The 71927-nt window shown below is 45.5% G+C and overlaps 1 protein-coding gene across 1 annotated transcript; it reads left to right on the forward strand.

The window, feature by feature from the left end:
• Positions 1-16375: 16375 nt before the first annotated feature.
• Positions 16376-58346, forward strand: APOB (apolipoprotein B). Its single transcript, XM_024999521.2, has 29 exons — positions 16376-16573; positions 16898-16936; positions 17958-18073; positions 19392-19537; positions 22091-22244; positions 23253-23408; positions 24090-24214; positions 24907-24992; positions 26288-26507; positions 27242-27469; positions 27692-27809; positions 27931-28077; positions 29463-29674; positions 29933-30170; positions 30700-30876; positions 32316-32507; positions 33397-33564; positions 34241-34452; positions 37174-37356; positions 38486-38607; positions 42384-42594; positions 43141-43316; positions 43442-43629; positions 44318-44463; positions 45506-45879; positions 46754-54310; positions 55055-55169; positions 55285-55471; positions 56421-58346. Exons 1-29 carry the CDS (start codon positions 16501-16503, stop codon positions 58056-58058), a joined length of 13704 nt encoding a protein of 4567 aa, XP_024855289.1. The 5' UTR covers positions 16376-16500; the 3' UTR covers positions 58059-58346.
• Positions 58347-71927: the final 13581 nt, after the last annotated feature.

Genomic DNA, 71927 nt, shown 5'->3' on the forward strand with positions numbered 1-71927 from the left:
GGGTCTCCTGGGATCAGCTTGTTTTGCAAGAATAAGTTGCTCAATAGACTGTCCATTCTGAAAGCCCACCTTCATTGTTGGGCCATAGAGTTTCCCAGGTGCAGCTAGTGGTAAAGAACTCAGCTGCCAGTGCAGGAGATGTAAGAGATGTGAGTTTGATCCCTGAGTCAGGAAGATCCCCTGGAGGAGGGCATGGCAACCCACTCCAGTATTCTTGCCTGGAGAATCCCATGAACTGAGGAGCCTGGTGGCTACAGTTCATGGGGTTGCGAAGAGTTGGACATGACTGAAGCAGCTTAGCATGCACACACATGGTTACTTCAAACACAATTTGGCTGACCAAATGAATTAATGAACACATAAAAATCTCTAGAAAGGAAAGTTATAAATATTTCAGCATATCATCATGAGCCCATACACACTAATTTCATACATGACATAAACTCCCAGTTTTATTAACTAAATCCATATCTTCTTTCTTTCACCACCCAGTGTAAGGACTAAAGAATGCTGAAAATAATAAATGTTCTTTCGCTGATTAATTGACTTATTGACTGACTGATACAAGGAAGCCTTATTCTTTTTGTGTCCCAGCTCCAGTTATAGTCAGCTAGTTCAACACCCTACTCTCAGCATCTCATAGAATCAATAGACAAAATCAACAAGAATATAAAAGAACTCAACAACACCATCAACCAACAGGATCTAACGGACATGCATATAAGTCTATATCCAACTCAGTAGAATACACATTTTTTCAAATGACTATTGAAACATTCACCAACATAGGCCATATTCTGGGCCATAAACAAACCTCAACAAATTTGAAATAATTAAAATCATATAGAGTAAATTCTCTGACCATAATGAAATCACTTTTGGTTTCAGTGAAACTACTCAACTAAATAATATAATGTTATCGTTGCCTTATTTTTGTGATTTTACCCAAATGTGCTGTTACCGTGACTTTCTCATAGGCTGGTTGATGTTAATGGTGTCACTTTAAAAAAAAATTTCATAAATGATTTCTCACATTTCCTTGAGAAGAAGCCTAGTATTTCATGTAAATGAGTCTTTTCTAATCTGTAGATTTTTGCACCTATTTTTTTTCTTGCAAGAGACACTTTTATTTCTCTGTTCTCCACCCAAAGCATTCACAGTATCAAAGTATTAATCTGCCCTTCCTAATCAGGTTAAGGCCACCGCTGCCCTGCTCCTGAGCTAAGAAGACTGCTGGCCCACAGGTACAAGGGAATCCATAATTTCCCAGGAATCTATCTTTAATTCTCTTAGAGATGAGTTTATTCTGCTAGAAGAAAAGGGAGAAAAGTAGTCCTTTAAGAGCAAAAGCCAGGACTACCTTAGTGGTCCAATGGCTAAGACTCTGAGCCCCCAACTCCAGGGACCCAGGTTCAAACCCTGGTCAGGGAACTAGAGCCCAAATGATGCAACTAAAGACCCTGCATGCCACCACTAAGACCCAGCACAGCCAAATCAATCAATAAATATTTTAAAATAATAATGAGCAAAATAATGCACTCTATTATTATTATGGGTTATTTTGTTGTTGCTGATAGGCTGTCTTAGTGTCCCAGGCCAGTTGTTTTCTGGATTTGTCCTACTATTGAAATTACTACAGGATCTCCTGGCTACCCAGGACTTCCAAAGTGGCACTAGTGGTAAAGAACCCGCCTACCAATGCAAGAGACTTACAATATGTGCAGGTTTGATCCCTGGGTATGGAAGATCCCCCTTGAGAAGGCAATGGTGACCCACTCCAGTATTCTTGCATGTAAAATCCCATGGACAGAGGAGACTGATGGACTGCAGTCCATGGGGGTCACAAAGAGTAGGACACGAATGTGCAACTAAGCACAGCTCCTGGCTGCCCAGAAGAATGCTCTAGAGGCACTATTCTCCCAAGGTGTCGTTCCACGGAGCAATCACATGGCCAAAGCCCATCTCAGGACTCTGAGGAAGCCATTTAACTCAGTGAGGCAGTTCCAAGCCCATTTGGACCCTAGTCCCTAGTCAGCTACTCCACTAACAGGGTCTTTTTGCAGCTTTCCAGAGTCCTTCTCAGGAAAGAGTCTGCATAACTGCCAGTTGTAAGGAAGTCATATACTTCTGTTTATAAAGCCCTTCTGACTATATTGTATAGTCACTGAGTATAGGGCTCAAGTGTATCCCCCCAAAATTTGGATGTTGCTATGAATAGGATTGTGTTCCCCTCAAATGTGTATGTTGAAGCCCTAATCCCCAATGTGATAGTGTTTGGAAATAGAGCTGTTGGAGGTAATTAGGTTTAGACAACTTCAGGAGGACAGGGCTTTGATGGTGAGATTGGTTCCCTTATAAGAAGGAACATCAGAGCTCCCTGCTTCTCTCTCTTTCTCTCTCTCTCTCTCTCTCTCTCTCTCTGCTTCCTACCCCTGCTCCCACTCACCCCCCTACCATGTGAGGACACAGGTAGTATGTAGCCATCTGCAGTCCTGGAAGAGAGCTCTCACAAGAACCTGACCATGCTGGCACGCTCATCTCAAACTTCTAGCTTCCAGACTGTGAGAAGATAAATTTTCTGTTGTTTAAGGCCCCAGTCTATGGTTTTTGCTATAACAGTCTGAGCAGACGAAGGCATACTTTGAAATCTTAAGCTCCAGTATCTCAGAATGTGACTGTATTTGGAGATGGGGCTTTTAGCACAGTGATTAAAATGAAACCATTAGTGTGAGCATGATCCAATAAGACTGCTGTCTTTGTAAGACAGGCAGGCAGGCAGGCAGAGAGGGAAAACCATGAGAAAACTGAGGGAAGAGGAGATAGCCATCCATAAGCCAAAGAAACCAGCCTTGCCAACACCTTGATCTTGAACTTGTAGCCCCCAGAGTTTTGAAAAAAGAAACTGCTGTTGTTTAAGTCACCCATTCTGTGGTGCTTTGTTATGGTGACCTGAGCAAACTAATACACAGGCTATGTTGGGAGTCATGACAACAAATTCACTTATATGGCAGCCTCTTGGTCCATAAAATAACTCAAAATATCAATTAATTCAGAGATAACAAGGTGCTAAATTGGTGGTGATGATAAAGCAAATGTGAAAGAGGACGAAGAATGTGACAGACAGCTTTAATAAAGAAAATGGAATTTGGGGCTGGGGTTTGGTGACCAGGGCAAGAGAGTGAATTTGCTGAGGCAAGAGTGAGAAAGAAAGTGAGGAGAGTGGAGGAGAGGGAAGTTGCTCCCAGGAGAGTTTCCTCTCCCTCCATGGAAGGGGGCTATCAGAGAGGTGGAAGCAGGGCAGCTAAAGATGGTGGCGTTCTCATCCATGGGATGGGCTGGAAGCTACATTGTCTGATTGCCCACCCCTCAACCTCCCTCTTTTCAGGAAGGTTCTAGCTTCTCTGAGCAGTAAGGAGGCAAACAGCACATCTGCCCTCTAACAAGTAGAAACAGTTCTGTTATTAATGAAGTGAGGATGAAGCAATTACCTGGGTAATTCAGACATCTATCACCATATTTAACTAAGAAGTCTGGGTGTAAGAGTCAAGAGGCATATATTGATTTGAGTTAATTGCCTCAAGGCTTCCCTGGTGGCTCAAACAGTAAAGAATCTGTCTGTAGTGTAGGAGACGTTGGAGACATGGATTCGATCCCCGGGTCAGGGAGATCCCCTGGAGGAAATGGCTACCCACTCCAGTATTCTTGGAGAATCCCGTGGGCAGAGGAGCCTGGTGGGCTATGGTCCATAGGGTCACAAAAGAGTCAGATACAACTGAGCACCATCACTTAGACCATTTTATATTGGACTTCTCCAAATTAAGTTATTTCAATGACCATTAGCTTTGCCTATGGGTTGGCCAGTGATGGAGAATGTTGTTAACCCAGTGTTCTGCCAAGGGACTCTCCAGTCCCAAGACCTGGTCTGGAATAAGAGGACAGACACATCATTTCATACTGACTCATTCTCAGATTTTCTGAGTATGAGACAGTGTCTCACATTCTCACTCATAGGAATAACCATGTGAGGTCATCATGTGCAAGATAAATATGGAAAAAGAACTGAGGTGTCTGAGCCAGCTTCTTGTTTACCTACTTAGAGGAAATGCATGAAGGCACTGAGAAGGGGAAAATTGCAAGAAACACCATTTACATTAAGAACACATCAAAGGAGCGACGGCCACATGTGTTTCAGCACATTGTTGCTTCTCGCCTAAGTGCGTTTCAACAGAAAGCTGCATGTTATCAAAGGTGGCCCTTCGGAAGTACCACCAAACCCCCTCTCCTCCTGCGGCAGTGGATTGCTCCCGTATTTTCACGTTGTCTCTCTGAGCGTCTCAGAGGCTCAGAACCCCTGTGCCTTATTCCTCTATCACATTCCATAAAAAGTCCTGGATTCCCTAATTCTCTCATTAAGATTCAGGATGGTGAAATAAGTATGAATTCCTGGGGATGTGAAGTCAGAACACCTAATCTTGAGTTCTCGCTCAGCTGGTGACATGCCAGGTGTGCTCAGAAAGTTATTTAACTCCAGGGAGCCTCCAGAGCCTCACCTGTAATATCTAATATAAAACTCACAGGGTTAGAAATTCCATGGCAGTACAGTGGTTAAGACTCTGTGCTGTCTCTGCAAGAGGCGCAGGTTCAATCCCTGGCTGAGGAACTAAGATCATGTATGCCAGGTAGCACAGCCAAAAAAAACAAACAAAAAAAACAGATCAAAAGGTTATTAGAAAAAAGAAATAACGGACACCAAAGACTTTGGCAAAACTTAAAGTAAGATACAATTGCAGCTCTTGTTAATAAGACAGTAGCTTATTTCCCCAGATAAAGAGCCACTGGAGTATATGTACCCAGATGAATTGAGATGAACCTTGGTGTTCATTTGATCCTATTATACATCCATGGTTGCCTCTTCTAGGGATCATGAGGAAGACCTTGCATAAGGAAGACAGTGAAATTTGTGACTTTCCTGGTGGCTCACACAGCCTGCAATGCAGGAGACCTGAGTTCACTCCCTGAGTCAGCAAGGTCCACTGGAGAAGGGAATGGCTTCCCACTCCAATATTCTTACCTGGAGAATCCCATGGACAGAGGAGCTTGGCAGGCTACAGGCCATGGGGTCACCAAGAGTCAGACATAACTGAGCGACTAACACTTTCACTTTTATGTAGAATTTAGCCCTTGCTTCCTTATTTTTAGGAACAGGGGTTAAAAATACCTGTTTTGCAGATTTTCTTTTTTTTTTGAATGTTAAATGATTTATGAAAGTTAACTCTCACCGTGATTAGTACATTTTGGGTACTTGAGAAACACGATTTTTTTTTTAACATTTTTAGTTAGGAGTGTTGTTCTGTTATCACTCAAGAGGAGACATGACTGTTCCCCCTCCCAGTCTCTGACACACAGTTATTGGTCTGCAGGGATCCTTGTCTCATTCTCCTGGTTTATTTATTTCCCATCCTAACTCCCCATTCCCACCTACAACTCCTGCTCTTCTTCCCTTTACCCACTAAGCAATCATTCTGATGTGTTTGATGTCACTTCATTTGTTTGTTTGTCTCTAGTTTTGTATATTTCCTTGTAGAACATGTTGAGCCGTCTTGGGTGCAGAAACACCTCATTTCTCTAACCACTGGATACTTTTGGAAGGAAAAAGGAAGCATGGTTATCAGAGAGCCTCATGGACTTGAAAAGGAGATTGGAAGTTCAGCTTCAGAGACCAAAAACATCTTTTTTCCTTCTGAGAAGACAAGGGCTCAAGGCCTGTCCTCTCAGAGACTGTGGCTCTCGGGCACTGGTGACTGGTCACTGCCTGGAAAGCACCAGGGAGGAGCAGCACCTGATAAGGGGCTGACCCTGTGCATTGAGCAAGGGGCCTGATGTCATTCTCATCGGGAACGAGCCACACCCTGTTAGCAGGGAGGAGGGAGAGGTTATTCAGAGTCATGTGCAGGCTCACAGGACTCAGACATTTCCAAAAGCAAGGCTTGAAAGGTGGTCTCTGTGTACAAAATTTAATTCTAAATGGATTGAACACATAAATATAATATCTAATACTATGAATCTCCTTGAAGAATATATAGGAGTAAATTTTCTTGACCTTGTTTTAGGCAGTATTTTTAGGTAAGATACCAAAAGAACAAGTAACAAAAATAAATAAAGCAGACTTTACCAAAATTAAAAATGTATTTCAAAGGACACCATGAAAGTGAAAAGACAATCCACAAAATGAGAGAAAATATTTGCAAATCCTATGTCTAATAAAGGTCTTGTGTCTATCATATGTAAAGAACTCTTGTTTTGTTGCTTAGTCACTGAGTCATGTCCGGCTGTTTTGTGACCCCATGGACTGTAGGTCACTGGTTCCTCTGTCCATGGGATTTTCCAGGCAAGAATACTGGAGTGGGTTGCCATTTCCTTCTCTAGAGTATTTTTCTGACCCAGGGGTTGAACCCACATCTCCTGCATTGGCAGGCATATTCTTTACCACTGAGCCACCTGGGAAGCCCCAAAGAACTCTTACAACTTAGTAATAAAAATAACTCAGTTAAACAGTTTGAAATCCAAAGGATTTGAATAAATGTTTCTCCAAAGAAGATATACAAATTGCCAGTGAGAACACAAAAAATATGCTCAATATCCTAGCCGTCATGGAAATACCAATGAAAATCACAATGAGAAAACAGTTCAAACCCACTAGAATGGCGGTAATCAACAAGTGTTGTTGTTCATATTCTTAGGAGAAATGAAAACGTTCATCCACCCAAAAACTTGTACACAAATATTCATAGCAGCATTATTCATAATAGCCACTAAGTAGAAGCAGCATAAATGTCCATCAACTGATGAAGAGATAAACTGTGGTAAATCCAAATGATGGAATATTATTTGGCAATAAAAAGGAATGATGCTACAATATGGATGACCCTCGAAAATATTATGCTAAGTAAAAGAAACCTGTCACAAAAAAACAATACGTTTATGACCTCATTTGTACAAAATGTCTAACATAGGCAGTTTGTGGCTGGACAGAGGAGCCTGACTGGCTATGGTCCATAGGGTCACAAAGAGTCAGACACGACTGAAGCGACTTAGACACACGCATGGGGATGAAGGAATGGGGAGTTTAGGGGGTTGCTGGCTAATTGGAACAAGATTTCTTTCAGAGATGTTAAAATTTTTTCTAAAAACCTGTTGAGGTAATGGTTGTACAATTCTCTGATTACACTAAGAAACATTGAATTATACACTTGAAATGGGTGTATTTTATGGTATGAATCTTATCTCAATAAAGCTGATTTAAAAAATTCTTTTCCAAGATAGATCTCAAAATAGCTGAAGGTGACCATTATTTTTTAAAATAACTATTAAAAGCGAAGTGCCACCATTAAAAAGAAGAAAGGCAAAGAACCCCAGATACTAAACAGCACATGGGTCTACCCACTTTCTGTTTTGAATAACGAAACACCAAAGCAGATTGGGTTCTGGGAATGGCCTGACTCCTCCCCCTAAGCTAACAGACAGCAAAGGAGGTACAGATGAAAATAATATCAGCCAATCTGACAGTTATTTGCTCTTCATACCAAAATACAGATACAGACTGTATCAGAGAAACTTCCATCCCCAAATGGGCCCCTTTCTCAGTTTTCCCAGCAATGGATGGTCTGACCTGGGCAGAGGCCAGAAATAGAAGAGACCTGAGATATGACCACAGGCATTGCTGTCCATACATAGGGTCCAGCTGGTCCTCTGCAGATAAGCAGGCTGGGGGAGTGTCCCTTTAAGGGAATTTTAATTTCTCTGCTAACTAGAGCATTTTTAGGCAGCCTGCTAATGGGCTCCCAGGTATTTTGAGTTTGATGAGATACCCATGTTGGGAAATGAGTTGGATGCAATGATTGTAATGGCCCTGTGAAGCCCTAAATCTCTGTGATTCTGTGTAGTTTGTTACATAACAACATTTATTCTGAACACAAACCCACAAAAATATTAATTAAGTTTTTCACTTTTAATGGGCAATAGATTACAAGGAAATACACTGAGATCAAAGATTCATTTTCATAAAGCGTCTCCAAGCAATTTTATGTAGTCAGCATAGATTCAGTGCAATTAGAGAATAATGAATAGTCTAGATTATAAATTAGGAGACCCAAGTTCTTACCCCATCTTTGCCCTTGTCTGGAAAAAAAAAAAAAAACAACAAAGAAAAACAAAAAAGAACCTCATTCTGTCAAGGCCTCAGTTTATCTACAGAGTAAGAATATTGTCTGGAGTCACCCTCTAATATATTCTGTGCCTTTACACTCTATGAATCCCTGTTCCTCCATTTCCCTTCACAGCTTTGGACAAGGAGAATCCAGCCCAATATAATCATTGCGTTCACACTAGCTAGAGGTTTAATGCCATGTGAAGTGAAAGTGACTCAATCGTGTCTAATTCTTTTCGACCTCATGGACCGAAGCACACCAGGCTCCTCTGTCCATGGCATTCTCCAGGCAGGAATTCTGGAGTGGGTAGCCATTCCCTTCTCCAGGGGATCTTTCTGATCCAGGGATCAAACCAGGGTCTCCTGCATTGCAGGCAGATTCTTTACCATCTGAGCCACCAAGGAAGCCCCACTTAATGCCATAAAGTACCATTTTTAATGACAAATGTACATTGTTCCATTTATGCAGTAACTCACAATTAAATCAAAGATTGAATTAGCCAGCCAGCTGTCTGTGTCCCAGGCACAGTGCCCTGTGCTCCGTCCTAATCCGCATCCCACTTTTCCCCAGCCTTCTCCATGAACTCAGCTGGCTGGCTGGGTTACAGACTGTCAGCCACATCAGAGACTCAACTTCTGGCCCTTGCACTTTCAGTGGTACCCCCCAAAGTACCCAAATCCTGTCCATCATCCAAGATCTACTCAAGACCCACCTCCTCCAGGACCTCAGAGACCCGCATTGGACCACTGCAGCCTTGCTGTGTAGACCCCACACTGGGCTCTTTAGCTTTTTCTTTCTTTTTATTAGCTGTGATGTGCATTCAGGTCCTTCTCCTCACCTGTAAGCTCTCAGGAGATGAAGTGCTCAGAGGCTCCCTGAATACTTGAAGAGAACCTGCAGTTGTGTGGGTGGGGCAGGTGGGATTTGTTTAGCTATCCAGCCATTTCTTTGTCATTAGTGCTGGTCAGCTCTTTGAGGGTAGCGTGTTATAAACCTTGGTCCTGTAAGAACACAAAACTTAAAAAAAGTCAGTAAAGAGCAGCTGACTAAAGCCGGCAAAAAGCCTTTCAAAGGAAAAACTAAGATATGTCTAAAGAAGACAAGTGACTTCCCTGGTGGTCCGGTGATTAAGAATCTGCCTTCCAATGCAGGGGATGTTGGTTTGATCCCTGGTTTTGGAACTAAGATCCCACATGCTGCCAAGCAACTAAGCCCAGGCACTGTAACTACTGAACCCAAACACCACAACGAGAGAAGCCCATGCACTGCAATGAAGACCCAATGTCGTCAAAATTAAAAAAAAAAAAGGCAAGGCAAGGATGAAGCCTAAAAGCATACATGAGGAAGGACTTCCTAAGAGTCCCCACTGCCCCCAGGAGGGCAGGACCTCTCCTTATTTGGAAATCTGTTTAAAACAGATGAAGAGTTATATTTCTTGCACAGTATAAGTTCAGGTCTCCTGGAAATGCATCCTGCTCAGTGATTCCACGTCCTCAGCCCCAGTTCCTCATCACAGTGAAGTCGGAACCCAAGATAATTTGTAGGTTGTTTTCTTTAAGTTCCAAAGTGTCCGCAGAATCAAGTAGTCAGAGCTGCAATGAGTTTAAAAGGTCACCTAATCATGTTTACTCATCTCACAGGTGAGGGACCATACTCAGTCTGAGACTGTCCCATGATCCCGGCTCTGAGATCCTGCCTATCTCATGCTGATTCAGATCCACCACTCATTCTGTTGGGTTGGTCAAAAAGTTTGTTCGGGTTTCTTATGGAAAAATCCAAATGAACTTTTTGGCCAACCCAATAAATTAACATATAAGCATATACAGCAGCACCCAAGAGTAAAACTGAGTTGTAGGTATGGAAAAATTAAAAAAAAAAAAAAAAACCTGTCTCACAAGGACCATCTCACATAACAGTCACAGGGTTTTACTCCTTCACTACTACCTGCCTGGCCCTCTGTGAGGCGCTGGCGAGGGAGAGGGAAGAGGAACACAAAGGCGAAAACAACACACAGTCCTGTCCTCCAAGCTTATCTCTCCAGTTGGCAAGATAATATGTAAACACATAAAAATTAAATAATATCACCAGAGACAAATATAGATTCAGGGCAACAGGATGTCTGTATGGAGGTCTTTAAGGAACTGTTGCCCTATAAAGGAACTGACCCTTGAGAGACCAGGATCAGAAGCCAGGAGGTCTAACGATGGGAGCCAGAGAAAGGCTCCTGGAAGTAGGTGGGGCTAGAGCTGCCCTGGCAGGGTGGAGGGCTGAGATCTGCACGGTCATGGAAGGGATGGCTACACACCCATACGACCTGACCGCACGCTGAACCATGCTGACTTCGGACTTTCCTCCTCGGTAAGCACTGCAGCTCAACAGTCTGACCTTATCTCTTGGATAGCAGAATAACTGAGGAGGAAGGCTTCTTTTTGCTTCTTCACCAGAAATGAATCATCCATCAGTCATGTCTTCATCTGATTGATGCTGGCCCTTCCCACCATCTTTCTTTTACACCATTTAGCACTGTTTTTTTCTTTGACATTTATCATTTCTGTATGTGTTTGTACATATGTGCGTCTGCACTCTGTTATCAGCATGCACAGGCCATACTGGGAATGGCCCCATCTACAATTCTTTTTCTTCAGTTTATCTATTTATTATTTTGGGTTGCACTGAGTCTTCATTTCTGTGTGGGCTTTCTCTAGTTGTGACGAGCAGGGGCTACTCTATTGCGGTGCACTCGTCTCTCACTACTGCAGCTTCTCGTTGCAGAGCATACATTCTACGGTTTCGACCTTCAGTAGTTGTAGCGTGTGGGTTCATCCCCTGTGGCATCTGGGATCTTCCCAGACCAGGGATTGATCCCATATCCCCTGCATTGGCAGACAGATTCTTAACCACTGGACCACCAGGGAAATCCCTCCATCTATAATTCTTGAAGTTTACTTTTAGCTTCTGGGCGTCATTTAGCAATTATAATGCTGTCATAGGCAGAAAAGAAATGAGCCAATTAATCATTGTCAATTCTGGTCCCTATTTGCCAGATGAGTTATTTGAACAGTATAGCTGGGAATAATTTGTATCAGATTGTATTTTCTTGTTTTATGTCCCTGAAAAGATATATTTAACATCATGGTCACTGTCCCTGAATGTCCTGGAAGCAACAGAGGTAAAACTGAATGTCATAAAGTCATTCATTTGTTTTCAGCAAATATATATTGAATACATTTCAGTATATAAACTATGCTGAACTCAGGATAGTGGGCTGCCGAGGGGCCTTGAATAGTTCCTGTAGGTCCCTGAACTTGACCAGGACCCTTCTGGTCACCTGCAGATAAACAGAATGCATAGTTTCGTTTCTGAAGACTGAAACTGGGGTATTCAGCCTTATCTAATTCCTTGAAATTCCATTCATCAGATGGCTTTCTAATGGGGACCCTGAGCTCTGTGATTACTCAGACCAGTGGTTCACCCAATGGGACTTTTTGCCTTCACACACTGATAAATCATAGCTACCAGCTGAGAATCTCCACAACTTCAGAATGTGTGTCTACTCTAGTCACTCAGTAGTCTGCTTGCTATAGGAAGGCCTCCGTTCACTCCAGAAAAGACAGAGATTTCAGATCCCCAGAGAAGTTAGGAATCATCAGTGACCAACAGACGCTCTGTGTCTGCTGTACATCGCCCTCAAGGATGCCCTGTCTTGTTTCTGCTCTCTCTCCTTAGCCTGATTTCCTCCTTTTGTTCTATTTATGTCTGTCTCTATATCTGTTGTGGTTGCTAGCTCAGTAGGTACCCTCCAAATATACTTCCACTCCAGTGCACACACATATTAAATGATAATTTACCATGTATTGTCTTCTTTTGCGGGACATCCTGCTATCAATGCAATCATTTACATAATTGTTTCACTTAATTCTCACAAAGATTCCTCTGAGGGAGGTGTATATTTTTAATCCTGTTCTAGGGAGGACTAAACAGAGACTTGGGAAAGTGAAGTCATTTAGCCAAGGTTACAAACCCCACAAGAAACCCAGATAGGACTCAATCCCAGGTCTTCTTGACTCTAACACACACACTGCTTTCCTTTATATCAACTGACCTCTCAGGACCTGAGTTTTCTCCATTCAGTGAATAGCTTATACTAGAAGATTGCCTGACTCCTGACACTATTTGATGTCTGTGAAAACAGCTTGCTGTCCTTTGAAACTTCAAGTGTGTTTAGGAGAACAAACTGAGAAATGTTCTACTTAAAGGGAAAGAGATGAGGAGTGATAGCTATGGTCACGGACAATGCTGTATTTTAAAATAGTGTTTTACGGGCTTCCCTGGCAACTCAGTGGTAAAGAATCTGCCTGCCAATGCAGGAGACACAGGTTTGATCCCTGGTCCAGGACGATCCCACATGCCATGGAACACCTAAGCCCGTGCACCCCAACTATTGAGTCTGTGTCTACAGTCAGTGAGTCACTGCTGAGCCTACCTGCTGCAGCTACTGAAGCCTGTGCTCTGCAGCAAGAGAAGCCACTGCAAGGAGAAGCCCATACACTGCAACTAGAGAATAGCCCCCACTCATGCAGCTAGAGAAAAGCCTGCACAGCAGTGAAGACCCAGCACAGCCAAAAATAAATAAATAATTTTTAAAAAATGAAATAGTGTTTTACACAAGGTCTAAGTGGATTTAGTAATTTCAGAAAAGTCTTTATTAATCCTTACAGTATTTCTCTGAGTGTACCCAAATCAACTCAACAATCAACATTTCCTCTGTAGCGCTTGTGTCCCTGACCCTGTCAGAGCATGGGTACTGCTGGCTGAAGCCCAGCACTGAGGTGACTTTACAGAGAAAATTGGAGAAAGAAACAGAAGCTGAGCCCAGTGCTTCCAAGTCTTAGGGTTACTCTTTTAGAGATGGTGACAGTCAATTCAGGGCATAGAAACAACCCACAGAGTTTTCCTGTATCCAAGTCAGCAGATTCATTTTTTAGTCTCAAATCATAAAAATTATGTTCTCTACCTTTTCTAATAGATTAATCCAATGTTGCAAAACGATCACATTGCAAAATCACAGTAAGTCAACCTCCAACACTGTACACAGTTACCAAAAATTTTTTTTTCTTTTCTTGTGATCCTTTTGTAATCACTCTTTTGTGTGCTAAGTCACTTCAGTCACGTCCGACTCTTTGTGACCCTAAGGAATGTAGCCCTCCAGGGTCCTCTGTCTATGGAGTTTTCCAGGCAAAAATACTGGAGTGGGTTGTCCTGCCCTCCTCCAGAGGATCTTCCGGACCCAGGGATTGAACATGCATCTCTTATGTCTCCTGCACTGGCAGGAGGGTTCTTTACCACCTGGGGAGCCACCTGGGAAGTCCCATCTATTCTCTTAGCAACTTGCAAATATGCTAAGCAGTACTGTTAACTACATTCATAATGCTGTACATTAATCTCCAAGACTTATTAATGTTTTCCACTGACATACTCTAAGACAGTGGCTTCATTTGTCATCCAGCAGAGGAAGCCTGGACTTGTGTTCATAAACTGAAGTTAACCATCTCCTTTTGGTTTCTTTGTACCTACATATGTTTGCCCATTCTCCTTAAAGTAAAAATGTATGGGAGCAGGACCATTTCCTGAAATTCTGACAGTAGCTCCTCCTGTGGAGCGACACTCTACATAAAATAGTTCAAATAAAATACTCAGAGAAATGGGGTTTGGGGGCAGTTGTTTTTTTCCAGATCTTGTACAACTCAGTGGTGTAGGTATGACCAGCCTTGGGTTGAAGGCTTTGTAATACCCACTTTTAATGATATGAATATACCTTGGATACAAAAAAGCTAATCCCTGAAGGAAGTTTAGCTGCTAATAGAGAGTTCCCAGCTAAGGACAATACATGAAAGAGGAGAAATGTGAAGGCCCAGGATCTGGGAACAAGACAAACCTTCAAGTGTCCTCTGAGAAAATGGGGCAACGGCACCCCACTCCAGTACTCTTGTCTGGAAAACCCCATGGACGGAGGAGCCTGGTGGGCTGCAGTCAATGGTGTCGCTAAGAGTCGGGCACAACTGAACGATTTCACTTTCACTTTTCACTTTCATGCATTGGAGAAGGAAATGGCAACCCACTCCAATGTTCTTGCCTGGAGAATCCCAGGGACGGGGGAGCCTGGTGGGCTGCAGTCCATGGGGTCGCACAGAGTCGGACACAACTGAAGCGACTTAGCAGCAGCAGCAGCAGCAGCAGCATACACTATTTCAGAACTGTGGTGCTGGAGAAGACTCTTGAGAGTCCCTTGGACTACAAGATCAAACCAGTCAATCCTAAAGGAAATCAACCCTTCCAAGAATATTCATTGGAAGGACTGACACTGAAGCTCCAATACTATGGCCACCTGATGTGAAGAGTTGGCTCAGTGGAAAAGACCCTGATACTGAGAAAGACTGAAGGCAGAGAGGGGTTGACACAGAATGAGATGGTTGGATGACATCACTAACTCAATGGGCATGAGTTTGAGCAAACTCCAGAGGATGGTAAAGGACAGGGAAGCCTGGCATGCTGCAGTCCATGAGGTCGCAGAAAGCTGGACACAACTGAGCGACTAAACTGTTTCAGAACATGAGCTTTCTGGAACTGTCAGTCTTGGCACCAGAAAATTTAAATGACTTCACATGTGGTTCGTTACCCCTGGATGCATCTCATAAATAACAGATTGTAACAACATATACTGACTTGTGCCTCAGGCGCTCCGTGTCCCCTTCAGTCTGTAGTCTCTCTTCATTGCTTGTTGCCCACCCCCGACTCCTCCCTTGGCTCTCCTCCAGCAGTTCTACACCCTTGAGCTTTGTTTGCAGCCTGCCTGCATTGCTTACCAGCTGTCTCCTGTCTATGCAGCTTTTCTCCCCAGTCAGATTGCAGGTGCCTTGTAGACATAGCCAGTCTCAGACATTCATCCATCCCCTCACAAAACCACCCCAGCCATCACCCTTTATGATTGTTTCTGGGTCAGTAAGACATCAGTGTATGAGTGTGTAGGCTCATCACTCATTTGTGTCCACCCCTTTGCAATCCCATGGACTGTAGCCTGCCAGGCTCCTCTGTCTATGGGATTTCCCAGGCAAGAAGGCTGGACTGGGTTGCCATTTTTTTCCTCCACAGGATCTTCCCGACCCAGGGACCAAACCCTTGTCTCCTGCATTGGCAGGCAGATTATTTACCACTGAGCCACCTGGGAAGCCCAAGAATTCAGTACTTATGCTGTGCCTGATTGCCTATGACAGGGCAAGGAAACGTGGGAGAAGAGCCTTGGGCAAAGTTTCCTGTGGGACATGGACAGGACCTAGAGAGGAAGGGACGGATTCATGGAGAAGGTTCTGGGGTGTGTTAGGAGAAATATTCTGCGTCCACCCACTACTCCACTTCTCCTCACTGGCCTCCCCTGTCCCTGAGGAAACCCAAAGGCAGTTCATATAGAGAAAAGCCTCCTCCTCTCAACTTCCCAAGAAGAAATTGGACCTTTGGGGTGGGCAGGGGAGAAGAGGGAGGAGGCTGGCCTTTTCCAAAGGCCCCTCCTCACTGGGACTTCCACAAGATTCTGGCTCCTGGATTTCTGCTTTGACAGAGATGTGGTCCCTCAGGTCAAGAAGGGGTCAGTCCCTCTCCAGACCCCTCTCTCCTTCTCTTCTCTCTCAGCTTCCTCCAGATGGACTGAGTCCAGGGCAGGTGACCCAGAGCCTTGGGTACTGATCTGGGTTAGAGGCCCCTAGGCAACCTCAAAGTCCACCAGGTAGGAAGGAAGTTGGGGTTGGGGGAAGGTCTCCACCTAGATGCTGGGAAGGACTAGCCATCCAGTGGCTACAGAGTCCATGCAAGGAGTAGGGACAGGCTTCATCCTGCGCTCAGTCGTCTCCCTGGGTCAGGGCAGTCTCCCCGGGCCCTGAGACCCCCGAGGACAGGCCAGGGGAGAGGCGGGGCCCCAGTGGCCCTGGAGGAGTCTGGGCTGAGCCCCCTCACCGGCCCCTCCTCAGGGCTCAGAGCCGGGCCTGGTGCGGAAAAGCAAACAGGCCCTGGTCGCTGCCCTTTGGACCTTTTGCAATTTGCCCGGTGCTCCTTCAGCTGCAGCCCTGGGAGGGCGGCCTCAGGCCTCGTATAAATAGGGCCCCGGGCGCCGGCCGTCCATTCCCACTGCAGGTGCAAGTGTGGGTCCAGGGCTGCCTGTGGGCGCCCGTCCCCCAGAGCCAGTGAGCAGCGCCGAGGCCAGGCCCAGACAGCAGGCGGGAGGGAGACACCACCCAGGTTGGCCATGGGCGCCCCGAGGCCTGCGGTGCTGCTGCTGCTGCTGCTGCTGTTCCTGGATGCCGCCAACGCCCAGGCCAGTGAGTGAGGCCACCCAGTCCCCAGGGTGCGGGGCAAGGGATGGAGGACCAGGGGCCCGAAGCCAGGGCCGGAGTGGTGGCTGGGGCAGCTTGGTCCCGGGACAGAGGGAGGGCAGCCCGAGGATGGAAGGACAGGGGCACAGGACCAGCTGCGGGGGGCTCCTCTAGACTCAGGGTGGGGTCGGGGAGGTGATGGGAGGGACGGAGGATTCTTCAAAGCCTTCTTCCCTGCTAGAGGTTAATGCAGCGGTCCTCCTGGTCAGACCCTAGGACCCAGCTGGAAGAAAGGGAAAACCTACAGTTGCCTTTCTCCCTTTCTTACAGGAGATGAAGTGCTGGAAAATGTCAGCCCCAGCTGTCCAAGTAAGGCATTTCCCCCTGAGCTGGGAAGGGCGCGCCCCACCCCACCCCCCGACCCTCGACCCCCGACTCCTCCCTCTGCACCTCAGATCACTGAAACACCGTGATGCTGTAATTGGTGTACACTGCTCTGACCCCACGAAGCCAGGTCCTGGAGCCTCTGTCCCCGCGAGGGGATCTCAGCTCTTTCACTCACCCTTCCCCTCTGTCCCAAACTTTCAGCCTGGGGATAGGATGGGGAAGGGACCTGTTGGTCCGTGGGCACTTTAAAGAGACTGTTTGTCAGGGACTAATCATTAATCTGAAGCACAAGAGGAAATGCTGACTTTAACCTTTGTAGATGCTCACCCTGGGATTTGTATTTACCTGACCCCTAAGGGTCAAAGGAGCCGGCCTTGCAGTGGTACCCTGTATTCTCCGGAAAGAGCGGGATGCTAACCTCTGATGGGGCAGCACTGCCATCTCGTGGGCGTCTGGCATCACTGCATCTGGACTCGGGACCCAGATGTTCTTTCTCTCAAATTGTTCAGGAAATTTCTCTCAAGCACAGCGGAAACCTCCAGAAATTCCTTCTTGGGGGTTTCTTAAGTCAGCCAGATACCCTTGATGCTTAGTGAACTTTGCCTCAGATATTTGGTAGAATCTAAAAAGAGCCACAGAGTTAGAGTATTTTCATGCTGAAAAGGCAGTGAGAGATATATTTGCTTTATTCTGTCAACTCTCAATTTTCCAAGGAGTCTTTCCTGTAGACTGTCTGAACCTCATTACTTGACACTCCCTGCCTTGTGCTTCAGATTATATATTCAAGGAATACCAGTTAATTTAAATATTAGCCTCAGCACTGTCGTAACGGAGAAGTTAAATCTATAAAGAAAAATTAAGTATAAGGCAAAATTAATTGAAAATAATTGGAGTTTAATTACCATTTTTCATTATCTGTGCCACTATCCTTCTATGCCCAGGATTGAATATCCTTGGGCGAGTTATTTCTGCCATGTAGCTGATGGATTTCTCCTCATTGTAGAAGATGCAGTGCGATTCAAGCACCTCAGGAAATATGTCTATAACTATGAAGCTGAGAGTTCCAGTGGTGTCCCTGGGACTGCTGATTCAAGAAGCGCCACCAAGATCAACTGCAAGGTACGAGGGGAGAGGGAAGACCACTGGAGGACCCTGGAGCCCAGCGCTGAGCAAACCCGGCTTGTGCCAGGACTGTCATAACCTCTAAGTTCTGAACTGGCCCTCAGTTTGCAAGTCAGCTTCTGTGCTGAGAAGTTGTCTGCCTCTGCCTGCAGTGCGGGAGACCCGGGTTCAATCCCTGAGTCAAGAAGATCCCCTAGAGAAGGAAATGGCAATCCACTCCAGTACTTTTGCCTAGAAAAATCCTATGGACAGAGAAGCCTGGTAGTCCATGGAGTCGCAAGGAGTCGGACATGACTGAGCGACTTCACTTTCACTTTCACTTTTCTTTCCGAGCTGTAATTAGAATATGTGATCTAAAATGTCAAGATTGCAGACCAATAGATTTAACATTTTAAGAGATGTCCAGTGGGTGAGCATCCCAGGAAAGCATTCTGGAGTGTGGCTTTTATCATCTAACTGAAATAGTATCTACAACTAAAAACAAACAGAACAGAAAATTTTAAACGTGCAGTTTGTTCTCAGATAAAACTTCACCAGTTGTTGAGACAGACTGTACTCGTATCCATGTTCTGTGGAACAGATCTAAGGGCAACTATTGGGGTTCATGTGGGAAAGAGAAGTCAAACCGGGCCGCCCTCTTATTTTTAGGGCACCGGCATCTGTGCTGTCAGGTAAGGTAGCCATTAGTCACATGCGACTATTTAAATTGAATAAAAGTTGCTACTTGGCTATATTTAAATATAAAATAAAAAGTTTTAAATAAATAAAAATCAGTTGAATAAAAGTAAAAATTCACACTGGTGTATTTAGTCACACTAACTGTATTTCAAATGCCCAGTTGGCCCCCACACCTAGTGGCTCCTATATTGGATAGTGAGAAAGCAGACCATCTCCAGCACTGCAGAAAGCTCTTTAAACCGCGCTGGGTAACACAGAGGGAACTACTTAAACTCCAGCTGTATGGGAAGCTCGGAACAGGCCCGGATAGATACACATGGTCTTGGATTTTTGGTTTTTCCACTGACATGAAGGAAGCATTTACTGTTGAAACCAATGATAGCCCTCCTCCTGCCTCCTGGTTTTCTTCCAAACCCTCACTCCTCAGCTGCATTTCTTCCAGCCAGTTGTACCTCTTTATACTAACAAGGAGTACATTTAGAACCAATAAAAAGTTATCATCCTTTGCATACAAAGGGGAAAACTTCAGAAGTATGGTGTCCCGTGGAACATGGGAAAGGTCAGAAAGCCCTGAGCTGGGGAGGAGTGTTGTGTCCTTGGTGGAGAATCTTAATGTACTGTTACCCTGTCTTCTCAGGTGGAGCTGGAGGTCCCCCAACTCTGCAACTTCATCCTGAAGACGAGTGACTGCACCCTGAAAGAGGTGGATGGCCTCAACCCTGAGGGCAAGGCCTTGCTGAAGAAGACCAAGAACTCTGAGGAGTTTGCTGCTGCGATGTCCAAGTAAGATGTGGGCATGTGCGTTCAAATTTCTGAGCCCCGGGCATCATGGCATGTGTTTCGCATGAGTGTGTGTGTGTGTCCAAGGGAGACGTGAGTATGTGTTTATTGTTGGGCACATATGTAAATACACGTATTTGTACTCTATTCACCATAGAACAGGGAATTGCTGAGTTTTCACAACAATCAAAAAGAGGGAAGTAGTCTTTACCCTCCCCTACTGAAGTTTCCCTAATTATCATTTAAATATGGTTCTAAAAGATCTCACACTTTAAAACTCCTTGAGACAATAAAGCTGAGATGGTTTGTTTAAACAAGTGAATTCATGTTTAAAGAATGAAACAAGACTGTGCCTGGTGGTCCTCAGAGAGGGTCCGGGCAGGACTTGCTGTGACCAAACATGGCTCGGCTCAGCAGAGAACACTAGCTTCAAGGGGTCCGGGGAGAGCCACGGCCTGAGCGGGTCCCCCTCCAGGGCTGACGTCCTGCCAGTGCACGCTGACCAGACCTTTCCTGTTGCTTACAGCTGGCAGCGCTTCTGACTGATCAGTGTTCATGGTGTTTTGGTTGTTGGATTTTTTTGAACATCACCCCTGCCTCATCTCCAGATCACAGTTTGCAGTGTCTCCTGCATTGCAGGCAGATTCTTTTCCATCTGAGCCACCAGGGAAGCCCTTGTAGTGCCCTAAGTGTGTGCAAATACAGACAGTCATGGGGTTGTTGATTTGGTAACAATGGACACTCCTTCCCTGCCTATCTTTCAATTTGTTAAACCTTAGACTTGGAAGCCAAAATAGGCCCTGGTGCTTCTGTCTCTTACCAGCACATCTTATTGCATCCAAGACTTGGAAGCATTGGAGGGAGTGGGGCTGCAGTGATGGAAGGGGGTAGGAGTTGCTCTCTGGTCTTTGTCTGTTAGTTGCTCTGACTTTGACTAGTTGCTCCAGTTATGTTCGACTTAAAACCCCATGGACTGTAGCCCTCCAGGCTCCTCTATCCATGGAATTCTCCAGGCAAGAATATTGGACTGGGTAGCCATTCCCTTCTCCAGGGGATCTTCCCAACCCAGAGAACAGGGCCTCCCACATTGCAGGCAGATTCTTTACCATCTGAGCCACCAGGGAAGTCTTCTTTGGTCCTTACCCTCATCCAAACAAAAAAGACTCCTGCTTTTGGCCACCTTGAGGCTTTCCTGTGAGCCTGTGTCACAGTGTCTGGAATTTTCTGAGAGGATGTAGGGCTGTGGGAAGCATCCCTCATCTCTTTTTCTTTCTTCTGACTCAGCTAGAGCAGGTGGTGCCAGGCTCTCTGAAATCCCCTAGGGAAGTCCCCAAAGAAAGGTCCCTAAAATCAGAGTTGACCCAGGCTTTAGCCATAGCCTGAGATCATATGAAAGTGAAGGAATGTCCAACAAATGTATGGAAAGAAGCTCCAGTTCGCTGGTGGTCAGGAGATGAAATTAATGCAACAAGATATTTATCACCTTATACTCACTTATACCCTTAAGACTACAGAAACTTAAAACAGCAATAGCACCTATTGCTGGCAAGCCTGTGAGGCAAAGCATACCCTCACACATTGCTGCTGCAAAGGAGTGCCTTTAGTCAATTGAGTAAATTATAATGAAAAATACTTGGAGCCTTTGACATAGCTAAAAAGAAAAGTAGTAACATGTGAAGATAGATGCATAAGAATGTTTGTATCAGTGTTGTTGGTGGGGCAAAAAAATTTAAACACCCAGGAAGAGAAAAGGTGAATGCCATCAAATAGGAGACTATCTGAATAAAGAATAGATAACCACAGAGTGGACTGTTATACAGCTTTGTAAAAAGAACCTGTTAGAGTGCTACCAGATGACTCAAGGATTTTCTTTTTTTTTTTTTTTTTACATTTTAAGTAGATTTTTATGATTAAAGTCTTTTTTTTAATTTTATTTTATTTTTAAACTTTACAAATTGTATTAGTTTTGCCAAATATCAAAATGAATCCGCCACAGGTATACATGTGTTCCCCATCCTGAACCCTTCTCCCTCCTCCCTCCCCATACCATCCCTCTGGGTCGTCCCAGTGCACTAGCCGCAAGCATCCAGTATCGTGCATCGAACCTGGACTTCATGGAGTAGAATTAAATGAGAAGCACAAGATAAACACAAGTATGCATGATGCCATGCCATTTGGATAAAACCAGCAGTGACAAACTATTTCTATGAAGGCGTTTTCACTCCCACGCTTCTGTATAAGATCATATGAGTGTGGAGACATGAATGGAAGGCCCAGTGGGGTGTTCTGTGGGGAGCGTGGCTGCAGAGCCTGATATGGGGAGAGAGAGGGACTGGGTGAGCCTAGCCAAGCCAAAAAAAAAAAAAAGGAAAAGAAATGAAAGAATACCAGAAGCATACACATACTTGTATACTTTTTTGAAAATATATGTATATGTGCTGATATTTATCAAAAACAATGTAAAAAGAAAATAGTAAAAAGGAGGCTGCAAAGCCACCTAGCCTATGGCTCACGGTAGAGAAGGGACCCTCGGTGACCATCCTCTCTCTGCACCAGGTACGACCTCAAGCTGGCTGTTCCTGAAGGCAAGCAAGTTCTACTTTACCCAGAGAAAGAAGAGCCTAAACACATCCTCAACATCAAGAGGGGCATCATCTCTGCCCTCCTGCTTCCCCCAGAAACAGAAGAGGCTAAGCAAGTGTTATTTCTGGTGAGAATTTTAAAAGCTGATAATAGTGGTCCTTTGAACTCCTCTTCATATAATGGAGCTGGGTTCCACTTATACGTCAACTGGATCGTGGGCTCAGCTGCATGGCTAGTTACACAGGAGGCCCTGTATTGGTGTGAAACATGTTGCTCAGAGCTCCCCTGGTTTCCGGGCTCACTGAGGGCCCAGCCCACACAGCCTGAGCAGGTTGGGTCTAATTTTATAGCAGTTTCCGGGGAGTCCTGACCACCCTACCCTCTGTTTGATTTTGTTATGTTTCCACAAGGTGGAGCACAGTAAGGCCTGTGTGTGTGTGTGTGTGTGTGTGTGTGTGTGTATGCAATTTTTGGCCACACTCTGCAACATATGGGATCTTAGTTCACTGACCAGGGATTGAACCTGTGCCCCTTGCATTGGAAGGCAGAGTCTTAACCACTGGACCACCAACGAAGTCCCCTGTGCGCATTTTAAACACAGAAAATAATTGAATCTATTTGTCAGCCTCTTTTAAGAATCCCAGGTTTTGCTCTGAGGATGCATTCAGCTTAGTTCAGTCCCGTGAACATTTTTGAGCTCTTACTGTGTTCTGAGCTCTGTCTGCTCCACGGGGAGCAGACACTGCTGCATCCCGCAGGGGCCCCTGCACATGGAGGTCTCAGGTTCTGGGGGGAGAACCAAGACACATACAACACAAAGCAGATTGGAGTACATGCCATAAATGAGAGATGGAGAAAAGGCTCCGAGAGCACAGAATATGCAACCAGTGTTGGCCGGGCCCTAGGAGGGCAGGGAGGTGTACCTCAGAGCCAGGACCACCCTTAAGAGGTTTTCTCATGCCCACCCTGTGCCCGGGAACCAACCGCACCCATGTTCTGTCCAAGAGGACGAAGCTTTCTCCCAGATCCGTGTTGCCCTTGCCTTTTCTTACAGGCTTCTTTCCCAGCCCCACCCCAAGCACCTAAAGATGGTTCCCTGCATTGAGTACACTTGTTGTATCTCCTGCTGCCCTAGGATACCGTGTATGGAAACTGCTCCACAGACTTTACTGTTAAAACGAAGAAGGGAAATGTGGCAACAGAAATATCTATTGAAAGAAACCTGGAGAAGTGTGATCACTTCCAGCCCATTAGCACGGGAGTTAGCCCACTCGCTTTGATTAGAGGCATGGTAAGTTTCACATCAGCATTGCTATGCACACTGGCAGCAGCCTCTTCATTATTAACATTATGGAATGTTAGAGCTAGAAGGGATCCCAGAGAAAAAATTCTAGGCAGAGAAAACATAAGGAGCGTAGGAACAGGTGTGAAGTGTTCGTGTGCGGTAGGACAGGGAGTCATGTTAGATGTGTGCATGCATTCTAAGTCATTTCAGTCATGTCTGACTTTTTGCAACCCCGTGGACTGTAGCCTGCCAGGCTCCTCTGTCCATGGGATTCTCCAGGCAAGAATACTGGAGCGGGTTGCCATGCCCTTCTCCAGGGGATGTTCCCAACCCTGGGAACAATCAAACGCATGTTTCATTGTGTTTCCTTCATTGGCAAGCAGGTTCTTTACTACTAGTGACACCTAGGAAGCCCCATGTGCTGGATTCCAGGTTATAAATACTTTGTACAGATCAGAAGTCTCCTGGAGTGAAATAAGGAAAGTCTACAGCCAGACTCAGCTTTTGGGTTTTCATCCCCTTGACTAAAAGTCAAGTATGAAGCTCTCTTCTCTCTCTGAGTTTATCTAGTGGTACAGAACCCCTGTTCCCCCACTTTCTTCCCTGAAGGGAAATACATATGGGAGAAGACTCAGGTTCAAGCCCCAGGGACTGATGAAAATGCTTTTCCCCTGATCCCATTCACAGACCCGCCCCTTGTCAACACTGATTGGCAGCAGCCAGTCCTGCCGGTACACCCTGGACCCAAGGAAGAAGCACGTGTCAGAAGCTATCTGCAATGAGCAACACCTATTCCTGCCCTTCTCCTACAAGTAGGTCCCCGGCTGTAGCCCCGATTCCTTATTTATGGGGCCATTAGGAGCTGAATGCTTCTCGGTGCCCTGTTGCAAGCTAGGCTGTGCCTGGGAGGAGGTGTGAAAAGGTACAAAACAAAATGTATTTCTGTCCTCCTGTCTCAAGCTAATAGGCCGTTTGGTAGGAAAGACTTAGGCATGAGGAACAATTCAAAACCAACAAAAGATATCTGAGATCCAGACTTTAAGGGCTAGAGATCAGGAAAAACTGGAACCATTACTAGCTGCTCAGGTTAGAAAGGCTTTACAGAAGATGTTGGAATTGGCCTAGAGACTTACATATCCATTTTGCAAACTGGTCAGCCAACTAGTGTTGACTGAGTAACCACTATCTATATTCTTGGCACTGAACTATGGGAGATCACAGAAGAATTTTGGAGCTTAGTGCTGGTTCATTCCCTCTGGGCACTCTGGAACGGTGGAGAGTGTAAGGTGCATGTGTCCTTCTGATGGAAGGACAGCCAGCATGACCAGAAGGAGCTGTTGCTGTTCACAGGGGGTCAAGGACAGCTGGATATAAATAAGTATGGTTTGAAAGGGGAGCAGGATTTGGGGAGGAGCAGAGATAGGGGAGACATTCCACGTGAAGAGCAGAGGATGCAGCGGGGAGCCTGGCCATCCATGACGTGCTGTGATTCCTGTGTTGCCAGGAACAAATACGGGATGATGGCACAGGTCACACAGACTTTGAAACTTGAAAACACACCTAAGATCAACAGCCGCTTCTTTGAGGAAGGTAAGGTGTGATGGTTGCCAGGGTTGGGAAACCTGCCCATGGGGTACCAACCATGGCTTAGCTCCTTGCTGGGCCCTGTGAGAGTCCTGGGCTCTGGGCTTCTGGCCATGGGCCATTCTCCTGAGAAAGCCTGTTCATTTCAGAATGTCAGGTGGCAATGGGATTTATCCCTTTCCCCTTTAGGAAAGGAGAGAGTTCTCCCAAAGCTCCCTGGCTTTAGGAAGTAGGAAACTGGCCTCCCAAGTCCACCTTTGGTAAATTGGACAGCTGGGCCTGAGCGAGGTAGGGCAAATGGGAAAGGTCAGGAATCAGTCTTTAGAGCTGAAGGGAACTACAGAAACCAACCTCAGCCTGCACCTTTCTTGTATGTCAGTGAGCCGTGTGCCCTACCTCATTCTCAGCCACCTGTGGTGTCAGGTGGTGGCAGCATGTGCCTTTACACCCATTCTACGGAAGGAAAGGGATGCACAGAGAGGCTTGGTGATGTATTCAAAGTCACAGACTGTTAGAGGCGGTACAGAATGGGCCTCCAGGTCTAGTCTAAGTCAGGACTCCTTCCTCCGCACCACCGATTCACCCACCTCCTGGGCAGAGGTGAGAACAGGGTGATGGAGGGAACACAAAACATCCCCCCAACACACACACACAAACTGCCATTAGACCCAGTGGAAAGACAGGACAGGTGAGGGCCAGTGAGTCTAGCCTCCGCTGTTATGTCAGCAGCACCTCCTCACCAGTTCTTTTGGGCAAAAAGGTCATTCAATCCAATACAAGTCGAACAAGCCTGGATTCAATCCCAGCTCTGCCTCTTACACCCAGAAAGGTCTTGGGCATGGTAAGTGGCTCACCTCTGGGTCTTAGTTCCCTTATCTTTAAATTGAGGAATAATATTAACACTGGACTTCCCAAGTGGTGCTCGTGGTAAAGAACCCGGCTGCCAGTGCAGGAGATGTAAGAGACTCAGGCTCAATCCCTGGCTTGGGAAGATCCCCTGGAGAAGGACATGGCACCCACTCCAGTATTCTTGCCTGGAGAATCCCATGGAAAAGGGAGCCTGGCAGGCTACGGTCTATGGGGTTGCAAAGAGTCCGACACGACTGAAGCAACAGCAGGTATGCACAATATTCATGCTAATCACAAGGAGAGGGTGGCAAGTTAGGGAAACACTGAAGTCAGAGGCTTCTTTTCTCCGCCCCCCTCTTGCTGACCCCTCCTGGATCTCCAGCTTCTAGAAGAAAGATGAGGTTGAGATGCAGGGGTAAGCTGGAATCCCTCTGACACACTCCTCCTTCCAGGCACTGAGGCAGTGGGTCTTGCCTTTGAGAGCACCAGGTCCACGTCACCTCCAAACCACGCTGAGGCCATTGTGAAGACACTCCAGGAGCTGCAGAAACTGCACGTCTCTGAGCAGAATGCCCAGAGAGCCAACCTCTTCCATAAACTAGTGACCGAGCTGCGAGGCCTCAGCAGTGAGGCGGTCACCTCCCTCTTGCCGAAGCTGATCGAGGTGTCCAGGTATTTCTCGAGCAGTCGCAGTTCAAACCTTCATAGATTATGAGCCCATGGGAGCTGGCTGAGACCTCGGCCAGACAATCTCAGAAACCATTGAAATTTCAACCCATTTAATCAATTGAGTCAGTCAGTAAATGTTTGCTTGATAGAGAAATGTCAGCTAAGGTGTCTAGAGATACATGGGTAACACACACGCATACATTGCATCCAAGGTAGATAAATATTTATGTGTTGAGATAGGAGGAAAATCTTTCCCACATTTTAATGGGTATCTTTAATCCCTCATTCTATAATGAGTACCCTGGGAAGTGTGAGAGGAAAAGAAGTCTGTGTTTTCTGGAAGCCTGTAGGCTAGAGGAGAGAGAACTCAAGCAAACCAAATAATACCGTGACTTCTCTTTACTTCAGTGCAGTCTTAGTGCTGTGAAGGTCAGAGAAGGGACTGGGGACTGGGTGAGTGTTTATGTGGCATGTTCCATCTTCTGACCAAAGGGTAACAGTCCTCTCTGGTGTTGAGTCCAGGGGGTCCTTCTTCAGACTTTGCTCCGTGGTGCTTCTCCAGGGGATGCTACTTATGGGGAAGGCCTCTCTGTTCTCTAGGGATCTGAGTTAGATTCTGGAAGATGGTTGGATTTGGATCTTGAATAAGGGAATTCCTGACAGAGGGAACACTGTGGGCCAAGGAGGTTTTAGCTGCCTAGAAGGTGATCTTTCTTTCTCTGCCCTTTTCTTCCCAGTCCCATCACTTTACAAGCCTTGATTCAGTGTGGACAGCCCCAGTGCTACACTCACATCCTCCAGTGGCTGAAAAATGAGAGAGCCAACCCCCTTCTGATAGATGCCGTGACCTACCTGGTGGCCCTGATCCCAGAGCCCTCGGCCGAGAGGCTGCGGGAGGTCTTTAACACCGCAAGAGTGCAGCAGAGCCGGCTCACGTTTTATGCTCTGAGTCACATGATCAACAAGTGAGTTTTCCACTGGTTCTCCTCGTAGGAGCGAAGGATGACCCCATGTGTCAGTATTCTGTTTGTACCCTCCCTCCACTTGCAAATTCTGATACTTACCCTTTCGTTTGTCTACTGGTCAATTTTGAAAGTAATGACTTGAAATAAGAAATCAGCGAACATCAGTGTATATTTTAAGATAAACCTGGCTATGCTTGCTGAATCCTAACTCGTCTTCTGTAGCTATCATAAGACAAACCCTACATGGACACAGGACCTGCTGGAAATTGCTGATTACCTGTCAGAACAGATTGGCAATGACTGCACTGGGAACGAAGATCTCACCTACCTGATTCTGAGGGTATTTTCAGTTTTTTGTGTGTTGGTTTTGTATAATAGGCATCATTTCAAACACACTTTTTCTGTCTACCCCTCACTGCACCTTCTGTGCCCTGATTCTCTCTTGTTTATTTTCAATGCAGGTCATAGGAAATATTGGTAAAACCATGGAGCAACTAACCCCCAAACTCACATCTTCAGTCCTGAAATGTATCAGAAGTGAACAGCCATCCCTGGTGATTCAGAAGGCTGCCATCCAGGCCCTGCGGAAAATGGAGCTTAGTGACGAGGTAAGGTCAGCAGAAGAGGGCCGAAAATGACGAGTTGATTCAGATTGACAAAGATTTGGAATGAGATTCTAAATCTCACCATTCTACTGACTTTTTTCTGCTGCTGCTACTGCTAAGTCGCTTCAGTTGTGTCCAACTCTGAGTGACCCCAGAGACGGCAGCCCACCAGGCTCCCCCGTCTCTGGGATTCTCCAGGCAAGAACACTGGAGTGGGTTGCCATTTCCTTCTCCAATGCATGAAAGTAAAAAGTGAAAGTGAAGTCGCTCAGTCATGTCCGACTCCTAGCGACCTCATGGACTGCAGCCTACCAGGCTCCTCCATCCATGGGATTTTCCAGGCAAGAGTACTGGAGTGGGGTGCCATTGCCTTCTCCGGACTTTATTCTACTGCTCTTTAATTGCAAATTTCAATAACCTATTGACTGCCTGGGGCTTCCAGATGGCTCAGTGCTAAAGAATATTCCTGCCAATGTAGGAAACACAGGTTTAATCCCTGGGTGGGAAAGATCCCCTGGAAAAGGAAATGGCAACCCACTGCACTATTCTTCTCTGGAAAATCCCATGGACAGTTAGCGAGGTACAGTCAATGGGGTTACAAGAAGAGACTAAACAATTGACTGCCTAACCACATGCAGACATGAGAAAAATAGTTGACCTTCCTGCTACTTCAGCAGGCGAAGTGTGATTTTTTTCACTACCTGCTGTCCTCTCGCCAGATTGACCATCATTCCTATCTTGGGAAAACATGTCTGATTTTTCTCCCCCAATTTCCCTAGACTAAGAGAGTCAAACTGGCCCCCAAAGGTGGTGATGGTGATTCCACAGCTTTGCAGACAACCTGACTTACTTATTAGCATCAAATTCTCCTGATTCCTCCTTACCTTTACTCTCATATTGAAATAATTTATGTTAAAACATCTTTATCTTCAGTTAGTGGCAGATCTCCAACAAGTCATAACTTGGCCATAACTTGTGTATTTTAATGCAGTTGAATTCAGCATGCATATTTTTTAAGATTCTTTTTGATGTAGACTATATTAAAGTCTTTATTGAATTTGTTACAATATTGCTTCTGTTTTATGTTTTGGTTTTTTGGCCACAAGGCATTTGGGAACCTCAGCTGCCCAACCAGGGATTGAACCCACACCCCCTGCATTGGAAGGCAAAGTCTTAACCACTGACCACCAGGGAAGCCCCTCAACATACATTTGATAGGTGTCTTCTGAGAACCCTTCCTTGAGCTGGTTGCTCTGGGTGAAGAAGGTTCAGTAACAGCATTTGAAGAATTCAGAGAGAGAAATCCCACTTGCAAAATAAGATCAGGCATGTTTGCCAGACATGTTCCATGTTCTGACAGTGATGATAGTCTTGTCTTTGGGCCACAGGTCCGGGAAGTCCTTCTCCAGACTTTCCTCGATGACACCTCTCCAGGGGATAAGCGGCTGGCTGCCTACCTCATGCTGATGGGGAGTCCTTCCCAGTCGGATATTAGCAAAATCACCCAACTTCTCTCTGGGGAACAGAATGAGCAAGTGAAGAACTTTGTGGCTTCCCACATCGCCAACATCTTAAACTCAGAAGATTTGTACGTCCAGGAGTAAGTAAAGTGATTTTCCTGCATCTGCCTCAAGGGGCTGAAATTCCAAACCTCAATTCTGATTTAGCCACTGCCTGCCCTTTACAGGCTGTTCTTTCTTCTGGAACCAACATCTGTGTGAAAGTGCAGCAGATCTGAGCCAAGCTTTGGGGGCAAATAAAACCCAGAGAGTTTGGTAGAGAATGGAAATCCACGTTGACTTGGGAGAGAGTAACATGATGTGTGTCAGCTCAAAATACTCTCCTTCTTTTTATCTAGCTTGAAAAGCTTAGTGGAAGAAGCTCTGAAAAAATCTCAGCTTCCAACTATCATGGATTTCAAGAAATTTTCCCGGAGCTATCAGTTTTCCAAATCGATTTCTCTGCCATCACTTGACCTGGTCTCAGCCAAAATCGAAGGAAATCTTATATTTGATCCAAACAATTACCTTCCTAAAGAAAGCATGCTGAAAACGACCCTCAAAGTCTTTGGATTTGCTTCAGCTGACCTCTTTGAGGTATGTGTGGGCCTGAACCAGAGTCTTATGTTTTCTAGCCCATTCTGGCCTACATCATAAATAGTCAAGTCAAGGGAGCCATGAGCCAGTTACAGGAGGAACAAGAATCATCAGGCAGTGATACCATCACTTCTTTCCCTCCCCCCTCTTCTTCCTGCCTCCCCACTAGGGGCCATGTGGAGCACGACTCCTTATATGAACGGAAGTGCGATGTCTCAGAAAAGCACTTACACCCTAAATCCAAGGGTTCAAACCCCAAATTCACCCCCAAACCAGAATCTTCAGCTTAACTATATATCCCCTCTGAACCTTAGCTGCCTCTTCCAAAAAACAAGCACATAATAGGTTTTGCCTTGCAAGATTCTGGTGAGATTTAAATAAGACAACTCCTGTGGAGTGCTCAGGTCAACTCCTGCCCAGTAGCATTCACAAAGTACTTGTTTAATAAATTGAGCATAAATAGGGGAATGGGAGATGGACAGACAACAGAGAAACCTGATGGTGTTTCTTGCCTGATTTTCTCTCTCAGATTGGTTTGGAAGGAAAAGGTTTTGAACCAACACTTGAAGCTCTTTTTGGGAAGGAAGGATTTTTCCCAGACAGTGTCAACAAGGCTTTGTACTGGGTTAACGGTCGAGTTCCTGATCGTGTCTCCAAGGTCTTGGTGGACCACTTTGGCTACACCAAAGATGATAAACATGAGCAGGTATGTTTTACATATCCTCTCAAGGAAAGCTTTGGGTCTCAATGCGAAAATGTCCTTATCTAAGCCTGGAAATCATCAAAGCACTATCTAACCAAAGTGACAACTATGGCTATTACTAACCAGTCCAGTGGGAATAAGAGACAGTATCCTCTGCAGTGATGGGCCTTCTGGAGATTCAGTCTGCCCAGAGTCCAGGCTCATTAGAGGCTCTCTAGCATAATGATTAAGAATGTGAACTCTGGGGCATGGGTTTGAAATCTAACCTCACTCTCTTCAAGCTCTGCATACCTGGGCAAGTTGCTTGATGTTATATCTGTTTCCACATCCCCAGAATGCTAATAATAACTTATATCCTTCACAAGGATACTTAAAGACTAAATGAACTAAAGTATGTAAAAAGCTAAACAAAGCCCCTGACTCTTGTGTTGATTATTCAAGAAGCAGATACTATTATAATTTTGAAATTCATATTTTCACTATTATTAACTACTTTCTTTGGCTCTCACCCACATCCGTGCACTAGCTGATGGAGGCAGAATCCTCTTTGAAGTTGGCATAAGCCTCCACTTAAGGAGCAGAAAATAGATTGTGTGATCTGGACCTTCTTATTCTTTAACTCTTTGCTGTCCAAAGCATGGTCCAGTCATTGGCATCACAGCAATGCTTGTTAGAAATGCAGGTTCTCAGGCCCTACTGGGCTGTATGGAATCAGAACTTGCATTTGAATGAGAACCCCAAAATGACCAGTGTACACATTTCAGTTTGAGAAGCAGGGTGGTAATTTACTCCCCGATGCTCACCTCCATCTCCTAATTTACTCACCTCCACTTGAGGCTGAGGGTCTTTGATCTGTTTTGGGTTTCTCAATCACTCTTTGTTTCTCTGATGCCTAAGCACCAGTCTATGGAATTCTTATCTCTAAGAACTTACCTAGATCAGAGCTTCCCTAGATGAGATGTGTTTCAAGCTTTTGGCCAATGTATACAGCAGCTATGCTTTCCCAGGAAATCCCTAGTGGTTTTCCTTTGTTGGAGGAGAGAAGGAGTAAGCAGGGGAGGGGATGGGGGACAGAGGATCTTCTAATCTTGGGGAGCCATAGGGATCCTGGCATGCTGGAGAACAGAGATCACCTATGCCTACATCATAGATCACTTGAATGCCTACATCATTCAAGTTAAGAACAGTGTGGAAGCACCATTGTCCCTGACGAGACCTTAGTTTTTTGTTGGTTTTTTTTTTTTTTTTTTTATGTCAGTTTGGAGGAGCTGTCTGTCTTTTGATAAAAGGTGGGGGCCTGGTTTCAGTGTCTGCCCCACGTCCCCACTACGAGGGTTTATATTTAGGCTCATCACAGCTGCAACAGGGAGGTCCCACACCTTATCCCAAGGGTGTTTGACAGCACTCACACCTCACTAGACATTTTGTTGTTAAAATCCCAGGACATGGTCAATGGAGTCATGTTCAACGTTGAGAAGCTGGTCAAAGATCTGAAATCCAAAGATTTCCCAGAAGCCAGAGCCTACCTCCGCATCTTGGGAGAAGAGCTTGGCTTTGTCAAACTCCATGACCTCCAACTCCTGGGGAAGTTGCTGCTGAAAGGTGTTCGTACCCTGCAGGGGATCCCTCAGATGGTAAGTGGACCATCATAGGGTGATGGGTTAGCCTGGGCTCTGTTGAGATCTCCAGACTCCCTTAAGATCCCAGTCATGCAGACCAGAGAAAATGCTTGTGCTTCCTTCAGAGATGCAAGTTTGTCTTAAATGTCAGTGAAAAAGATTCCTGGATTCCTAAGGAATTGATAGCATTTAGAAATTAAGCTATTCATCACGTATCTATTAACAGCATTCATTTGTTCATGTGGAAAACAGTCCTAAGTGTATCTCTCTACCTAGAGAGATATGCTTTAATATTTAAATGATGAAGTGATTATGAAAAAAGTATGTAGAAAACTGCAGTCCATTGTCTAAATATTCATAATTATTAGTTTATTTAAAAGGGAGAAAATATCCAAATATACTCCCTAGGATATAACGAATAATAATGTGGCTTTCATAAAAGAGATCTCAAGTTATTTTCCAGAGATGTTATAAAGAATAAACACTAATGCATACTGATATGTACATCATCTAAATAGCTCGTCAGTTTTAAAAAAACTGGTTTGACCATAATATATTGTGCTGCAAGTATTCCAATGCCAAATAATCAGAATTAAGTCATGCCATGCAATGATACTTAAAGTTCACAAATCTCAGAGGCCCAGAAATAGTCTTGAAATGCCCTTTGAATCCCCAGTTGAAAATGACATGATATCTATCCAGGGCAAATTTTTGTATTTCAATTTGTTGAAATCAATAATCATTCATCTTTATTTATTAAGCTATTCAGCTAATTAAAATATGCTAGTCCCTTTCATTCTATCTGGATAAAGAAGAATAACTATTGTCTGACATAGGGGAGGCTGCATTTCGGAAAGCCTACTTCAATGAGGCTTACTTTCACTCTCTCCTGTATGATATATAGATTAAAGAGCTCATAAGGAAAGGTTCAACAAGTGACTTGTTCCTTCACTACATCTTCATGGACAATGCCTTTGAACTCCCCACTGGACTTGGATTACAACTGCAAGTGTCCTCCTCCGGCATCATCACTCCTGGAATCAAAGCTGGAGTGAAACTGGAAGTAGCTGATGTAAGAATCTGTTCACTTTCCTCCAGGGCAGGTGTCTTGTGCAATTTAAAAAGGTGTTTGCAATTCAAAACGAAGTGCATCATCATTGGAATCACCTCATTAACTTTTCTTTTTTTAACGTATTTTTTAATTTAATTGGAGGAAAATTGCTTTACTGTGTTCTGTTGGTTTCTGCCATACAATATTGTGACTCAGCCATAATTATACATATATCACCTCCCTCTTGAGCCCCTCTCCCCTCCCCCCACTCCACCCCTCGAGGTCATCATAGAGCACCAGGCTGGGCTCCCTGTGTTGTACAGCAACTTCTCGCCAGCTGTCTATTTTACACATGGTAGTGTGTATGTGTTGATGAACATTAGGCTTCCACCAGGTTGCACCTAGCAACTTCCGCTCAGGCATGGCTATAACATGAGAACTAAGTGTTTCGGTCATCTTTGTATCCTGTTATACTTAAAGTTAACGTGGGTACTTCCTGGTCCTGGGTATCAGTCTGGCCCTGAAGGACTGAGAACATGGCTTTTCCTCCCACAAACACATCTCAGTAATGCTTCCTCTGGTGTGAGCCATCCAGAGATTCTTCCCAGAAGTGGGAAGCTGTGGGGGGAGTGGTGATCTGACTGCAGGGGACTGAGGTTATTGAACCAAGCTGATTAGGTCATTGTCTGACTTACAGATGCAGGCAGAACTGGTGACAAAGCCGTCTGTGTCTGTGGAGTTTGTGACAAACATGGGCATCGTCATCCCAGACTTTGCCAGGAGCGGGGTGCAGATGAACACCAACTTCTTCCATGAAACAGGCCTGGAAGCACGAGTAGTCCTAAAAGCCGGGCAGCTGAAGTTCATCATTCCTTCTCCCAAGAGGCCAGTCAGGCTGTTCAGTGGCAGGTAATTCTTTCACTTAGATCTGACCAGCCAGCTTGGTAGAAGAAATTATGACTGCAGGGTTTGGCCAAGCTACACAGTTGATTGAGAAAATTCAGGCCCCAGTGGATCTTGATGGGAGGCGGGGGGAATGGGGTGAGAGAAGGTACTGGATTACCTGCTTTTAACCTGCCTAGACTCACTACAGTTTCCTCAGAGAAGGTACTGGATTACCTGTCCTAGACTCACTGCATAATTAAAGTTTCCTAGACTTTTCATATTCCACTAAGCTGAGACTTCAGACCTACTGATTAATTAGTTGCTATTAGATTGTATTTTCTTGTGTGATTTTTTTTTGAGAATGGAAAAAAAAAAAACACACTAGCTATAGAGAAAACATCCTTGGGAAATGAACATTTTTCCCAAGGAAAATACCAAAGGACATACCAATCTACAATGGCAAGTTCAGTAGATAAAGCATGAAAGTCCTAATCTACTGACTGTGGGAGGCGACCTCCTATTGAGAGCTCCATGGTAAATATAATCCTCAAACATGGATTTACCTCAGTGTTTCCATATTTTGGACACTTTTTAATTAATAATTATTATGTTCACTGAACTCTGACCCCCTGAATGCTTTGCAAGAGTGTTATCAAATATAAGACAAATGGAGACCATTTTACTCTCATTCTCTTTCTGCCTCCACAATAAAACTGTTATATAAGGACACATTAATTTATCAGTTCAAATATAGTGAGATAAGCGGCGACTGTCAAGTGAAGGCTGAGTTAGAGGAAGCAGGAGAGGACCATGACGTTGTGTATTGTGGAGCCTGTGGCAGTTAGGGAAAGCATTCTGGAGAAAGCCACACTTCAGCTGATCCCTGGAAGCCGTGTGGGAGTTACCCAGACAAAAGAGAAAAGAATGAATGCTCCCAGGCAAAGAGAAAAGCACCTGCAGTGACCTGAAGGAAACTGAAGGAAAAATGTGGTTCCAGGAACTACAAGAAAAGTTCCATGTGGTCAAGTGCATGGGAAATACAATGAAAGAGGATGTGAGAGGCTGGCAGGGGTCAGCCTTGTGAGCCATCTTCAGGAGTGTGGGCTCTTCTGAAGGCAAAAGGGTTGAAAGTGGGCGTGTAAATGAGGTAAGGTTGGTGTTTTAGAAAACTCTGACTCTGGAGTGGGAGATGGGTCGAGAGGAGGCGTGGCCAGAGCAGAAAGATGAGTCAGGAGCCTGGTTACAACCCCATGCTGGGGGAGATGGTAGTGCCACACCTGATGAGGGCAGGCAGACAGAGCAATGAACTGACCCCAGAAATCCTTAGGAGGTGGAAACTTGGTGATCGACTGGATGCAGGGAGTGGAGTGGATGGGGCGGGGTGAGGAAAAAGAAGGAGTCAGGAGGAGTCAGGGGTGCTCGTCATTGAAATAGAGACTAAAGAAGCAAAGCAGTTGGTGAGGGGGATAAGGACAAATGCCATTTTCAACACACTGGCTTGGAAGTCGTGGGAGACTGAGAATACCCAGCTGTCGTCAGATCCATAGGTCTGAGCTCAGTGCAAATGTCTGAACTATAAATACATATCTGGGCATCACTGGCACATAGAGGTTGTTGAAATCAAACAGTGATTCATGTAGAGTAAGGCATGAGGGACTAGGACAAGAACAGATAGAATATACACATGTAAAAGGAAGAGGCATACACAGCAAAGAGTGATAAGGGGTGACCGAAGCCATAAACGGTCACAGAAGCCCGGGAGCAGCCACAGGGGTGGATCACCCCACGGACAGGGCATCACTGGTACTTAGAGTTCCAACCCACCAGCAAAGGTTGGTCTCAGCACACTCCTAAAATGAGAAAACAGCCCTGAGAAAAGAACATGATATATCAAAGAGACCATCCTTAGGTGGAACCAGGACATTATGAAATATTCTTGCACTTACTAATTTTTTAAGAGCATACTGGGGAGGAGGATACCAGATATTTTCAGATCTAGTTCAGACTCTAAAGTCTTAATCTGGCCATTAGTGAGCAACTCTACTGAATGCTTCCAAGAGATCAAAGAAGACAAAGCCAAAAAATGTCCATTGGAGGTGACTGGAGATGCTGATGAAGGCAGTTCAGAAGCACCAGGAGGGTGGCCGTCAGACCCCTGTTCAGGAGAAGGGTGTTGAATGAAAGTAGTGGCTACAGAGGCAGACAGATTTCTTGATTGTGAGGGAGACAAGAGGGGGCTAGAAGGGCAGGAAAGGGGTGTGGAGTGTGTGTACACAGTGGGAAAAGAGACTTGAGTATGTTTAGTGCTGGTGGAGAAAAGCTAGTGGAGAGGGATTTCAGGTGAAAAACAAGTTGGACACCTTTTATCTGCACTTTAGGAAGGAAGGGGCAGCCATGAAGTCGGGTCCCAGTGTCCGTTACTGACCTCTCTGAGTCTCTTTCATCTGTAAAGGGAGACTCTTAATTCCTACTGTCATGGAAACTACAGATAGGAAATGTGGCCAACTTAGTGCAATGTCTTAGTGCAAATTGTTTCGGGAAATGATAAGAGTCACAGGGTTGTTCGCCTTATTGATGTTCTTCTTACAGTTCTGTGTTTCTGAATAAATCAAAGAATTTGAGGTGGATATGAACAGAGGGAAGATAGGGGCCAGGGTAAGGGGGCATTTACATTGGGAGAATCAGTAATGTTCATTTCAATGACTTGAAAATAACTAGGTTTTTTTTTTTTCCTTCTTTCACTAGTAACACATTGCATTTGGTCTCTACCACCAAAACGGAAGTGATCCCACCTCTAATTGAGAACAGGCAGTCCTGGTCAACTTGCAAGCCTTTCTTCATTGGCCTGAACTATTGCATCACGGGTGCATACTCCAATGCCAGCTCCACAGACTCTTCCTCCTACTACCCACTGACTGGGGACACCAGGTCAGAAATGCTCAGTGTCTCTGCCCAGCATCCGCTCACCTCCTAGATTATGACCACCTAGCAGGGCTTCCCATGTGGTGCTAGTGATAAAGAATCTGCCTGCCAGTGCGGGAGACACAACAGGCATGGGTTCCATCCCTGGGTGGGGAAGATCCGCTGGAGAAGAAAATGACAACCCACTCCAGTATTCCTGTGGGAAATCCCATGGACCAAGGAGCCTGATGGGCAACACAGAGTTGGATGTGACTGAGCATTCACATGCAAGCAGAGCCAAGGAAGAACACTGTGTGTTGTGTTGCCATGTCACCAGCCTCAGGAATTTGTTCTGTGCCTTGGTTATTTAGAACTGTGGTCCTCTGCCCTACACACCAGAAGGTTACCTACCTAACCTGTGTGGCTAGGTTTTGGCATCCCCATAGGTGGGGAGGAGAGGGCAGTATTGGAAGGTGAGGTGTCATAACCCCTAGGGAGGTCTTAGCTCCAAAAATAAACAGAGGAAATTTTATCAAACTCCCTCAAGGAAACTACCCACTGCCACTTGGCGCCCCCTTTTTCTCCCTCATGCATTAGAGGAGATCATAGACATATGCTGATTTGCTCCCAGTTCAGTATCCATGTTTCCATTACCTCCAGACACATGGGCAAGGTCTTTCTTGAAGCCACTCCCACCCCATGGCTTCCCTTGTGGCTCAGCTGGTAAAGAATCCACCCGCAATGCGGGAGACCTGGTTTCAATCCCTGGGTTGGGAAGATCCCCTGGAGAAGGCAAAGGCTACCCACTCCAGCATTCTGGCCTGGAGAATTCCATGGATCTTATAGTCCATGGAGTCTCAGCGTCGGACACAACGGAGCAACTTTCACTTCACTTCCCACTCCTTATTCTCAGCTTTGCTGACTTAACCAGCCAACCCCTGCTGGTCCAAAAACCCCAAGCATCCTGGGATTTGCCCTTGCCTTGGGCTTTTGGAGGAAATGAAGGGACCTTAAAGATCATCATTAGTTAAGGACAAGTGACAGGGTTAAATAAGGACCAGATTTTTGTTGCAGTTGAGGCCGAGTTGTTTTGGCGACATTATTATCATCACGAAGGCTCTAACATTATGCATCGCATGCATTGTAACATCTTTAGATTTGAACTGGAATTGAAACCCACAGGAGAAGTGGAACAGTATTCTGCCAAGGCATTCTATGAACTCCGGAGAGATGGTGAAGCCTTGGTGGACATGCTGAAGCTTGTAACTCAGACTGAAGGCAAGTATCCAGAAAAGGGCCCCTCCATCTCCGCCCTCAGTCTCAAGTCCAGGACTCACAAGGAGAATGAATTTCATTTAATGTATTTAACAATGGGATTTTCCAGGCAAGAATACTGGAGTGAGGTGCCATTGTAAATATTCAGAAAGTCAGATTAGTGCTGGGGAGAATAGAGCACAGAGGGGCCTAGGGGATGTCAGGAGTGGAAGCCAGGACAAAGGATGGGGGAAGCCAGTGCCATTTGGATTGAAAAGGGAAGTTCTCACTGGTAAAGGGAGCATAAACAAGAGGCCTGAAAGAGGTCAGGGGATAATGCACATGTAAAGAGTGTTACAGACTGAGGGGCCAGCTGGTGCAAGGGTCCTGGGGCAAGTGCATGGCCTCTGTTTGAGGAAAAGGAAGGAAGTCGGTATGGTTGAAGCAGAGATCAGAGAGGAAAACTGTAGAAGATGAAGTCAGAAATAGGGGCAGGGCGAAGGATGGTCATGTAGGCTGTGTAAGGATGTTAGTTTTTACAATGAGTGAAGTAAGCTATTATTTTAAAATTGAAGTATACTTGATTTAAAATGTGTTACTTTCAGGTATATAGCAAAGTGATTTGGTTATATATATATATATATATATATATATATATACTTTTTCAGATTCTTTTCCATTATAGGTTATTATAAGATATTGACTATAGTTCCCTGTACACAGTATACAGTAGGTCCTTTTTTAGTCTCTTTTACATATAATAGTGTGTATCTGTTAATCTCAAAGTCTTAATTTACCCATCCACCCCCTTTGCCCTTTGGTAGCCATAAGTTTGTTTTCTGTGAGTCTGTTTTATCAGTAAATTCATTTATATCATTTTTTTTAGATCCCACATGTTAGTGATATCATATGATATTTGTTTTGCTTTGTTTGACTTATTTCAGTTAGAACAATAATCCCTAGGTCCATCCAGGTTTCTGCATATAGCAATGTTTTATTCTTTTTTATGACTGGGTAGTATTCCATAGTCGGAGAAGGCAATGGCACCCCACTCCAGTACTCTTGCCTGGAAAATCCCATGGACGGAGGAGCCTGGTGGGCTGCAGTCCATGAGGTCACCAAGAGTCGGACATGACTAAGCGACTTCGCTTTCACTTTTCACTTTCATGCACTGGAGAAGGAAATGGCAACCCACTCCAGTGTTCTTGCCTGGAGAATCCCAGGGATGCGGGAGCCTGGTGGGCTGCCATCTATGGGGTCGCACAGAGTCGGACATGACTGAAGCAACTTAGCAGCAGTATTCCATTGTATGTGTATACCAGATCTTCTTTATCCATTCATCTGTTGGTGGACATTTAGGTTTCTTTCATGTCTTCACTATTGTAAATAGTGCTGCTGTGAACATTGGGGTTCATCTGTCTTTTCAAATTAGGTTTTTTTGTCTAATTTGGGTATATGCCCAGGAGTGGGATTGCTACATCATATGTTTATAGTTTTTAGTTTTTTAGGGAACCTCCATACTGTTCTCCATAGTGGCTGCACCAATTTATAGCCCCATCAACACAGTAGAAGGGTTCTGTTTTCTCCATATCCTATCCAGCATTTATTATTTTTAGACTTCTTGATAATGACCATTCTGACCAGTGTGAGGTGATACCTCACTGTAGTTTTGATTTGTGTTTCTCTAATAATTAGTGATATTAAAAAGCAGAGACATTACTTTGCCAACAAAGGTCTGTCTAGTCAAGGCTATGGTTTTTCCAGTGGGCTTGTATGGATGTGAGAGTTGGACTGTGAAGAAAGCTGAGCACAGAAGAATTGATGATTTTTAACTGTGGTGTTGGAGAAGACTCTTGAGAGTCCTTGGACTGCAAGGAGATCCAATAAGTCCATTCTAAAGCAGATCAGTCCTGGGTGTTCATTGGAAGGACTGATGCTAAAGCTGAAACTCCAATACTTTGGCTACCTCATGCGAAGAGCTGACTCATTGGAAAAGACTCTGACGCTGGGAGGGATTGGGGGCAGGAGGAGAAGGGGACAACAGAGGATGAGATGGCTGGATGGCATCACTGACTCGATGGACGTGAGTCTGAGTGAACTCTGGGAGTTGGTGATGGACAGGGAGGCTTGGCGTGCTGCAATTCATGGTATCGCAGAGAGTCAGACACAACTGAGCAACTGAACTGAACTGAACTGAATAATTAGTGATGCTGAGCATCTTCGCAAATGCCTCTTGGCCATCTCTATCTCTTCTTTAGAGAACCCATTTTTTGATTGGGTTGTTTGCTTTTTGATGTTGAGCTGTATAAGCTGTTTGTATATTTTGGAAATTAAGCTCTTTGTGGTTTGCAAATATTTTCTCCTAGTCGGTAGGTCTTCTTTCCATTTTGTTTATGATTTCCTTTGCTGTGCCTCTAAGTTTGGTGATGTCCTATTTGTTTAGTTTTGAAGAAGAAACTATTTGATTTGTGTTTATGCTGAGCAAAGACTTTAGAAGGACAAGGGCAGAGAAACTAGGGTGCAGCCTGTCACAATAATCCAGGCCAGAGATGGTGGTGCATTGGATTGGATTGGTGGTGGCAAATGTGGTTGGATTCTGGCCATATTTTGAGGGTTAGCCAGACAGAATTTGCCTGATACAGTGGATATTCAGTGTAAGAGAAAAAAGGCTCTCAGGACAACTCAAAATTTTGGCCTGAGCAGATGAAGATCAGGGTTGCCATGTCCTGAGATGGAAAAGGCCAGTGGAGAAGCAGGTTTTAGGTTTTAGGAGAAGCTGAGATATTCACTGTGGATGATTATTTATGCAGGAACAGTAAGTCACAAGATTAAAAACAAAAGGAAAATAAAACCCCCAGGAAAGGGGGTGCTCACAGGGGATATGTATGAAAAAAAAAATGTCATTTAACAATTTTACAAGAGATGTAAAATGGGTAAACCTGTGAACTGAAGGAAACCTGGGAATCTTGTGACAAAGAAGGGAGGAGCTGGGAGAGAGGAAGGCAGGGCACCAGGAAGGATGTCATTGGCAGATGCTCACACGGAGATGTGTGCCTGACAGAGCCAAGCCTTTACTGATCCCTGAACATGCTAAGCGTTCCTCATGTCAGGCCCTTTGCACTTCTGATTTCCTCTGCCTGGACTACTCTCCCCATAGGATACAGCCTGGCTCAGCATCTTTCTCACTTTCATTTATTCATTTGGCTGTGCCAGGTCTTTAGCTGCGGCATGCAAGATCTTTAGTGGCCGCATGCGAACTCTAAGTTGTGGCATGTGTGGTCTAGTTCCCTGACCAGGGATGCAACCTGGGTCCCCTACACTGGGAGCTCGGAATCTTAGCCAATGGACCACCAGGGAAGACCCTCACCCTCTCTCTTCCTTCAAGCCTCTGCCCACATATCCTCTTATCAGAGCTTCTCTGGCCACCACGCATGAAACAGCACGTCTTCTATGCTTGTCTGTCCTTTATCATCTTATCCAGTTTTACTTTTCATCTTAACATTTATGACCACCGGACACAATGTACTTGCTTATTGTCTGTACATGTCCCACTGGAATGTCAGCTCCATGAGGACTGGGAATCCCAGTGCCAAGAGCAGTGTCTCGCCCATGATAAGTAATCAGTAAATATTTACAAACTGAACACATGTCCAGGTACCCTAGACTTAAAAATTTAAAGTAAAATCCTTGAACTGTGTCCTCAGTTGAGTGCTTTAAGTTCTGGAAGTTTCTCTGCCTTGTTCTCTTTTCTTCCTATACGGAGCTGATGAATACGCATCTTGACTTGTACACTCTCCCAGGTGTGAAGCAGACCGAGGCTACTCTGCTGTTTAGATACAACCGGCAGAGTAAGACCTTGTCCAGTGAACTCCACATTCCAGATTTTGACATTGACCTTGGGACAGTCCTCAAAGTTAATTATGAACATTCTAAGGAAAAGAAGTCTTACAAGCTCACCCTGGACTTTCAGAACAAGAAAATCACTGAGGTCACCCTCACTGGCCACATAAGGTAAGGAACTCTCTAGGGGGTCTGGACAGAGCTGTGGACCTTCCTGGCTCTGCCCTTTCTTCCTTTTCAGCTTTAAAGCTGACCAGGCCAGGGGTACCCACAGTCCACAGTGCAAGGGACAGATAGAACCCTCATCATTCTGACTGTCCGCTCATGTCTGGTTGGACCTGCCTGCCATTCATTGGTATTACTATTCATGAGGCACTGTGCTGGGTACTTTAATTATCTCACGTGATAAACTGCAAGGTAGGTATGAGTTTCTCTGTTTTATAGATGAGGGAATGGCAGTTCAGAGGGGTTAAATAATTTGGCCAAGACAGCAGAGACAGTAAAGGGTAGAGCAGGATTCAGTTTTTGAAAACCTCTCCCCTACCTCCCTGGAAAGTCCTGAATTTGTGCCGAGTTAGCTTTAGAAGTTGAGGAGTTTAATCTCTGGTCACTTCTTTGAGCCATTCGTGTATCACCACAAATAGAACTCGTGTTTCATCCTGCGTATCTCCTTGGAATGAATAGAATCATTGATGTTGACCTTTTCTTTTTCAATAGCTATGACAGGAAGGAAGAAGGCAAAATCAAAGGTGTGATTTCCATACCCCGTTTGCAAGCAGAAGCCAGAAGTGAGATTCTCAGCCTCTGGTCTCCCTCAAAACTGCTCCTTCAGATGGACTCCTCTGCCACGGCTTACGGCTCAACAATATCCAAGAAGGTGGCATGGCGTTATGGTGTGTATGTCCCTCCTACGTGAGCACACCCAAGAAGAGCTCCGTGTACTTGAGGGCAGTGCTGACGGCCATAGGTCGGGACTGACCTGGTGCTCCTGACAGCTATTTCCCATGTGTGTTTTCAGATGGAGATAAGATTGAATTTGAATGGAACACAGGCACCAATGTGGATACTAAAAAAGCAACTTCCAATTTCCCTGTGGATCTCTCTGCTTTTCCTAAAAGCTTGCATACGTATGCCAATATTCTCCTGGATCGCAGAGTTCCTCAGACAGACCTGACTTTTCGGCACATGGGTTCCAAATTAGTTGCTGTGAGTACATGTCAGCCAGTCAATAAATACACAGTGATAATTACATAGTCAACCCTATATTAGGTGAAAGAGAATATCCAAAGATGGAGAAGGTATGCTTCCCACCCCCAGGGAATTCCTGGAGAGAAAAAAAAACATTGACGTGTACACGGTTGTTGTTTAGGTGTTAAGTCTTGTCCAGCTGTTTTGCAACCCCATGTACTATAGCCCACCAGGCTCTTCTGTCCATGGGATTTCCCAGGAAAGAATACTGGAGTGGGTTGCCAACTCCAGGGCATCTTCCTTACCCAGGGATTGAACTTGCTTCTCCTGCATTGGCAGGCAGGTTCTTTACCACTGAGCCACCAGGGAAGCCCTTAACATGTGCCTAGTTACCCATTTACACAAGGCTGTATGTTTGAAATACCAAATGAATACTAAGCAGAAGAGTTACCTGTGCCTAAGACATCACAGGGAACTACAGGACACTGGCTAGAGGGTTGACTATGCTATGCATTCCTTTTATAAAATACAGAAAGAGATGAATTACTGCCAACCAAAATTAAATAATTTTTATGATTTATATTTTAACTTTGAGTATATCATCCTGCTTAATGATAGAGCTGTCAAATTTGGATTATCACCTAATGTGAATTGTGTGTGATGCCTGTCCATGCCCACTCCTTTTAAAACTCCTGTTATTTTGTAGGCAGCAAGCACCTGGCTCCAGGAGACATCGAGGAGTCTTCCTTACGCCCAGAATATACAAGACCAACTCAGTGGCCTGCAAGAGTTGTGCCTCCAGAAAATGGAATTGCCAAACTTCCACATCCCAGACAACCTCTTCTTGAAAAGGTGAAAAAATGAACCAGAAAAATTTCTTGAACTATGAGACGTAAATGGAAGATTTTACTTAGCATGATCTAGGCTTTTTTTCAATTTACATTTTTAATGGAAGTGATGTGAGCAATTTAAAGACATTAGTAACTGTAGCATAAATGCTATGGCATTTTTGCATTAGTAAATATGAGGTCAGAATGTGAACACCAACCCAGTTAACAAAAAGAATCCTAAGAAAGTAATTAGGAGATCCTAGTACTCTGTCCCTAAGATGTTTCACGGTTATGAAACGCTTTTGGAGGTAAGTGATTATGTCACTGTAAGAACAAGAAAAACTATGACTTGGGCTTCCAGGTGGTGCTAGTGGTAAAGAACCTACCTGCCAATGCACGAGCTGTAAGAGACTCCAGTTCTATCGCTGGGTCGGGACGATTCCCTGGAGGAGGGCGTGCAACCCACTCCAGCATTCTTGCCTGGAAAATCCCATAGACAGAGGAGCCTGGCAGTCCACAGGGTCGCAAGGGTCAGACAAGACTGAAGCAACCTAGCCCACACAACTATGACTTAGACAGAGAAGGCAATGGCACCCCACTCCAGTACTCTTGCCTGGAAAATCCCATGGATGGAGGAGCCTGGAAGGCTGCAGTCCATGGGTCGCTGAGGGTCGAACATGACTGAGCGACTTCACTTTCACTTTTCACTTTCATGCACTGGAGAAGGAAATGGCAACCCACTCCAGTGTTCTTGCCTGGAGAATCCCAGGGATGGGGAAGCCTGGTGGGCTGCCGTCTATGGGGTCACACAGATTCGGACACGACCCAAGTGACTTAGCAATAGCAATAGCAGTCATAAGGACGCAGCTCTTGGAAGGGATTTGAATGAATCTGAGAGTTTGATAGGTAGGGATTAAAACCAGGGACTCCAGGCCTTGGGAAGAGCATGAGCAACGTGCAGTATTGGATTGACAATGGGACACCTGCACTATTGTTTGGAAGGTCAGGAGGCAGTGAAGTTCTTGCTGTCTGACTGTGGGCACTGTCTTTGCTCTTTATTTCAGTGACGGTCGGATCAAATACACCTTGAACAAGAACAGTATGGAAATTGAGATCCCATTGCCTTTTGGTGGCAAATCCTCCGAAGATCTAAAGATGTTCAAGACGATTCAGACTCCAGCCCTCAACTTCCAGCCTCTGGGATTCCACCTGCCATCGCAAGAGTTCCAAATCCCCACTTTTACCATCCCCAACTTGTATCCACTGCGGCTGCCCCTCTTGGGTGTGCTAGACCTCTCCACAAGTATCTACAGCAACTTGTACAACTGGTCTGCCTCCTATACTGGGGGCAACACCAGCACAGACCACTGGAGCCTTCAGGCTCAGTACCACGTGAAGGCAGATTCTGTGGTCAACCTGCTCTCCTACCACGTGCAAGGTGAGCCATGCTCGCGGGGAGGGTCACAGAACGGCTTCGCTGCATGTCCCAGCGGGAGAACCTCCTCTAGGAAGGGAAAAACTTCCTTACAGATATTTTTCTTGCTACTTGGAACCCTGTTCTTTTTTTATTATTATTATTTTTAATTGAAGGATAATTACTTTCCAATATTGTGTTGGTTTCTGCCAAACATCAACATGAATTAGCCATAGGTATGCCTATGTCCCCTCCCTCTTGAACCTCCCTCCCACCTCCCTTCCCACCCCTCCCCTCCAGGTTGTTACAGAGCCCCAGTTTGAGTTCCCTGAGTCATACAGCAAATTCCCATTAGCTGTCTGTTTTACATATGGTAATGTATATGTTTCCATGTTACTCTCTCCATATATCCTACCCTCTCCTTCCTCCCCCTCCACCACCTTGTTCATAAGTCTGATCTCTATGTCTGTGTATCCACTGCTGCCCTGCAAATAGGGAACCCTATACTTTTTCTTTCTTACCTTTTCCCCTCCCTGCCTCTCTTCTTTTGGAAATATTTATTAAACACATATGTATCAAGTATCCTACTAGGCAGTAAGAGAGAAAATGAACAGATAAACTAGCAATTAGATTTCAATGTAAAAGATGCTGTGATACAGTCTAGGTATAAAGTGGAGGCACTTGAAAGGGAAACCCAGCAAGGTCTGTGGTAGTCAGGGAGGGCTTCTGGGAGGAAGGCCTTTTGCTGTCAGATTTTATGCTCACACTACAGATAGAGGAGACTGTGGCACAACTGACCCAGACCAATGGGACTTTATTACTGAAAGCCTTTCACCATAGAAATTGTTCTGAAGATGCATGACTTCATTTAATCAGTGTGTTTTGATTTTTATGCTAGGATCTGGAAAAACAGCATATGACCACAGGAATACACTCACCTTCTCAGGTGATGGGTCTCTACACCACAAATTTCTGGATTCAAATGTCAAATTCAGTCTTGTAGAGAAAAGGGGAAACAGTCCGGCCTCAGAAGGTCTGCTAACATTTGACGCATCCAGTGCCTGGGGCCCACAGATTTCTGCGTCAGTCCATTTGGACTCAAAGAAGAAAGAGCATTTGTACGTCAAGGAAGTCAAGATTGACGGACAGTTCAGAGCCTCTGCATTCTATGCTAAAGGAGCATATGACCTGTCTTATCAGAGAGATCCTGCCACGGGCCAGCTCACTGGAGAATCCAACCTGAGGTTTAACTCCTCCTATGTCCAGGGCACCAATCAGATAACAGGAAGGTATGATGATGGCACTGTCTCCATTACCTCTACCTCGGATCTGCAAGATGGCCTCGTGAAAAATACTGCTTCCCTGAAATATGAGAACTATGAGCTGACACTGAAATCTGACACCAACGGGAAGTATGAGGACTTTGCCACGTCAAACAAAGTGGATCTGACCTTCTCTAAGCAGCATGCATTGCTCCGTTCTGAGTATCAGGCTGATTACAAGGCACTAAGGTTCTTCACCCTGCTTTCTGGATCTCTAAATTCTCACGGCCTCGAGTTAAATGCCGATATTTTGGGCACTGACAAGATTAACAGTGGTGCTCACAAGGCAACACTCAGGATTGCCCGGGACGGAATGTCCACCAGTGCAACGACCAGCTTGAAGTATAATCCCCTAGTGCTGGAGAATGAACTCAACGCGGCAGTCAGCCTCTCTGGGGCATCTCTGAAATTAACATCAAACGGCCGCTTTCGAGAACACCATGCGAAATTCAGTCTAGATGGAAAAGCTGCCCCCACAGAGGTGTCGCTGGGAAGTGCTTATCAGGCCATGATTCTGGGTGTCGACAGCAAAAACATCTTCCACTTCAAAATCAACCAGGAAGGACTCAAGCTTTCAAATGACATAATGGGTTCATATGATGAAATGAAACTTGACTACACAAACAATCTGAACATTGTAGGGTTCTCACTGGACTTCTCTTCCAAACTTGACAACATTTATAGCTCTGACAAGTTTTATAAGCAAAATTTTAATCTACAGTTAGAGCCCTATTCCCTGGTAACTACTTTAAACAGTGACTTGAAATTCAGTGCTCTGGATATGACCAACAATGGAAAATTAAGGCTAGAACCTCTGAAGCTGAATGTGGGTGGGACCATAAAAGGAGCCTACCAAAATGATGAAATAAAACACATCTACACTCTTTCTTATGCTGACTTATCTGCAAGCTATAAAGCAGACACTGTAGCTAAGGTACAGGGAACAGAGTTTAGCCATCGGCTCAACACGAACATTGCTGGGCTTGCTTCAACTGTGGACATCAGAACAAACTACAACTCAGACTCCCTGCATTTCAGCAATGCATTCCACTCTGCAGTGGCCCCATTTACAATGACCATCGACACACATACAAATGGCAATGGGGAGCTGGTTCTCTGGGGACAACACACGGGGCAGCTGTACAGCAAATTCCTGTTGAAAGCAGAACCTCTGGCCTTTACTTTCTCCCATGACTACAGAGGATCCACAAGTCACCGTCTCATGTCCAAGAGAAGCATCACCACTGCTCTTGATCACAAAGTCAGTGCCCTACTCACTCTGGCCGAGCAGACAGGCGACTGGAAACTCAGGACCCAGTTGAACCAAAATGAATACAGCCAGGACTTCAGTGCTTACAACACAAAAGACAAAGCTGGTGTTGAGCTCAGTGGACGAGCCCTGGCTGACCTCACTGTGTTGGACTTCCCTATTGCAGTGCCACTTGTCCTCAACGAGCCCATCAATGTCATTGACACTTTCGAGATGAGGGATTCTGTTGGCCAGCCCCAGGAATTCACTCTTGTTGCTTCTGTAAAATATGATAAGAACCAAAATGCTCACACCATCCATCTCCCATTCTTTAAATTCCTGCCAAAATATTTTGAGAAGACTCGGGTAGTAGTTATAGGTGCACTGGAGACTGTACAGAAAGAATTGAAGCGCACCCATATTGATAAACACATGAGGAAATATGTAGAAGCCTTGGACAGACTCTCACAGCAAGTTAGTGATTATCTGAGCACGTTCAATTGGGAGAGACAAGTTTTGAGTGCCAAGGAGAAACTAACTGCTTTCACAGAAAATGACCTGCAAATTGTATTAGACAATGCCACAATCAACCTTAATGAAAAACTGTCTCAGCTGCAAACATATGTGATACAATTTGATCAGTATTTTGAAGATAATTATGATTTGCATGATTTTAAGACAACTATTGCTAAGATTATTGATCAAATCATTGAAAAATTGAAAATTCTTGATGAACATTATCATATCCGTGTCAATTTAGTAAAAAAAATCCGTGATCTGTATTTTTTTATTGAAAATTTTGATTTTAACAAAACTGAAAGTAGTACTGCATCTTGGATTCAAAATATGGATACTAAGTATCAAATCAGAATCCAGATACAAGAAAAATTGCAACAGCTCAAGGTACAGATTCAGACTGTAGACATCCATCACCTTGCTGAAATGTTCAAACAGCAGGTTGAAGCTGTTGACGTCAGAGTGCTTTTAGATCAGTTGAGAACTACAATCCCATTTCAAAGAATAAAGGAAATTATTGAGCATGTCAAATACCGTGTTACAAGTCTTTCTGAAGGTTTTAAAGTAACTGAGGAAATCAATGCTTTCAGAGTCATGGTCCATGAGTTCATTAAGATGTATAAAATAGATCAACACATCCAGGCTTTAATGGATAAATCAGTGCAGTTGGCCCAACAATATAAGCTGCAGGAGACTGTTCAGAAGCTAAGCAGTGTCCTACAGCAGGTCAAGATGGCAGAAATTGTTGAAAAATTGATTGGGCTTACCGACAATGCTCTCAAGCAGCTTGAAGCATTGTCTTTTAATCAATTCCTTGAAGAAGTAAACAGATTCCTTGACATGTTGGTAAAAAAATTAAGGTCATTTGATTACCACCAGTTTGTAGATGAAACCAATAACAAAATTCATGAGGTGACTCAGCGAATCAATGATGAAATTCAGGCCCTGGAATTCCCACAGAAAGCAAAGGCACTCAGACTGCTTGTAGAGGATGCTAGGATTGTGGTCTCAACCTATCTGGAAAACCTAAAGGCCACCAAAATCACCTTAGTCTTGGATTGGTTACAGGAGGCTCTAAGTTCAACATCTGTAACTTACATGAAAGCAAAGTTTCAGGAGACCCTGGAAGATTTTCGAGACCGAGTATATCAAATGGATGTACAGCAGGAACTCCAGCGGTACCTGTTCCTAGTGGGCCAGGTCTACAACACACTCGTCACCTACATTTCTGACTGGTGGGCTCTTGCTGCTAAGAACCTTACTGACTTTGCAGAACAGTATTCGATCCAAGACTGGGCTGAAAACCTGAAAACGTTAGTAGAACAAGGGTTCACTGTTCCTGAAATCCAGACCACCTTTGGGACCATACCTGCCTTCAAAATCGGTCTCCGTGCCCTTCAGGAGGCTACATATCAGACTCCTGACTTCATCGTTCCCCTGACAGATCTGAGGATCCCATCCTTTCAGATCAACTTCAAAACACTGAAGGATGTGAAAATCCCATCCAGCTTTTCCACGCCAGAATTTACCATCCTTAATACCCTCCACATCCCTTCCTTTACAATTGACTTCGTAGAAATAAAAATAAAGATCGTCAGAACCATTGACCAGATGCTGAACAGTGAGCTGCAGTGGCCAGTCCCAGAAGTGTACCTGGGGGATCTGAGCGGGGTGGATACCATTCTTGCTGGAATCACTGTGCCAGACTTCCATTTACCGGAAATCACTATTCCAGAATTTGTCATCCCGAATCTCAACCTTACAGATTTTCAAGTTTCTGACCTTCACATCCCAGAATTCCAGCTTCCCCATATCTCACACACAATTGAAGTACCTGCTTTTGGCAAGCTGTACAGCATTCTGAAAATCCAGTCTCCTTTTTTCACATTAGATGCAAATGCTGACATTCAGAATGCAACAGCTTTGGCAAACCAGGCGGAGATGGAGGCTTCCATCACCGCCAAAGGAGCATCCAGATTAGAAGTGCTCAATTTTGATTTTCAAGCAAAAGCACAACTTTCAGACCCTACACTTAATCCACTGGTTCTGAAGGAATTTGTGAGGTTCTCCAGCAAGTACCTGAAGACAGAACATGAGAGTGAGGTGCTCTGGGTTGGAAATGCTATTGAGGGAAAGTCAAACACAGTGGCAGGTATACACACAGAAAAAAATACACTGAAGCTCAGTAGCAGTGTGCTCGTCAACATAAGTAATCAACTTACCCTGGACAGTAACACAAAGTACTTCCACAAATTGAACATCCCCCAGCTTGACTTCTCCAGCCAGGCTGACCTGCACAGTGACCTCAAGACCCTGTTGGAAGCTGGACACATAGCATGGGCTTCTTCTGGAAGAGCATCCTGGAAATTGGCCTGCCACGAATTCTCAGATGAGGGAACACATGAATCCCAAAGCAGCTTTACTGTGGAAGAGTCCATCACTTCCTTCAGATTGTCTAATAAGATCAACAGCAAACACCTAAGAGTGAACCAAAAAATACTATATGAGTCTCGATTCCTCAACTTCTCTAAATTTGAAATCCAGTCACAAGCTGAATGTCAGCATGTGGGTCGCAGTGTTCTAACTGCTAAAGGCCTGGCACTGCTTCAAGAGGGGAAGGCGGAGATAACTGGCAACCATGATGCTCATTTAAATGGGAAAGTTGTTGGAACTTTGAGAAATTCTCTTTTCTTCTCAGCACAGCCATATGAGATGACTGCATCCACAAACAATGAGGGGAACCTGAGAGTTAGTTTTCCATTAAAACTGACAGGGAAGATAGACTTTCTGAATAATTATGCACTGTTTCTGAGTCCTAGTACCCAGCAAGCCAGTTGGCAAGCAAGTGGCAGGTTCAATCAATATAAGTACCATCAAAATTTCTCTGCTGGCAACAATGAGAAAAGCATCGAAGCCCACATAGGAATAAATGGAGAAGCCAACCTGGATTTCTTAAACATTCCTTTAAAAATCCCTGAAATGACTCTACCTTACACAAAGCTCACAACTCCCCAGATAAAAGAAATCTCCTTATGGAAAAAGACAGGCTTGAAGGATTTCTTGAAAACAACAAAGCAATCATTTGATTTAAGTGTAAGGGCTCAGTATAAGAAAAACAAAGACAAGCACTCCATCCCAGTTCCTCTGGATGCCTTCTACGCTCTTATCCATCGTAACATCAATTCCTTCTCCAGGCTTTTCGAGACAGTCAGAAACCAGGCACTAGATTTTTTTATCAAATCCTATAATGAAGCAAAAACTACATTTGATAAGTACAAAGTTGAAAAATCCCTTAACCAGCAACCCAAGATCTATAAAATTCCTGGATACACTATTCCAGTTGCCAACATTGAAGTGTCTCCCTTCACAGTGAAGATGTTAACATTTGAGTATATGATCCCCAAAGAGATCAGCACCCCCAGCATCACTGTCCTGGGTTCTAGCATCTCCGTACCCTCATACACGTTAGTCCTGCCCTTCTTAGAGCTGCCGGCCCTTCCTGTCCCTAAGGAACTTTCTGAGCTTTCTCTTCCAGAGTTCAAGGTATTGAGTACCATAAACAAAATTTTAATTCCAGCCCTGGGCAATATTACCTATGATTTTTCCTTTAAATCGAGCGTCATCACACTGAATACCAATGTTGGTCTGTATAATCAGTCAGATATTGTCGCTCATTTTCTTACTTCATCGTCTTCTGTCATGGATACACTGCAGTACAAATTAGAGGGCACCTCAAGTTTGACGAGGAAAAGAGGACTAAAGTTAGCCACCGCTTTGTCCCTGAGTAACAGATTTGTGGAGGGCAATCATGACAGTACTGTTAGTTTCACCAAGAAAAATGTGGACGCATCAGTGACGACAACAGCAAGGGTCCAAATTCCAATTTTGAAAATGAGTTTCAAGCAAGAGCTTCATGGGAATACCAAGTCAAAACCTACTGTCTCTTCAGCCATTGAATTAAAGTATAATTTCAATTCCCCCAAACTGCTCTCTGCTGCTACGGGAGCAGTTGCCCACAAGCTCACCTTAGAAAGCCTCACCTCTTACTTTTCCATTGAGTCGTCTACCAAAGGAGGTGTTGAGGGTTCTTTTGGTTCATGGGGATATTCAGGGTCTCTTGCCAGTGAAGCCAACACTTACTTGAATTCCAAGGGCACCAGATCTTCTGTGACACTGCAAGGAGCCTCCAAAGCAGATGGTCTCTGGGACCTCAAAGTAAAAGAAAATTTTGCTGGAGAAGCCACACTCCAACGCATATATATCATCTGGGAACAAAATATGAAAAACCATTTAGAGCTAGGGGGCCTCATTTTAACATCTGGAGAGCATACAAGCAAAGCCACCCTGGAGCTCTCCCTGTGGAAAATATCAGCCCTTGTTCAGGTCCGTGCACATCAGCCCAATTCCCTCCTTAAAATCAATTTCCTTGGCCAGGAAGTCTCCTTGAATGTTAACACTGAGAACCAGAAAATCAGCTGGAACAGTGAGGTCCAGGTTCCTTCTGGATCTCTCCAGAACAATATACAGCTCTCTAATGACCAAGAAGTGGCTCGCTTTGACATGGCAGTCTCCTTAGAAGGGTACCTACGGTTCCTCAAAGATACTGTCCTACCAGTTTATGACAAAAGCTTATGGGACCTCCTAAAGCTGAATGTCACCACCAGCCTTAATAGGAAACAGTATCTCCGTGCTGCAACTGCCCTCATATATACCAAAAACCCCAATGGTTATCTTGTTTCTATCCCCATGCAAGAATTGGATGATAAATTCATTATTCCTGGACTGAAACGAAATAATCAAAATTCCATTCATGTCACACCTACATTCCAAGTCCCCTTTACAGATCTTCAGATTCCATCCTACACACTTGACCTCAGTGAAATAAAAATCTACAAGAACCTAAGTACTCTTCCATTGACCTTCAACGTATCAACTCTATCCCAAGTAAAATTCCCCAGAGTTGATGTGTTAATACAATACTCTAAACCAGAAGCCTCCTCTGTTCCCTTTTTTGAGATAACTGTGCCTGCATCTCAGTTGACTGTGTCCCAGTTCACCCTTCCCAAAAGTATTTCAGTTGGCAGCACTGTTCTGGATCTAAACACAGTGGCCAGTAACATCGCAGACTCTGAGCTGCCGACCATCACCGTGCCCGAGCAGACTCTTGAGATTCCTTCCATGAAGTTCTCTGTACCTGCTGGAATTCTCGTTCCTTCCTTTGGAACACTGACTGCGCGTTTTGAGGTGGCCTCGCCCTTGTATAACACCACTTGGAGTGCTGGTTTGAAAAACAAAGGAGATCATGTTGAAACATTCCTTGATTCCACATGCAGCTCGACCATTCAGTTCCTGGAATATGACCTAAATGGTAAGGAAATTTCCTGACTCCCCACCCCACCCCCAGCCCCCAGGCTGTATTTCTTTTTTTTTTTTTTTAAGACTTTATTTATATTTGGCTGTGCTGGGTCTTCGTTGCTACATGGAGTTTTCTGTAGTTGTGGCGAGTGAGGGGTTCTCTCTAGTTGTGGTGCGTGGGCTTCTGATTGCAATGGCTTCTCTTGTTGCAGAGCCTGTGCTTCAGTTGTTGCAGTTCCCGGGCTCTAGAGCACAGGCTCAAATGTTGTAGTACACAGGCTTAGTTGCTCCTTGCCATGTGGGATCTTCCCAGATCAGGGATCGAACCCATGGTTCCTGCATTGGCAGGTGGATTCTTTACCACTGAGCCACCAGCGAAGCTCCCCCACCCTCTGCACGTGCTGTATTTCTTCAAAGAGAGTTGTAAATAAATTATTATGTATTTAGATAGGACTTGAGGCAAAGCTGCTATCTGTAGCAAAATTTAAAAGAGGCAGGAAGGAGATACATTTATACTCCATGTTTGAAAACCATCCTGTTGAAAACCTACTGACATTCTACAGAAATAGTTTCAGAGAAAATAGGTGTTTCTGTAATAATTTTAGGATGAATAAGGTCTCCTATTTTTTTTTCAAATTAGTACTGCATGTTACAAACATATAAGACATATAGTTAAGATAGAATTCTGTTTTCACAAGGAAAATGTTTATATCCTGCAGTTACTAATCTAATGAAATATAAAATCTGTCCCATACAGTTGTAGGAACACACAAAATCGAAGGTGGCATGTTAGTGTATAAGACTAACGCATCCTTTGCACACCGTGACTTCAGTGCAGAATATGAAGAAGATGGCAAATATCAAGGACTTGGGTAGGGAACTTTTAATTTCATCTTTTTTCTAGTCATTGTGGTGTCTGCCATCTCCACCTCCTTTTCGTGATGGCCCATCTGTTTCCTGGGGGGTTTGGGGTTTTTTTGCTTTCAGGTACTGGAATGGAAAGGTTGACCTTAACATCACCAGCCCAACATTAACTGATGTCTGTCTGCACTACCAAGAAGATGAGAACCACTTCTCCTCATCAGTAGCCTTCCCAGCCATAGGCACTGTGGTCATCGACGTGAAAAACATTAGCGATACCGTATTGGGATGGAACCTCTACTACCGCCCTCAGGTGAGTCCCATCTAGTGGTTTACACATATCAAGAGCTAACATAGAATATGGGCAGATAAATTGAAGTCCATGCAAAGTATTACCTGGGCTTTCCAAAACCAGGTAAAATACAAGCAATTAACTGGTTAAACTTCTCTTCTGAGGAACTATTCTCCAGAAAGTGTTAGGAGTCTTTTATTGATTGTATGAAATGCACATATGACTTCCTATTACCATTATTATTTTATTACATTTGGGTCATTCTAGAAAGATGAGAGTTTTGCCTCATCACCTAAATCATGGACAAACTCTGCCATATGCTGAGTACATTTTTCAGATTGGGGCATCTGGAGTATTTGAGGCTTCAAAATTCTTCCCCATGATAGGATTGTTAGGTGAGATATGCCAAATTCCTCTCACCTACCATACAAGTTCTGCTGGGGCCAAATCAAAGATGCCATTAGTAGAGAAGAAGAAATAATCAGTTTCTATTATTAAACTTTGTCATAGGCTTGGAGGATGGATAGCACCTGATATTGGTCTTCTAGGTCTCTCCTAGATGAGCCCTGGACATTTTTCATTTTTGTTACATCTTCTTTCTCTGAATTAGTGTTTTCCTGTTTTTTTTTCTCCCCATTCTCTCTATCCTCCTCCTCCCTCTTCCTCCACTTGCTCCTCCTCTTCTAATCTTCAGTCCTAGAAAAGCCTTGATGTTAAATGTCCCTGTGCAAATGCCGTACATAATTTTATCCTTTCTGGGGCATGTGTTAAAGAGGAATTAATGAGTGTATTTGCTTAACCGTAAGACAAACATATATGAAAGATATGACATGTGAAAGATAAATCTCCATCAGAATATGAAAGATCCTCTGATCTTTACTTTTAATTGCTAATGAAGTTTTAATGTAGTGTATTATGTAATCAGGATAATTGAAAACATGTTCTTTTCGTCCTTTTCTGCTGGTCATAGGCCTCTCCAGATAAAATACTCAACATATTCAAAATTGAGTTGAGGGTCCTGGAATTGGATGATGAAGTTCAGATCAAAGCTAACTGGGAAGAAGGAGCTGCGTCCGAATTGCTAAGCTCGCTCAAAGACAGTGTGCCCAGGGCCACGGGAGCCCTTTATGACTATGTCAACAAGTACCACCAGGAGTACATGGGACTTGATCTGAAAGATGCTACTTTAAAACTGAGGAGAGGCCTACAGGACAGCGCTGATCAGGTGTATCAAGGGGCCATGAGGCAGATTGATGAAGTGGACATGGAGCTCCAAAGGATGGCCAGAGGCACCACTGAAACCTACCAGCAGTGGAAGGACAAGGCCCAGAGTGTGTACCAGGAACTGTTGGCTCAGGAGGACCGCAGTGGTTTCCAGAGACTCCAGAAGGTGTCAGACAGCTTAATAGGAGTTACTCAGGGATACAGCGTGACAGTCAAGCATGCGACTGACTTGTTCATTGATCTCCTGAATGTAACCAGATTCCAGCTCCCAGGAAGAGCCAGGAACTACACTGCAGATGAGCTCTGCACTGTGGTCATACAAGAAATAGCGAAGCGACTGTCCCAGGTACATTCAAATATCCATAAAGGATTACATATACTGTTTTCCTATTTACTGTACCTGATGGAGGAGTCTGAGTTATACAAGGAACTAAACAATAAATTTTCTTTTACATCAATGTGCAATCAACTAATAGATATGGCCTTGGAGTGTATGAAAACATTTCTATTTTTCTCACAAGAGATCCAAAAGGCACTCAGTTACCTCCAGTCTACCATGATGACAGAGATGCTAAGTGATCTTCAAAGGTCTCTACAAGACATTTTCCAAGAGATAGAAAGTGAACTTAAACGCTTCAAGGAGAAGAAATTGACTGATTTCATTAATCAAACCCTACAGAATATCAATACAATCTCCGACATATACATTTCATTTGTTTTTAGATTCCTGAAAGAAAACCTAAACTATAACTTTGTTGAGTTTAATAAACTAATCCAAAACAAACTTCAGGTAGCTTCTCAAGAATTACAGCAGCTCCTTCAGTATGTGCAGGCTCTTCACCAAGAATATTTTGATCCAACTACGGTTGGCTGGACAGTGAAATATTATGAATTTGAAGAGAAGGTCATCAACCTGATCAAGAACCTAGTAGATGTCCTTAAGGACTTCCATTCCAAATACATTGTCGGTGCTACTGATTTTGCTTCCCAACTCTCAAGTCAGATTGAACCATTGATACAGAAAAGTTTGCAGGAGTATCTTAGCATCCTTGCCAATGCAGAGGGAAGGGGGAAAGAGAAGATTACAGAGCTTTCTACCAGTGCTCAGGAAGTAATTAAAAGCTGGGCTGTTGCAGTGAAGGAAATAATTTCTGATTACCACCAGCAGTTCACATATAAACTACAGGAGTTTTCAGACCAGCTCTCTGATTACTGTGAAAAATTCATCTCTGAGTCTAAAAGATTGATTGACCTGTCCATTCAAAACTACCACATGTTTCTGAACTATATCATGGAGTTGCTGAAAGAGCTACAATCAGCCACAATCAATGACATGAGCCCCTACATAAAGGTTGCTCCAGGAGAGTTTACTATCACCTTCTGAGTTTTTATAGCAATTCTTCAATTAGACTTTCACATAGTAGGGAAAAAACTCAAACTGTATGTATTAATATAACTTTTGACCAAGCCAGCCCTATAACAGTTATAGGCAGCTGGCTCCAAGCAGAAGCACGTATGAACTGGACCAGCACTGAAGCTGGCATCAGTTCTCTGAAGGTCTCTGAACTCTGGGGAATGACATTTTTTGCAAGTTCAAGAAAACCAGGATCTGAGTTATTTTGCTAAACTCTGAGAGAGTGAGAACAAATAAATTCTTTATCGTGTATTATAACACTCATCGTGATTCATTAGCATTGAAAGATAGAGAAAATGAGAGTATTTATTCAACTGTCTGACATTTCAAAACCTCTGGAACACATACTGTTTTGAGTGATAGGGGAAAAGGAGAATTTAAGAAGGGACATATTTTGCCACCTGAAAGGAAGTAACTGATCTCAGAGAGTGTATTTGCCAAGTGAGAATGAAAAATTATTTGCAGAAGCTTTCACATAATTTGATCCACAGGAGCATCTCATTATGTGACACACAGTCTTCCTCAGCAATCAGTCTGCATTTGCCAGGCAAGGCTCTCTGCTAGGCTCTGAGATAAATCACCAGGCCCTTTATTTCACTCACCTGCCAGGAATGGAGAAGGAATGGCTAAGAAGTCCTAGCCCCCAAGGACCTCATGATAGTAGGGACCCTAGAGGCTCCCTGAAGCTTGGCCAGGATCCATTCATGGCCGAGGAGGTAAGGGTAAGAGAGGAGGCACTGGCATAAAGCATATATTTATGCTGTTGAGTTTCTTTATTTCTCCAAACTTAATATCCAACCATCCTAAGTGTAATCAAAACCTAAGTGTTTCCCTTGCTTCATCCACTCACCTCAAACTCTGATCTTAAACACTGGTAACATCCAGTCAGGGATTTTCCAGGTGACTCAGTGGTAGAGAATCTGCCAATGTAGGGGACATGGGTTCGATCCCTGGGTTGGGAAGGTCCCTTGGAGAAGAAAATGGCAACCCACTCCAGTATTCTTGTCTGGATATCCCATGGACAGAGGAGCCTGGCAGCCTACAGTCCCTGGGGTCACAAAAGAGTTGGACACAACTTAGCAACTAAACAACAACATCATCCAGCCAGAGCATCCAAGGTGAGCTCTGGTGAAGGAAGGCTAGAAGCTGATATCATTGGGAAGGGCAGCTATAACATTCATTTCAATGGCACTTGAGGACAGAGGAAGGGTGTGACCATTGGAGAGTAGGAAATTGCAGACTCTCATCCCTACCCAAGTCCTACATGAGGCCTATTTGGAAAAGGCCCTTCTTATTCCCAAATACCTTCAACCTGTACCATTCTTTCATAAAGCCTTCACATTCCCTTCTTGAAGGCTACTCTTAAAATGCACAGCATTAGGAAACACATTAGCCTCTTGGTACCCTTGCAGGATTCTTCTGTCTAGAACTGAGGTGCCAAAGAGAGTCACTGCTGCTGCTAAGTCGCTTCAGTCGTGTCCGATTCTGTGCGACCCCATAGATGGCAGCCCACCAGGCTCCCCCATCCCTGGGATTCTCCAGGCAAGAACACTGGAGTGGGTTGCCATTTCCTTCTCCAAAGCATGAAAGTGAAAAGTAAAAGTGAAGTCGCTCAGTCTTGTCCAACTCTTAGCGACTCCGTGGACTGCAGCCTACCAGGCTCCTCCGTCCATGGGATTTTCCAGGCAGGAATACTGGAATGGGGTGTCATTGCCTTCTCCAGACAGTTTAGTAACATTTATTAAATGCTTCTATGTGCTATACACAAAACCTCTATAGAGGAAACAAAGATCAGTAAGATACAGTCCCTGGATGTCTGTCCATCTGTTTATCAGGGGTGGAATGTGCTGTCCCATCATGGATATATACAAAGTATTATGAAGGTTTATTACAGGAAAGGATAAAAACCAAGAAGTATTCATGGAGACTGTTGAAATGGATCTTGAGGATACATAGACTTTGACAAGAGGTAAGGGCGTGACTTAGCAGCAGCAGCAGCAGCAAGGGAGAAATGACATTACAGAAGAACATAGCAAAGAAACAGAGTTAGGTATGTTTGAAGGTAGCCAAGTCAAGGGGAGACAGGATTAGAAAGGCAGCAGAGGTCTTGAAAGCTGGTACTTTACTGGCTGGAGAGGGCATCCAATCAAAGTGTTTGAATAGGAGGGTGAAATGAGTTGTGACTTAAGAAAACTGGTATCACAGCTTCTACAGGATGAATTGTCATGGGATGAATCTGGATTTGAAGCTGTTGCAAGGTCCAGGTAAAAGATACCCAACATCTCAGTCAAGTCATAGCTGCTGAGAATGGTGATGGGGTGGATACAAGAAGCATCAGGAAGACATAACTGACAAATTGACAGAGCTGTGGGGCTGATTGTTAAGGACAGAAGGGATGTGTACAAAAGCTCTGAGGACTGGAACTGCCTGGAAGATTCACTGGAGACAAAAATGGCTGGGATGACCCAAAGAACAAGGAAGCAGAATGAGTCAAGCTGACTTCAGAGTTAAGAAATTTTGAAACTGCATAACTTGCAGACGAACGGGGCATCAGCATAAACATGAGGAATGTGTGGGGGACAGATTATTAATGTAAGGCATGGACTTATAGCCGGTCATGTGGGATCACATGGTATGCTTCAGGTTGCATGGTATGTCCATGCAGAAATATCTCCATTATTATATTGGTGATGTGGGCTAGAGAAACTATCCAGAGAAATGGGAATGAGGGATTATTTTAACCAATTGTATTGATTTTGTGTCCTTATACCTACCTTTAGAAACGTAACAAGAAAACAGAGTTTTTCCTCTGGTATAATTGCCCTATTGACCTGAGAGTGAGCCAACATGTACATGTCCTGAGAACATACTGTGAGATGATGTGGAAAGTACTACTATAAACCCAGCTATTCCTCCCGTAAAACAAATATCCGAAGTTGAAAACCAACGAAGAAATGAGATAATGGACCCCAGCCCAGGTCCCAAACTTTGGAAGCATGACCAAGCTGTGTACTTGGTTTGACTCCCGGATTCTGCCTTAGGCCAGTGGCTCTGTACCCAGAATAAACCTTGTAATAATTAAGTCTCTTGGGAGTGGGTACCACCTGGAGCATCAGGAGCTCTGTCCATTCTCTTTGCTTTTCCTGTGAAGGCTGGTCAGTTGAGGAACCCAATTGCCCTTTACCTATGAGATGAGCAAAGTCCCCTCTGACTGCTTATTCTAGGTCCCTTTTCTGCCTCTAATTTATGACTTAGTCCCCATTCAGTCAGAGAAGGGGCCAAGCTGGCCCTCAAATGGGGCCTGTAACATGGGAGCCAGGATGGACAAACAGATGTTCCCTCTAAAAGTGTCTAATAACCAGAGATAAATGTGCAGAAACAGACCCTACCTCTTAGCTCATCCCTTTGTCTCACTGTTTCACATTAAGAGGTCAACTGCACTCCCTTCAAGCACTCTGTTTGTTGGTGGGATGGTTGGGTGGTCACCAACAAATAACGTTCCAGGGCCTCGTAAAAGCTGGTGGAGTAGGTACACATGTTTCTAGGAGGAGAGGGCCCTGCCCTCCTCCTCCTGTACAGACTGGCTCACTCCTCCTCCAAGTCTGAGCAGTGCCTTGCGTCAGTGATATCCAGGGCACTACGCACTAAGTTCTGATCCTTGTGTTAACTTCACCTTCCACTGGCACCACTGAGGCCCAGTTTTAATCAAGAAAGACAACTATGGCCTTGGAAGGTAGGCTGGCCCAGGAGCTGTGGCCCCACGCTTGTTTCTAAGCTGTGGCTGGGCCATAGCTGTGTAGCATGAGCACCACATGGAGCAGAGACAATCACACTTCAGACTCTCGGCTAGAGCGTAGACTGAGGGAAGGGTGGCTCGGTCAGCAGCCCAGCTACCCCTGGATCCTCAAGTGGACTTGCCACTCCTTCTCTTTCATCAAGTCGGTCCAATTCAGGCTGGCATGTCGGTCCCTATAGAGCAATGAGACTCCAGGGAAGCTCCAGGAGCCTTGTTCCAAGGGTTGGGCTAGATGGATCAAAGCTGAGGACATTAGAACACTCCTGGAATGTTGGAACACTCCTACACAATGCCTTGGAAGTTCATGGAAAGAAGAGTTAGAAAGAGGACAGAGTCCGGCAGCCACTACTTCCCTTGTCTCAAAAGAAAGCTAAGCTCTGGAGCCAAAGTCAGACTTCCTTTCTCATGAGTTATATAACCTTGGGAAAGTTACTTGATTTTTTTAGTTTCATCTTTAAAATGGGAATCATAAAAGAATAGTCTGAAGTACTCTGAGCAGGATTAGAGTGGTTCCCCCTTACATTATAGAGTTGTAATGAAGATGAAATGAAATAAGGTACCTGAAATACCTGGCACATGGTGAGTAAACTAATTGATTGCATCATTTTGATAGAAGCAAGTGAGCAAAATATAATTACAGTTACACACAAGCATATAGAGGAATTTTACCAACATAAATGGAGTGAGAAGGTAAGTCCCAGAAGATTAAACACAGCATGATACCTGTTCAATAAAGTCAAAAGCAACTAAAACTAAGTTTATCTTCTGGAATTATACTTTTAAAGGAAAGAAATGGTAAACTCAGGACTCAAAAGAGGTAACATATGGTGGAAAGGCAGGGGTAAGGATGGGTGTATTAGACTTCTCAGGAGAAGCAGAATTGATCGATAAAACAGGAAATTGTCTAGAAAACAGAGGCTAAGAAATCCCATAATCTACGATATGCAACCTGGAGAACCAAGAAAGCCAACAATGTCTGTTGAAGGCCTGAGACTCTGGTGGCCAAAGGTATAAGACTTGATCAAAGTCCAAAGGCCCAAGAACCAGGAGCACCAATGTCTAAGGGTAGGAGACAATGGACATCCCTGCTCAGGAAAGAGCAAATTCACCCTCCTCTGTCTTTTGTTCCATCCTGGCCTCAACAGATTGGATGGTGTTCACATGTAGAGGTGAGGGCCATCTGTTTCACTCAGTCTACCAATTCAAATGCTAATCTCATCTGGAAGCAACCTTATAGATGCCCAGAAATAATGTTTACCAGCTACTGGGTATCCCTTAGCTCAGTCAAGTTGACACATAAAATTAACCATCACAAAAGGTGAGGACACACAAGAGGTAGGTGTGAATTACATCATGCTTTCACCCTCATGCTGAGCAATGAATTCAGGGCCATTTACTGTATTTCCTTGATGGCTCTGATAGTAAAGGATCCTCCTGCTATGCAGAAGACTGGGGTTTGATCCTTGGGTCTGGAAGATCCCCTGGAGAAGGAGATGGCTACCCACTCAGTATTCTTGCCTGGAGAATTCCATGGACAGAGGAGCCTGGCAGTCTACAGTCCATGGGGTTGCAAAAAGCCAGACACGACTGAACAACTATTTTTTAATGTTATTAATTAATTTAAATATATTGCTTTTTTATTCAAAAATTTAAAGAGAGAAGAAAAATTTTCAAGGGCCTGACACATATTAAATACTTAATTTAATTTGTGGTTCCCTTTCTTTATGGCATCAACCTGGGATTTTTGGATGGACAAACTCCTCCCCTTTCAAAAAGAGAATTGTTTCATGTCCTCAGCAGCTATTTGTTAAGCCCCATCTCTAAGCCAGGCATTCTCCTAAGCATTCAGAGATGAAGAAAGGCTCTGCAGTGGGAGGCTGGGGGAGGCCCAGATGAGAAGGACTCACAGGCACCCCAGGGTCCCAGGGGACAGTAGGGGCAGCGAGGGAAACTAGATGTGGGGTCCTGGGAGTGTCACCTTTCCTCTCAATCCTCAAGCCAGTTTGGTCCATTTCTTGTGGCATTTCCCATTGAATCTCCTTTCTCTGATGTCTCAGATCACTTCCTGTGCCTGTTTTGTTATCTTGACCTCTGGTCAGCGGTCTTAATACCACAGGTGATGGATAATGGGAGGTCACCTTTGCTGACTGGGGCCTGATACTTTGGACCACCTTCTTCCCTTTCCTCTAGGTTCTTGCTCCCACGCCAAATTCGGTGCTTTTACATTTCAGCTTTTCCTCCCCGGCCCTGACATCCAGCCTCCCCAGTCACCGGTCCCCTAAGCCATGCAGGACTGGCTCTCATTCTATAACAGGCACAGGTGTAAGCTGGGGTAAAGGGCCTCCCCTCAACTCTTGTGTAGGGGGAAAGCCATGGGGCTAGATGAAAGACACATGAAGCCTCAACTCCCCAGTAACAGTAGGGAATAAGCCAAACATGGGACACACCAGCCCCAACCCCCACTCCTTCTCTGAGGCCACTCAGATTCTCCAAGCTCCCCACCGGGCCACCATATCCTGGGAACCCCCAGTGGAAATCTTACCCCTTAGAAGTCCTCCATCTGGCCAGTGGGGCAGTCTCCATCTCCAAGCTTGCAAGAGTTTCTCCACGCAGTCTGCAGGCCTGGCTCCTGGCTCCATCTCTGCTGCAGGCCTGACTGCCTCTGGGAAACTGCACGGGTCCCCAGCCCCGTCTCCTATGGTCCTTCCAGGACTGACAGGACTGACCGTGATGTGCCCCTCTTTGAGCAAATCCAACACACACAAAATACAAGCCTGAAACTCACTGTGCAACCATGTGTTGGCTGCTTGGATGTGCCCACACTATCCAGCCTCCAAGGTCTCCCTCTTTTTTTTTTTCCTGTTGAGATTTTTATTTTGTATTAGGGTAGAGCCAATGACAAAGGGACTCAGCCACACATATACATGTATCCATTCTCCCCCAAACCTCCCTCCCATCCACGTTACCACATAACATTGAGCAACTCATTGAGCTCCAGCTCACATAGCACCCAACCCAAGGTCCCCTAACACATGGCTGTCCCATCCCTCTAGGGCTCTTTCCCCCTCTCCCTTCAACTTTCCCCAGGTCTCCAAACCCTGTCTGCCCCACGCAACAGAGGAAGACTCCTGTCACTGCAGAGGGCAGAACAACTTGACTCTTCTGTGATTATGTCTGGGGAGGCACTAGGGCCTCCCGTTTTATAACCCAAAGGTCTTTTGACCTATTTTACTTTAAGATAAAACAAGGCATCTTCTTATAAGGAAACACTTTGCCTTCTTTTAAGGCCAACAGGTTCCAACTGCAGCCAGCTTTAAAATATTAAAATTTTTTCTACCTTTCACAAATTAAATGGGGCAGTGATTCATCCTACCATATTTTTAAAAGAAGCTGTTTATCAAGAATTCTTTACTCAGGATTTCCCCAGTGGTCCAGCAGTTAAGAATCTGCCTGCCAATACAGGGGACACGGGTTCGATCCCTGGTCCAGGAAGATCCTACATGCTGCAGGGCAACTGAGCCTGTGCGCCACAGCTACTGAGCCCACGCACCCTAGAGTCTGTGCTCCACAACAGGAGAAGCCATCACAATGAGAAGCCCACAACATCACAACTAAAGAGCAGCCTGTGCTCACTGGGACTAGAGAAAGCCCACACAGCAACAAAGACCCAGCACAGCGAAACATAAATTAAAAAATTAACTTAAAGAATTCTTCATGCAGTTTTCCTGGGACAAGGTAGATGGGTAATGGAAGCCTGCATGTATTTGCTTACTCCCAAAAGGCTGAGATGAAAACCTTACACAGGGGAGATTTAGTCAAGTCTTTGGTTTTGTGGTAAGAGATGGGTCCTGTGGATGCAGGTTCCTGATGGAATATTCTGTGTGTTTCCTTTTGGTGTCTAAGGGAAAGAAACATGTGGAGGATGGTGGAGGATGGAATTTGCAGGCAATTTTTCTTCTGCAAAAAAAGTCACTTTCATTGGAAGGTGATTTCTAAACCAACTACATTCCTGACTCACTGTACACATTCACTGCTGCTGCTGCTGCTAAGTCGTTTCAGTCGTGTCCAACTCTGTGCGACCCCATAGACGGCAGCCCACCAGGCTCCCCCATCCCTGGGATTCTCCAGGCAAGAACACTGGAGTGGGTTGCCATGTCCTTCTCCAATGCATGAAAGTGAAAAGTGAAAGTGAAATCGCTCAGTCGTGCCCGACTCTTAGCGACCCCATGGACTGCAGCCTACCAGGCTCCTCTCTCTGTCCGTGGGATTTTCCAGGCAAGAGTACTGGAGTGGGGTGCCATTGCCTTCTCCAACACATTCACTAGGTTCAAGAAAACGCAGGTGTTCACTTTGATAAATCAAAAAATATTTTAACTTTACAGTATAAGAGAAACTGATGGAGAAGATTCTTGTAAAGCAGTGTCCTTGTATCCTGCAAACCATTCTACCTAAAATGAATGTTCTTTGCAGTTCAGGGTTTTATGGAGCTTTCTTCAATCAGGGTGGTACTCAGCCAGGTCCTACTGAGGTCACTGAGATGGCATGTGGTAAATATACCAGCTTATGCCAGGAAGGATTTGTTTCTACTGTTACAGAAATACTTCTATTCTAGAAAGTTAATCCGGTCACTTGATTTGTACATGTGGTACATTTTCCTCACAGAGGCCCCAGACTACAGGGAGGCAGATGGTTCCCAGCGCCCCATCATCACTGACACATACAGGAGGGCAAGGTTATCCTAGGGGTCAGTCATCGGATCTTGACTCCTCCTGCCCCTTTGGCTACTCAGCGAGCTTTGCCACCCACCCCCAGGCTTTGCTCATTCCCTCCCCCAAGCCTGGAACACATTCCCCCGACTCTGTAAGTACTATTCAGAGTCCCCTAGAGTGTCTCCTCCTCCAGGAAGCTTTCCAGAACCTTCCAGTGCTCTCCTGAGCTCTGTCAGCCTTGATCATCCATCTGCCCACAGGGCAGCCCATCTATGATGTGACCACTGGGCCTGACACAGTCTGATCTCACTGTGATGCCTCAGCCATACTGGCCCCGGGGCCCTCTTCTCAGAGTGGGAATGAAGTTCCCCGCTTCTCTCAGCCCGCTGTGGGGAGAAAGTTTGGCTGCGCTTCCCCAAGAGAAGGAATGACGGCACATCCCACCCTGGAGGTGGCCCTACTTCTTTGGGCCGGCCAGCAATCTCTCTGTGGTAGAAAGGGCAGGTCAGGGGCTTCCCTGGTGGTCCAAGGGTTTAAAAATCCACCTGCTAATGCAGGGGACATGGGTTCGATCCTTGATTCTGGAAGATCCCACATGCCACAGAGAAACTAAGCCCATATGCCACAACTACTGAGCCCACTTGCCCTAGAGCCTGTGCCCTGCAACAAGAGAAGTCACTGCAACGAGAAGCCTGCCCACTGCAACTAGAGGGCAGCCCCCTTGTGCTGTAACTAGAGAAAGCCCGGGGGCAGCCACAAAGACCCAGCGCAGCCAAAAATAAACTAATTTTAAAAAAAAAAGAAAGAAAGGGCAAGTTAGGTGGAAACAAGACTGAATTTGGGGGTCAGGAGGACTGGGCTCTGATCGCAGCTCCCCCTCACTCGCACCTCTGACCTAAGTCTGGGAGGTCACGTATCCTCCCTGAGTCTCCATTTCTTCATCTTATAAAAATCATTCCAGCAGGAGCACAGGAATGGCGCACACTCCGTCCGCGCACCACCTGGCGCACAGGAGATGCTAAGCACCGTGCTTTTGTGGGAAGAGGATGGTCCAGGCTTTCCCAGAGCGCCGAGCCAGCCCCGGACGGCTCTGACCCAGGCAGGCTGGCTCACCCACCCGCCCAGCACAGGCTGCCTCTGCACCAGCATGGTTCCTGCAGAAGCTTTCTCTTGTCAGACAGAACACACGCTTCCCGTCAGCTTTTATTTCAGTGGGGGCTTGCTTATGAGCAGGGCATTCTGTTCTCGGAATTTCTTGTTAAAATATTTCATTTAATTAAGTTTTTACAACCAGCTCTGCTTTGTGTCTGTCAGAAGGTGGAGGCCAGGGCCGCCCTCTCCTCAGCTCCCTGGGAGGCCGGGTCACGGAGCCTCTGGGGAGAGCCAAGCCCCCGCCGGGGGGCTGGGGAGGCGGGGGGGAGGGGAGCCATGTCCCTAGGGCTCAAGGCTTGTAGCCACCAAATCTGGGATGGTCAACAGGTGGACGCTCACGACAGGCCCCACAGAAGAGCTCAGTACCACCAGAAAGGTTGCCTGCGGGCTCCCCATGGAAACCTCTCTCAGCCCAGGAACTGCCCTGTCTCTGAGCCACACAGCCCAGAGCCAGTACGCTGTAGACAGTCACAGCCACCTCTTAGTGTCCCCAAAACTCCAACCAAGATCCGCAGCTTGTTGCTTTCCTTCCCAGGACCCTTCCCTCACCCACTCGTCTGCCTGTTCAAGCCTCAGTCAATTCCTGCTCCCCGGGTCCCTTGGTCAGAACTGCCTGCTTCCTCCTGCCACGTCATGAAATGGAGATTGCACCCCCGGCCCGATTGGTCCTTCATCCATCCTCTCATCCTGGCATGCTCAGTCACTCAGTCATGTCCAACTCTTTGCGACCCCATGGACTGTAGCCCGCCAGGCTCCTCTGCTCATGGAATTTTCCAGACAAGAATATTGGAGGGGGTTGCCATTTCCTTCTCCAAAGGATCTTCCTGACCCAGGGATCGAACCTGCATCTTGTATGTCTCCTGCATTGGCAGGCAGGCTCTTTACCACTCGTACCACCTGGGAAGCCCTGCTTCATCCTGGACTGCCGGATTATTGCCTGCAGCTCACCGGGCCATTGAGGATCAGCCCCGTCTCACACACGGGTCACAGTTCAGGGCCTTGCTAGGGAACCTCAGGGGCTGCTGACTTTACCAAGCCCTTTCTCCCCTAGAGCCGGCTGCCCCTGAGCCGGAATCAATGATCAGGGAGGAGGCAGAAGGTGCTGATCCCCTCCCCACCACCCATGTTTTGAAAGGTTACAGAGCATGGCCGCCTAATAGGTAGAACACAAGATCACTTAGATGGGGATGGGGGGCTCAGGTGAGCACATGGGTTTGTGCAGGGATGTGGTTCACCTAATGCCCAGCACCCTGGTAAACTCTTTACACAACCAACCAACCAACCAACGCTTCCCTGCTTGTCTCCCATGCTCCCTGGCAAAGCTCCTCCAGTACTTCTGGAAAACAGGACCTAGGCCAAGAGGGCCTAGGAGGGTGGCTGTCCTGCACACCAGGCTAAGGCCACAATCCGACCTGGGCCAAGTCTCGGGGGCACTGGAGGTTCCCCAAGGTTCCCCCTTCCCTTCTTCCTGTCCCGGCCTGTACCTGCCCTGAGGGAACCACTGTGGCCCCTGGATAATTCTAGGCCCCTAGTGGCGTTGCTAGGAGTCCGGCTGCCACCTGTCAGGAATGTGCAGTTGGGGACGTGGCCGAAGGCGCTGTTTTCCCACACTCGTATTTTAAAAGGTTACAGACCATGTGTGCGTAACAGGCAGAACATTGGGTCGCTTGTCTCACTTAGAACAATAATCCGTTTTGCTAGGGGTCAGGTCGACACAAAGAATCTGTCCAGACCAGGTCTCTGGATGGGACTTAGCCCTCCCCTCAAACTAATGAAATTTTCAACTCGCGGGTACTTGAGTTAATAAAGTGTGCCACACATCTGCTCGGGCCGCTGGCAGAAGAAAGCCCTGGGGTTCAATTTTGAGATCACTGACATAATGTTTGAGTGGCCTCCTGCCGGTGCCCGGCGGGACACCAAATTAAGGAAAGCCACACAATGAATGTGTGAGAAAAAACGTTAGTGTATAAACACAGAGGCCAGGGCTCCCAAGGGGAGGGTGAGCGAGAGGAGGCCACGGAATTACAGAGAGAGGGGCGGTGTGGGTGACCGCTGGGATTTCCCACCAGGGGCCTACAGGTAATGAATTATTTTCAAGGAAATTGGCACCAACATGATCTTAGGTCAAAAAGATGAAAAAAGTAAAAAGAGCGTATTTTCTATGGCTGTTGAATTAAGTGCTGAAGTGTAATGCGAACAGCTCTGAACAAAATATAAAGCTGGAGGTGAAAATGTAAAACGGCCCCAGGAGACATTACCTCTCAACGCTCTCTGACCCCCAAGAATCCAGCCACCTCCTTCCTATGTCACCACCCTGGCAGGGACAGGGTCGTTGGGTTTGACTGAGGCCTCCTGGGGGGCAAGGAGGAAGGACCCCATCACCCACTGAGCAGACTCTCCACTGACTTTCCCAGCAACCCACAGAAAATCAAAAAGTCCTTGTGTGTGCATGCTAAGTCACTTCAGTCATGTCCAACTCTTTGCGACCCTATGGACTGTAGCCCACCAGGCTCCTCTGTCCATGGAATTTCCCAGGCAAAAATACTGGAGTGGGTTGCCATTTCCTCCTCCAGGGGATCTTCCCGACCCAGGGATGGAACCTGCAGGTCTTATGTCTCCTGCGTTCATTCGCAGGTGGGTTCTTTACTACTAGCGCCACCTATGCAAATCCTGAATGGCTCCCTACTAGGGATTCATAGACTCCAGAGAGGACCAGAAAAGCATAATCTTAAATGATCGTCCCTTGGTAATGAGGGAGAAGGTGTCTTCCTTCCATGGCCTGACTCCCAGGAGATGCAACTGTATTTGTTTTGAGATCAGCTTAAACCAAGATAGGGCCAAGGGTGTCCCCCCTACCCCTGGAAGCCGAGTGAGAGGTGCTGGTCAGGACTGGTCAGGGCTGAGGCCTACTGCTGGCACCTCAGGGCATCTCCCCCAGTCCTGCCTGGTGACAAGGTGTGAGAGGGAAGGGTGCTGAGGGCTCCCCAGGACACCCAACAAGGGGCCTGGGCTGTAGCGGGGACCCTAGAGGGAAAGGCAGCGCCACCAGGGCAAGCTGCCCCCAGACATGAATCTGGGGCTCATGAGGGCCAGGGAGGTACTTGGCTAAGGCGAGGGGAAGCCTACACTTACGTCCTCTCGACTTGGCCATGCCATCTGCTCCAGGCGGCCCTGCTAGGGCGCCAAGGCCAGGTGGGCCACCAACCAGTAATTTGTCCTTAGTTCTGTGGTCCCTTCAAGTGCTGCCCCTGTGCTTTGGGGCCTGCCTCATGGGGCACACAGAAGGGTGAGGCAAGCACACAGGGGTGAATAGAGGAGCTTGCACCAGGGGACCCCGGGGCTGGGTACCAGGAGGGCTCAGGTCTCCTGACTCGGGAGGAAAAGGGCTAAGCAGGTGGGGCCCCAGGGCTTCAACAGCAGCCCCCAGCCCCGCCACTCCCTTCCCAGTGACATGCCATACCTATCTGCTCTGGGAGATATTATTTGGGGATAGTAATACTACCTACCTCAGAGGGTTCTTATTAAGTTATAGGCATTAATGTGTGACAGTGGCTTAGAGGGGTGAGTGACATCTTCTTAGCCACGAAGCCCCCAGACTCCCCCTCTTCTGGGAGGCCTTCTCTGACCCAGTACCCCAACCCTCAGGGCCCCCGATGCTCCTGTGAGCCATCCGTCCTCCCTTCTCCTGGCTGTGGGGCCTGTGGGTGCCCTGGGCCAGGCCTGGGTTTCACATATCTCATCCAATCTGTTGCCCACGACCGGGCCTCCTAGGTCTGGGCCCCTGGCAAGGACACAGCAAAACCTAAAAGAACAACGTGAAGGGAGAGGTGGTTCCTACTCCCCACCTTTGGGAGGCCGGGAGCCCCTCTCCAAGGGAAGGCCATGCTCCCTTTCAAAGTGAGAATTCAGCATGTGAGAGAGGAGAGGTGGGGTGCGGTGGGGCCAGCCCCCACGAGGGGCCACGCTGTGATTAATGAGGCTCCCAGAGGCTCTCCAGGCAACTGCATGTGGCCGCCGTGGAATGCAGGACAAGCGGCTTCCGAGTGGCCGGCCAGTGAGGCGCTCCAGGGCTTCCTGCGCGTCAGAAACGCCCAGGCTTACAGCTTCCCAACGGTGAGCCCAGATCTCCTTCAGTGGGGAAGAAGGGGCTTTGTCTTTTGATCCCATCCTCCAGGAGAAGAC

Source organism: Bos taurus, chromosome 11, assembly GCF_002263795.3.
Source record: "Bos taurus isolate L1 Dominette 01449 registration number 42190680 breed Hereford chromosome 11, ARS-UCD2.0, whole genome shotgun sequence".
NCBI classification, from domain to species: Eukaryota; Metazoa; Chordata; class Mammalia; order Artiodactyla; family Bovidae; genus Bos; species Bos taurus.

Excerpts from the sequence above, each read along its gene's own strand:
- APOB (XM_024999521.2), top strand. The coding sequence starts at position 16,501 with ATGGGCGCCCCGAGGCCTGCGGTGCTGCTGCTGCTGCTGCTGCTGTTC. Across the intron at positions 32,508-33,396 it reads TGCAGGGGATCCCTCAGATG|ATTAAAGAGCTCATAAGGAA; the intron begins GTAAGTGGACCA and ends TATGATATATAG. Across the intron at positions 42,595-43,140 it reads ACCCTCACTGGCCACATAAG|CTATGACAGGAAGGAAGAAG; the intron begins GTAAGGAACTCT and ends CTTTTTCAATAG.